Genomic DNA, 70,445 nt, shown 5'->3' on the forward strand with positions numbered 1-70,445 from the left:
GTTTGGTGCATATGCACAAACAACAGTCAGGACCCGTCCCCCCACCCGCAGGCGAAGGGATGCAACCCTCTCGTCCACCGGTGTGAACCCCAATTTACAGGCACTGAGCCGGGGGGCAACGAGCATGCCCACGCCTGCTCTGCGCCTCTCACCGTGAGCAACTCCAGAGTGAAAGAGAGTCCAACCCCTCTCGAGAGAACTGGTACCAGAACCCAGGCTGTGTGTGGAGGCAAGTCCGACTATATCCAGTCGGAAATTCTCTGCCTCACACACCAGTTCGGGCTCCTTCCCTGCCAGAGAGGTGACATTCCATGTCCCAAGAGCTAGCTTCTGCAGCCGAGGATCGGACCGCCAGGGTCCCCGCCTTTGGCTGCCGCCCAGCTCACATTGCACCCGACCCCTTTGGTCCCTCTCATGGGTGGTGAGCCCATGGGAAGGGGGACCCACATTGCCTCTTCGGGCTGTGCCCGGCCGGGCCCCATGGGTGTAGGCCCGGCCACCAGGCGCCTGCCAACGAGCCCCACCTCCAGGCTTGGCTCCAGAGGGGGGCCCCGGTGACCCGCGTCCGGGCAAGGGAAACCTAGATCCATTTATTGTATTCATCATTGGGGTCTTTGAGCCGTGCTTTGTCTGGCCCCTCACCTAGAACCTGTTTGCCATGGGTGACCCTGCCAGGGGCATAAAGCCCCAGACAACTTAGCTTCTAGGATCATTGGGACACACAAACCCCGCCACTACGGTAAGGTGACGACTCACGGAGGGCCCCAGAAAATCCAATTCATTTTATTCTGCTTTGGACATTGAAACTGGAAAATATGACTTGCATTCAATAAGTAAAGAATTCCAATTCCAAGAAACCAAGAAACGATTAAATTCCATATTAGAGTTTGGAATTATGTTGCTTTAAAAACAATTGTAAATTTTTAAGTCAGTTTAAATATACTGTGTGTGCGGTTGTGTTTGTGAACATATATATAATTTTATTTGCTGTAATTATTTTAGGAGTATGTGACATTGGTGATCCTCGTTACTCAAATACTGTATGTAGATGTTGCTCAAAATTTATCATGCTCGCCTTCACAGCAGACCTCAAAGTTCAAAAAGGCTGTGGCAATTTTGATAATTGACTTAGTCATTGGCCATGAAGAGGAGCGGCTGTTACCTGCTCCAAAACGAAGTTTTTGCAGCACCCCTCCCCCCAGACATGAGTTTGTTTACATTTCAATTAGCAGAGCTGCGGAGAAGCCAGCCACAACGCTTTGCAAGAAAAAAAATGAGTTAGGTACTGTATTGCAGAAGTGTCCCCAGCATATCCAATTTATTTCATTCAGCTTTGGACATTGAAACTGGAAAATATGACTTGCATTCAATAAGTAAATAATTGTTTCATCTAAATTCCATATTAGAGTTTGGAATTATGTTGCTTTAAAAACAATTGTAAAATTGTAAGTCAGTTTAAATATACTGTGTGTGCGCGGAGTATGTGACATTGGTGAGCCTAGTTACTCAAATACTGTATGTAGACGTTGCTCAAAATTTATCATGCTCGCCTTCACAGCAGACCTCAAAGTTCAAAAAGGCTGTGGCAATTTTGATAATTGACTTAGTCATTGGCCATGAAGAGGAGCGGCTGTTACCTGCTCCAAAACGAAGTTTTTGCAGCACCCCTCCCCCCAGACATGAGTTTGTTTACATTTCAATTAGCAGAGCTGCGCAGAAGCCAGCCACAACGCTTTGCAAGGAAAAATGAGTTAGGTACTGTATTGCAGAAGTGTTCCCAGCATATCCAATTTGTTTCATTCTGATTTGGACATTTCAACTGGATCATTATGATTTGCATCCAGTAAGTAATAACAGTAAGTATTCTTTAGTAGAAATCATGGTTGCGTTGCTCAATCAGTCTTGATAACAGAATTTCCTTATGTGGGACATGACTATGGTACACGTCCTTTATGAACATGCAAGTATGTTAACAAAATACATGTGTAAGAACACATGCAGTCAAATGCAAAAATATATGCCCCAACAAAACAAATAACACAAAAACGGCAGTATACAGTACAGGTATATGAACAAAATACATTATAACAAGAGTAGTCACAAAATGAGGGCTCTTTGCGACCTTTGAGACCTGTAACAGCTGGTGGCTTTTCTTTCCAATCACTCACTATCTCGAACTTGACCTCCCCTCGATCACCACCCAAGACAGCGTTGCTCAGCTGTCCAGAACCTAGGCTGTGTGTGGAGGCAAGTCCGACTATATCCAGTCGGAAATTCTCTGCCTCACACACCAGTTCGGGCTCCTTCCCTGCCAGAGAGGTGACATTCCATGTCCCAAGAGCTAGCTTCTGCAGCCAAGGATCGGACCGCCAGGGTCCCCGCCTTTGGCTGCCGCCCAGCTCGCATTGCACCCGACCCCTTTCACCCCTCCCACGGGTGGTGAGACCATGAGAAGAGCTTTAAGCTAGCATTTTCAAATTCTGATTAGAGTCGGCATACTTGAAACATGCAATATTCCACAGTATTTAAGTTTGAGTCATTCGTGTGGACATGCAGCAAGGTCATGAGCAATATTTCTTCTAATTTTCCATTTGTAATAGCATTCACACAAACTGCCTGAGTATTACTTGGACCACGGTGAGCAAAATCAAACAAGCGTTACACCTGTCTAAAACCTGAGATCACAAGTTACATGAAGCAGATATGTTACAAAACAAGCAAAAATCAAACCACTGAATAGAGAGTTGTAACATATATACCAGCCCTCATTCGTTACTTTTATTTTAGCATGGGTCTTTTCAAGAATAATCAAGTCTCAATACAACCTGTAGCAATATGGTCCCATACTGCCTACTCATTAATCATGGAAAGCATGTCATTTAGTTAAACACAAACATTTCTAGTCTCCTGTCCACCGAAAAGTGTGAAAGAGGTTTAAACAAAGAGGCTCATTTAAGGGGCTCGTAAACTATGTCCACATATGGTTTTCGTGAATTAAGCGGTCTCAAGGGGTGTTCACACGGCAAAATTTGGTCCGGTGCTACACCGGGGCTGCCCCAGTAGAGCGTTCACGCGTGCAAATTAGCTCCGGCGTAGCCCCGGAAAACAGCTTACACCGGACCAAATTTGATCCACCACAGGGAGGTGGTTTAAAAATTTGCTCCGGAGCAAAAGCTCGTTTGCGCAGCAGCACCGATGTAAATTTGCACGTGTGAACGCAACTGGGTTAAATTTGCTCCAGAGCAAATGCTTGTGAAGAGTTTACGTACGGCGAGAATGCGTTGCTTTCACGCTCTGTCGGACTGCATGTGTTTGTTTAATAACGACACAAGACTTAGCTGGTAACATCTGGACTGTCTCGGAGTTGTTTGTGTAGTTTGTTCCTTTGTTGTGTGCTCACAACCCCCCACCCCCATATAATTTATTTTGTGATTTCCTCTCTGATTTTCTGTTTGGCGCATTACGTGTTTGCTTTTCTGAGTGTCATTGAAGTCATCGTTGATTTGCGTTTTTCGGGGGCGGTCACTCTCGAGCAGAAGGCACGGAGACCGAGAAGGAGAAGGACGTGCCTGTCCAGTAGTCCTTGAGTTGTGTATACGTTTAAAAAAAACAACAACACGACAGCTCATTTGTTTTCTGTCGTTTTGCTCCGCTGCAGAAACTGCCGTGTGAACGCAAGTGGGGCTGCACGACGCTGTGCCGGTGCTGACATGCTCAGCGGCTTTGTTCGTGTGAACGCTCCACACATTTTGCTGCGGTGCAAAATATATCGCAACAAAATACATCGGTGCAGGGCCGGAGCAAATGTGTGCCGTGTGAACACCCCTTCAATGTTGCCTGCAGCTGCGCGTTGTGTGCGCCAGCATCACCGTGTGCGGCTGGGAGCACGAGAGCTACGCAAAATTGCTCACGAGCACAATTTAGAGGGAACATTGGTCATGCGGACATTTGGCGACTGATTCACAGCCTCTTCTAAGGAAAACCATGCCTGCAAGCTGAATTCTCGCAGTATTTGTGAATTCACACCAACTCCAGAATCCATCCAATAAAATAAAAATATGTGCCATCCTATTGTCAATCCCCATGATAAGTTATTTTATGATAAGATATTTGATTAATTCGGCTTGATGCACTCAGCAGGAGTTGGTCACCATGTGCAAACACGATGCCGTCTCTCAACGGCTTTCAATTCTCACACACATTTTATTCGTAAACTCCTGTATGTAAGTGTTCTGCCCACAGTAAAGGTTTCGGGCCATTTCATTAATAGAAATCGTGTTTAGAATATTCATTTAGTTATCGCGGTGCATTGTGGGTAGCAGACGCCGCGTTGGTAGCAGACTAATCGTTCCAGAAAGCCCGATTGTGGTCGTTGCAACTGGTCCTCCTGAGTTATATTCCTTTCGTTTCACCTTCGAAAGCAATGGCTGTAAGTCTGCTTGTGCTTAGAATTATTTAGAAATGTGTTTCGGAGATCGTTTTTCTTCAATTGTTGTCATTGAAACTCGCTAGCTCAGAGTACTGCTAACGACATAGCGATGATGCTAAATGAATGCTAACAACATAGCGACGATGCTAGGTCGGTGCTAGCGAGCTTATTAGCATGCGAAAGAATCGCGAAAACGCCTTGTTTATCGTTGTTTGTCACACTTCGAGCTGCATTTATGTCTTTGTTTAGTACCAGATGATTTGTGTTGTATTTATGTACACGAGGTTAGTGTTTAAATCTGTTCATTTCAGTTTCACTCTACATTTCATTGAGCTGATGTCACAGTTGTTCACTGTATGTGTACACATTGAAGAGATACAAATGTCAGATCGTTTTAAAGTGCTATTTTCTTTGTCCAATTGTAATGGTCAGTCAGTTTAAAATTATGCTAAATGCAACGTTTATTTGTGCCTCAACAAAAACAACTGATGAAAAGTGGCTTTAACGAGCCTCGAACCTCTCTTTTGTAATGTAATACATTTTTCTACTTGTTTAAGTACAGTACTTTTGGATCTAGACAATGTAAAATGTAATGTAGACAAGAAAAAAAATGCTATGTCCCTTCATTGCGCTCTATTGAATACAATTAAAGTTTTGCAAAAATGATGGTGGATTTTGGGTAGGACTGAGGCTTTACTTAATTTGGGTACTGTTATTATTAATTGGATTTCCAATTTTAATCGGATACATTTAACCAAATCACATGGAAATAATAGGAGTCCAACACAAACTCAGAACAAACACATGCAATAAAATACATTCCTCACAAAAAAAAATGAATTCACATAACTTGTAAAGGTCTTTGAAAAACAAACAAAAAAAGCTATGATGGCCAGTCCCTCCCACCCCCTCCAGCCCGCCCTGACAGCACTTGGTAGCTCCTTCAGCCAGAGACTGTTACACCCGCGCTGCAAGAAGGAGAGATACCGACGCTCGTTCCTACCGACTGCTGTCAGGCTGATGAATAAAAAATAACAATCATAATAATAATAATAATTAAATTATGTGAAGGAAAATTGTAAATAGTACTGCGATTTATCCATTTTGTGTTCATATTGCATTTAATTGAAAGATGTTTGTTGTTTTTTTCTCTTTCTTCTTTCTACATACATTCTTGCTGCTGGAGGCTATAAATTTCCCCAGTGTGGGACGAATAAAGGATATCTTATCTTAAATAACTATTTCTCAAGGTGGCTCTTCAAAGAGCAGCAAGGGGATTTGTCATTTATAATTTTGGTCCAGTACCAAATTTCGACACTAGTTGAAGTAGAGAGCAAAAAGTGTGACATTGTTGCAGTACCAAATTTTGACACGAGCTGCAGTAGAGAGCAAAAAGTGTGAAGTTGGTGCAGTACTGAATTTCGACAGAAGCTGCAGTAGAGAGCAAAAAGGGTGTGAATTCCCGGCGAAAAATTCTCAACATGGACCCATTCTGGGGACCTTTGGGGAAAAGCACAGGGTACCCGTTTTGGACACTTTGGAGTTGATTTAGAGGGTGTCAAAGTGAGGACCGGCCAAAATGTCCTCACTTCGTCAAAATGTCCTCACTCCGTTGGTTAAAAACTCACGCCGGTCCTCACAATGTAGTGAGTACAAGAACACACACACACACACACACACACACACACACACACACACTACTAAGTGCTTTACTTTTATACAATACACGCACGCGGCTTAAACAAGATTATAATTTTTTCTTTTTTTTTCTTTGTTGAAAATTTGTTACGGAAGTTGGGTCTGGCCAGTGTAAAAAAAGGAATTACTGGCACACCCGAGTCGTGTTTCGGAGAGATTTTTCATCTGACTGAGGAGTTAATGAAGTCGTCTTCGAAAGCAGTATACAGGTAGAAAACAATGTAGTGGTCTTCCATGATATACGAAAAGTGACAAAAAACTTGTTTATACACCTGTTGCCATTCATAAAACTAATAGCTCCCTGCGAGTATCACCTTTGTGTTGAAGTAAACATGCTCAAATGTAACACCGAGTGAGTCAATCTGTGAGTAGATGGAGACAAAAGCATCAGACCGCTTTCGTGTGTGTGTGTGTTATGTTTTGTGTTACATGAGTGGTTGATTTCATTTGAGACTTTTGCTCTGAGAAAATTGCGCAAAGTAGTTCCATTCATTCCTCACACAATGTTGCTCACCAGCTGCAGACGGTGGCTGTTTAACTCATTTCGTTTAGCATTTTGTTCTCCTACTCTCTACCACTGAAACAAATTCGAAGTTGGGCAAAGTTTGCAGGGAATCCACGAGTTTGTCAAGTGTTCCGCTTTGTGTGGGACTTAATTGAGAACACACCCAGCCATTTTTCTCATACTTTTTTTTTCACGCAAAAGAGAACCATGACGGGGTTTAGAATGGTTCGCAGTTAGCTGCAGGTTAGACAACAATCCATTCAGAGGTTTGACGGGTAACTACGTTGACTTTTAATGACTCTTACCACCACATTGAAAAATTCGAGCCTTTGGATTTACTTAATTCAAACATGTACATAGGTTGAACATGGTTAGAATTTGGAAAGATGATGTAATTTTCTGATGTTTTCTTCAAAATCAACACATGGTATGAGTTAATATGACACATTTAAAACATGTGCAACTGAAAACCAAGTAGGTTGTTTTTCAGTGTACTGAACTTTGCGTTGTCCCTGATTGACTATCTACGGGTTTGACAGACAAGATGCAGAACTTGCCCAATGCTGGAGTCTGATTTACACCATGCCCATCCCCATTTTTCTCACACCTGAACAATCCCCATCGTTGAGCCGTGCCCATCAGCCATCCACCAATCATCCGGCCCCATCCATCCCAAGATTCACCAAACAGCCATTCACCTGCCGACCTTCATCTTTACCCACAAAGGATCTGAAACCTTAAAACTTTGATGCATGACAGACAAATACGTTTCCATGAGTGGGGTCAAAAATGGCCCCAACTAGAATAAATGCATTTCAAGCACTAAACCGAAAGTCATTTCTCTCGTGTTACTGAAAGATGGTGATTTTCATTATATTTGGTCAACCAAAGTATTATCTCATGTTTGGCATGGCATAGCTTTGATTTGGTTTGGTGTTTTGCCCTGGCCAAAGGATTATTCTGTGTCCGACTAATATTGGTGTGTGTTGTTACATCATGTGGACCTGATGTTTTCAGCATTTTTTTTTTTGGCCACGACATTCGTCAAAGGAGAAAAATCTGTGCTTGGTGGTTGCACCTTTTCGGCAGCACACATGTACCAGCACCGATTTTGATTGGGAGGAATTTGGGCACCATTTGACCGCCTGTAATGGCAGCATTTTTCACAGCCTCGTTTTGTTCAGCGGAAATGTCCGTACTGTTGGGCAGTCTGCGGCTGGCTGGCTGGCTGGCTGGCTGGATGGATGGATGGATGGCTTGTTGAGCCGACTGATGAGAAGAAAGGAGCGTCAGCGCAGAGCGCAGATGCGTATGCGGAACTGGTAGTCGCCGCTTGGAATTTTTCGTCAATGGACGCTACATCTTCTTGTTTGCTTTCAAACTTATCTTTTAGCAGCCGTGTGCACATTTTCAGCATGATGTCTTTGATCCACTGGTGAAAGGACACTTCGATTCGCTCTCCTTTCATCTATAACTGCTTCAAACAACAACGCGTATACAGAAAAAGTAGATTGTTCTACTTTGTTCTGTTGATTGTTCTGTTGTATTATTTTGTCATTTTATGTGAACTGTTCTGTTGATGGCAGCGCGGGTACCCGCAGCGGCTCCTCTCTCTCCTGTGGTTGAGAGGAAAGAAATTTCATCTGTGCTGTATGTTGCACATAGAGCATATTTGACGATAAAGTTGACTTGACTTGACTTGACCAGGGCAAGGAGTGGTTGAGGTCGATTTCAATTGTGAGCCTGCATTTTGATGTGGTCTCACAACTCCAGATGGACAAATGTCCTGGTCCTCTTCATCTCAGATGTCAAATCCTTAATCAAAAGCAACGATAGGCTCAAATTCCTCAAGGATCATTTATACAGCAAGTCATCAAGGAATCCATGCGACCATGATACTCTAGAGAAGAACATAAATTACATTTTTGATTGTGCACAACCATACACATGTGTATAATAAAAGTACATTTTTAGAAATCCGTGTCTCAAAATTGTTGGAAGGACACCTCCGATGTGGCACGCTCGTGTTGACGGGACTGCTATTATGAGGTCTAAAAGTGATGATCCTACTCTGACGTACAGTATGTTGGTGAGACTGATGGCATTAAATGTGTGGATCAACAGGAAGTGTATATCCGAGTTTTAAAAAAAAGTGCTAATACAGTAATAAATAATGTTGGCTAGGCCATGGTGAGAATAGAGGAGCTCGAAGACGGTGTGCGGGGTGTTAGGTTTGTGTGGGTTCAGTCAGTTCATGTCAAGGAGCGGATAAGGGGTTTGGGTTAGAAAGAAGGAATCATGGAATGATGATTAAGCGGTTAAGAAAATGGATGGATGGATGAATCATGGAATGATGGAGCTGAGGAGGAGCAAAATACACACCTGTTCTTCAGAACAAACAACATAATTAGATAAAAGCATTCACATCCAGTGCCTCACTGTCATAAAAAAACTAACCTCTAAAAAAGACAACAGAGCATTGTTGGTTGCATTATTAATTGTTACATTGTTTGTGAGTTTGGCAAGAACTGATTGAGCGCAACTAATGATGTCATGTGACATGGGATGTAACTTTCTCCCATGATCAACAAATTATATAAAACGGCTGCTCTTCATCATCCCCAGTCACGCGTCGAGACAGCAAAGGTAAGATTTCTCAGTTTTACATTCGGATTTTTATTTCTATTTTTATTGATTGTTCTTTTTTCACGTCGTCACATGGAAACCACACAAATACAAATGTGTGTATTTGTATTTGGGGTCAGTAACGCATACTTGAATTAAAGAAACATCAGTTTACCTTATTGCAATATGAAACATTACTTAGAAAACATTACTTGAGTTATTCTATCATTGCACAGATGGCTCGTCTTCACCTGTTGGCCGTCCTTTGTGGGATCATTGCACTGAGCCAAGCTGTAAGCCAAAATATGATCACACGCCCCTCCTTGATGTTTTGCTCCCCGAACTGAACATTGCGCTATTTTTCGTTGTCGTCTTCACAGGAGCGTGGCGCCAAAGACAAAAACAGTAGGTAGCTGTGATGAAAATCTTTCACACCGCGACAGAATCATCTGATGCCCAACATTTATCTTGCAGAAAATCATTGCCCGAAAGGCTGGACTCAGCTGGACAACAAGTGTTACATCTTTATAAACGATCCCAGGTCCTTTCTAGATGCAGAGGTGCAAAAGGCTTTCACAGAGTTTACTGCTATTAGAATGGCAATCAACATCTATATTTATTTGTTAATAAACCTAGCGCAACTATTTTTTTTTCTGATTATCATCTCTCTTTCTTTTTCTCCCCATCAGAGGGTCTGCAACATTCTTGACGGGAATCTGGTCTCAATCAACAATCTCTTAGACAATGCATTCGTTGTTGAGCTGATTCGGGAGGGGGCTGGTTCTGTCGTAAACACCTGGATTGGACTGTATGATTCACTTATGGTGAGAACCCGACCGGTACAACAGTTCTGATCGAGTCAAGTCACCGTGTTTACCAGAGGAGTTTTTGCCACATCGAAATAGAATGCGTGTTTCCGGCCAAGTCTTGTCGGCAACTTCAAGGAAGCGAGTGTCTAGTTTTGTTTTCATAATCGCTGTTTTAGGATTTCAAGGGAGGAGATTCTGGTGCCCTGGAACTTGTCCTGTAGCTTCACCTAGAGGTTGACATGTGTTAAACATCTCCGACCAAGACTGTGTGTGTGTCCTGCGCCCCATGCTGCTGGCTCAGTCTTCAGCTGAGATTCGTGTCTAAAATGTGACTTTATCTTACAGGAAGACGATTTCATATGGACCGATGGCGAAACCTTTAAGTTCTCAAACTTCGGTGCTGGCCAGCCTGACAACACTGGTCAAAATGAAGACTGTGTAGAGATTCAAGCGGGTTTGTGTACTTAAGAATATTTTGCAAGGAGAACGTCGTGTATCCTGATGTGTCATAAAATGTCTTTTCATATTGCAATACGGTAAACTGATGTTTCTTGAATTCAAGTATGCGTTACTGACCCCATGTTTGTGTTTTCTCTTGCAGGCTCAACATGGAATGATAATGTTTGCACCGTGTTAAACCCATATGTTTGCTGCAGACCTGCGGAGAAAAAAGATTGCCATTGATCAGCCCTCTTTGCTTCCATCTTTCATCGAAAATAATCTTTCCTTCATCACACAACCTTTGAGACAACATCTGCGGTGTCGTTCAAAGTCGCTTAGCCGGGTAATTCACTGGTTAATGATTGATTCAGTGGGATCTTTTCAATAAATTATGACTCCTTTTTTCTAAGCAAACCATTATGTTGGAGTGGTATTCCTTCCCTTTGCACCCATTGCAGCGTTTCTTGCTTACTCACTTAATGGTGGTTGAACAAGAAAGAGCCAATCGCCTTATTTTGTTGTATGATATCATTGGTCCCGCTCGGTTGCCTCGGTTCCTCATTCACACCATGAACCGTGTAATCGTTTTTCGCAATCGCAACACACACTTTCTTCTATCTGGTGGGACGGGCACCAGGGGTGGGCAATTCGTTTTGCAAAGAGGTCCCACGAGAAACACAAAACGCTCGCCGAGGGCCGAGCCATCCTGCTTAAGTCCCCCTCGTTTGATATTATTTTCAATGAAGAGCTATGTGTACAGACGTGGTATACATTGTTAGAATTAGGAAATACACATTTCAAACAAAATTTGAGGCGGTCATTCAGATTACAGCTTTACACATTGAAAATGCTCATGTTAATTGCGTGCATCAACCGTCAGCTCATATTCGTTGTTCCGAGACAAGACGCCCAAATGTATTGTGGGGAGTGTAATATTATTGACGATGACGTATAAAACCGCAGCGATGACTGATAAAACACCCAAAGCATACGGTTGATGGTTTTTGCCGACCGTTTTGTCAGGCCATATTCTTGTGGCCCACGATGCACGAAATAAGTTAGACAACGTTAGAAAATCTGGTGTTATTTTTGCTAGTCTCTTTTCGGAGAGGGGCGGGTTTAATGATAGATCCGAGAGGGGCATGGTATTTTACATCTAATTTTGTCCTGGTGGTCTAGGACAGGGTCGGTCACAAACTGTGGGTTGGCCTGATCTGGCCCCCAGACCATACTTTACCCAAATCTTGTCACTAGCGGATCTTGTCTGTTCAAGTGACAGGAGACTCGTCTTTTCAGACTTCCAACGTATTGGCATTGTGCTCCCTTATAGTTAACATGACAAATCGATAATTTGGGATACATGATGAAATGCTCCGATACACAAAACTATTTATTTTTTTGTTGTTGATCAAAGCGTGTGAGATACTCTTCTAAATGTGACTGAAATACTCTTATACACACTACAGTACTGCTTATCCTACCTATTCTGCGAGGGAGCAAGAAAGCGCTAGGACTTGCACCTGCAATATTTCCAACACAGCAAGGTTTTCGTTACATCAATCGATTTTCCGACCCCTCCAGCAACTATTTCTCTCAATATATTTCATTTTTTATCATAAATTTCTCAATGCATGTATAAAAGATCGATCAGGCAAACCCAATAACAACATTTTGAAGCAAATAACAAAATAAACACGTACTGGTTTTTTTTTAGGGTGGGGGTGGGGGGGGGGATCCACTGCAAAGGGCACTCTTGCTTAAAAATGACAATTTCAGGACAGCACAAAACTCCTAAACAGCAACATCTTCTGCATTGTCACAAAGATCAACTCACTGGAAATGTTTGTACTTTTGAGTCAAGTTTTCAATCACCCCTCTTCAGAACTCGGCTCTCCGTCTCAATAGGCCAAACAACACATTCAAGTCTGACAGAATTATCGGATCTGCCAAATCAACTGGACCGTAACATTTTGCTGGGTGATTGGCGCTGCAGATAATTAACGACAGTTACATCATCTATAACTAGGGTTGATCAGAGTGGAATATTTTAAACAATGTTTGTGTTATCTTTCCATGTGCCATGTTGTCACAGACCGGAGTCGAGACTTATTTATGAATGTGGGATGTTTCATGCGTTCCCTGAATGTGAGGCGCCACTTCAACGGCACGTGGAAGTAGACTGTCAAACGATTGTGATATCGGCATTACAGTCGGTACAAAATTGCGCATTTGGACCAATATAAATCCAACTTTCAAAAGCAAAGAGCACACAAACACATTTTTTATGCAGAAGCAGATTCCTTCATTTATTAGTCATAAGCCTGAAGGTTTTTTTCTCGACTGGCCACAACCAATGACAACTAAATGGTGCAGAAGAAGCAATAGAAAAAGAAGAATGGATAGATGATTAGACGGAGAAATCAGACTGTTATCCCTGAAGTATTTTTATTCTCATCCAGAAGGTTGTAAAGATGATGTGACGGTCGGTTTAGTGTTTCTTGACATGCACATATTTGGCACAAACATATGGACTCAACTCTGCACAGTTGTCATCATGCCACTGTTCAGCTGTAAGAAAAACAAAACAAACATGACATGAAATCCTCAGAAGACTGCGTTTTGATTCCATTTCTACAACGCAAAGGAATGAATTCATTTTTACTTGACGCCTCGATGTCCACGCAGTCCTCAGGTGGGGCAAATTCGTCTGGCTGCCCAGTCTCAAAGTCAGTGAAAGTTCCAGAGCTGCCATCAGTCCAAATGAAGTCATTCTCCTGGAAAATAAAAAGCCCCATTTGAACGAGACACGAGAAAGCCCGCTGCTTGGATTTTCATCTGATTTCAGGTTGTTTTGGCGTGATACTGGGAACAGGAACGTGGAGAATGCAGTCAGGGGATTGGAGTGTGATTATCAAAAGTATTGTTTATCCTGAAAGCTAACTGCACTCATAACATGTCGTCCCGCAGCCAGCGCGGATCTGACCAGTGTCCACCTGTCGGTGAAGCTCCATGATTTATTCAAGGGCACTGAGCTTTACCTTTCTCATCAAGACCAACACTCAACTGTACGTGCTTCGGTTAAGCCAGTGACAAGGTTGAATCGGGAGAACACATTCATATTCTAAGAAACGTCTCGTGATCAGCAACCGACATGAATGAATCAGGACTTGAGTACTGAGCAAGGTTTTACCAAGATGGAGTCGTGGTATCCAATCCAGGTGTCTTCGAAAACACCAGCACCTGCCCGAATTATTTCAATCACCACTTGGTTCTCCAGGGCACTGTTGATTGACACCAGATTCCCACCAAGAATGTTGCAGACACTCTGATGTGACAAAACCAAACCAGCAAAAGAAAAAAATGACGAAAATAATCAGTGTGTATCATGACAGTAAACTGTTATGAACGATGCCGCAACTACTGGCTGAAAGTCTTCCAAACCTCTGCATCGGCAAAGCTTCTCGGATCATGTTGGAAGATGAAACAGCGATTGTTCAACCGAGTCCAGCCTTTAGGGCAGTACCCTGCAACACAATGTTAAAACAACACAACCCTTTTAGGCAACAACTCAATCTGGGGAAGGAAGGTGAGGAAGTGCGATGCGAAGACTAACCTTTCAATGTTTGACATGACTGTGAGAAGAAAAGCAAGATGGCAAATCATGACTGATGATCAAACGCAATCGCACATATACATCCGTTGAAGTCACCGGCAGAAATTTTAACTTACGACTCCGGCCAAGAGTCCACAGATCCCGCAAAGGAGGAGCAAGGAGCGAAGAGCAGATGCCATCTGTGCGGTGACAGAAGAAGACAGTTTTTCATTTGAGCGTTTGACCACGAGGGGTACGAGCTGATCATATTAGTCATCTATCTCAGGTAATGATTTTTGAAATGTTCCTTTTAGTGATAAATTTTGTTGCGCGAGGTTACCTTTGCAGTGGTGATGCTTGATGCTGAGAATGACGCCGAGCAGTCCTTTTTATACGTAGGCTTGACGCAGTCCTGGAATGATAAATATGGCAATCATCGTCTTGTCACGTGACACATCAGACGGGTTCTGCAACAACCTTTGCAAACCCGTTCAGGTGAGTTACCTGTCTAGCTTTGAGGGGGTTTTAACAAACAAGGGTAACGTCTTTTTTTCATATGATGTGCATCTGGGCACTCTTGCCGAAATGAAGACAAAATTAGAGGTGACAGGTCAAGTTCATTTGTGTAGCCCTGAACAACAAAAGAGGCTTCACAAGCCCGCAATTGAATCATATTTGCGACATCCCCTGATCTAAACACTCCAAGGAGAAATTGTTGGATTTGATAAGATTTTTTTTTTTTTTACATGAACTACACACACGCACACACGCACGCACGCACATACACACACACACACACACAATGAAATGTTGACCATTTTTGGGAAACGAGATTCGTGAAATAAAAGGCGCAAGATGAGAAGCAGGGCGGTGCACCTGGACAACATTGTCTTGACTTAATTGATAGAGCAGCCTAACTGAGTAACGTCAGCATTATTCATCAAGCACTAAATACACCTCGCACACCACGGCACTTGCATTTGGATGGACCTTTACTTCCTTAATTAAAAACACACCCATTCACACGGTTGCTTGGTATGCCGCTGTCCCAGTCCAATGAAGTCACGATCATTTTCAAAGTATGCGCTTGTTCAGTCACACATTGGTAAACCACAGAAGGAAGGCTTGGGAGTCTAAAAACACCTGAGCAGGAGGTGACGTAAGACCCTCTTGGAATCTTTGTCTTCTTAATGACTCTTCATGGCAGAAACCGCAACGTTCATCGAATATGCATGAATGTGTTTCGACGTCTTGTCACACGCTCTGGCGAACTGTCCTGTTTCCTCTCAGCATTGCTTTCACGACTTTCCGAGCTGGCAACGACATCCCAGCAACACTGTCAGTGAACGGTGACTCGAAGAAGACACTTTTCTGCTTGGATGCTCAATTTTCAGTCACAAACATGTTTTGTCATTTGATTTTAAAAAATGCGATTGAAAGTTTTGGCACATCAAATCAAGATTCAGTGAAAACAATCATTTCGGGGTCTCAACGGGATCCCCCTCACACAGTGCACCTTGGAAAGTTAGATTTCTTTTTTTTTACCCTGAGACATGGTTTAATGTACCCACATACAATTGGTGCGCTTCTACCATATTATGATGTCAGAGAATTTGATTGAACAGAGGGTCAGCCATTCATTGACAGTTTCCTACAAGGTAATTCAGTCAAAAGCAGGTCCACTTTATTTCGCCAAGCACCTAGTCTGACTTTGTGAAAATACATTCCTCCTGTCATAATAGACAGCCGCCCAATTTCACTTTACTTTCCCTCATTGTCCATCAGGGCGCGAATGAGTGAGTTTTGGTGACTATCATAAATTGATGAATTTTCTGGAATGCTGAGGCCACCAAATGGCAAACTATTCATGTGCGGGATGAATCGTAGTAAACGCAACATCTCCAACAGTGTCTCTGAGATGTAGTACATAGTACATGTACCGGTAATCTTTACTTGATTTTAACCTTGTAAAACGATTGTGGTGGAAATGAAGCACTGTCATCAAAGTATCTTCTTGTAGTGCTTGTTTGCGAGAATGCCTTTAAACCTGAAAGAGGTCAGAGAGAAATGCCCAAAAACAATCAAATTGGAGTAAAGCGGCTTGGACATGCCTGACCAAGAGTTTCAAGAGGCAAGGTGGCACTCCCGCGTTAGTGAAAATTTCCTCTTTACTTCTCTGTTAATTACCAGAACGTCACAAGACAAAACACACCCTAGATAATGCATTAGGGTTGGGACTGATAATTATGACACACCCAGCGAAGCAGCGTGCTTCGGCTGATGGCTTGGTATGCCGCATATTCAGTTTCTTGAAGCCGTCAACAGTGGCAACCGCCTCCACTCCTGAGTCCTTAGAGGAAAAAAGATATCTATCAATATTAACAGCGAAACTGGGTTGTTGTTTGCAGGAGCATGGTGAATGTTGTTTCTGTTCACAATGTTGTCGTGTGGAATTGCCGGTCTAGGCTAGAAAAGCGAAGCACCAAGTCTTGCTCTGTCGACTTTTTGTGAATTTATTGTTCTGCCTTGATGCGAATGACCTGATGTGCTTCCTGTCTTGTTTGCAGATCAAACCTACTGTCACGGACGGTGGTAGTGAAGGACCCTAAACAGCAGGCAAAAGGGAGCCTCCGAGCAGGGTGAATTTGACAAAATGTATTCACAAAATTCAGAGAAAACTAAATCCAGAACAAAACGTCCTGGAAACAACAAGAATCCAAAGTAACAAACGAAAAGCGATGGCAGCAGCAAAATACTCACAGGAACAGAGTCAGCAACAGAAACAATTACCCGACGCTGAGTGGTCGGGCCGGGAGTCCTTTTAACAGAGAACCTTCTCATGACATGATGACCAACAGGTGTGCCGCTGTAGGAGGAGCCCTACAGCGCCACCTGTTGGTCCCAAACAGACCAACCATAACACCTACCCTCCTGGTGTGACTGTATTCAGTCAATTATTTCGAGTGAAACCACTGATTAGTGGTTCCGTTGCAAGTAAATGTTTCTATTTTTTTAAACCTACAAAAACATTATAATGCTCTGTAGCACCAAAATCAATCTATGTTTGGTTTTGTTGATATAGCATTTTGGAAGTGACTGCACCTCACATGGACCTCCATCACTTTCATTAAGTAATGCAGAGGGTGCGGGTTTGTGTCCCAATGCAGACATCCATCCATCTTTTTCTAGTTGGCTTATCCTCACAATCACAGGGCACAGATAGACGACACAGTCACACCTAAGTACAATTTAGAGCATTCCATTGACCTGCCACACATGTTTTTGGAATGTGGGTGGAAACCAGATTACCCGCAGAAAACCCACGCAGGCACAAGGACAACATGCAAACTCCCCACAGGAACGCCAGAGCCGGATTCGAACCCTGTACCTCTGCACTGTGAGGCCGATGGGTTAAGCAGTCAAACAACATTTGTGTTGCCTTTTGGCAAACTCTAACTGACCCGCAAGGGATCTGTATTAGCTGGGCAGAGGGCAGGGGTGTTGCTAGGTATAAAAGTGTACTGGGGCAAGGGTCACTGTGGTCCGCAATCACATGTCCACGGACCACTTGGTATCAAACTATAGAGATATGTTTAAAAAATAATCTTTACAAGATAGGGGCATCTGGCCGTGATGCTCTCGACCGTTTCCGGAAAATTCCCAATGGCCACCCTGTCCCCACTACTACTGTACGTGAGATATTAATGAATTTACAAATTTAGATTTATTATAATTTATTTCAACAACTATGAACACTTTGTACGCGACAACATTGACACTCCTGAGCTAGAACAGGGGTGTCAAACTCATTTTTGTCGCCGGCCTGATTTTAGTTCCAGTTTCCCTTAGGGGGCCATTATGACTGAAACCATATAAATTAGTCAGGAATAACAGTTTATTCGCCTGTTGTTTAAGTTACTGAAATGATGGGTTTGGTCACAAGAAAATGCTTACGGTATCACTCTTCTTTATTATAAATGAGAATTTGACATTATGGTACAGATTTTAGCAAGCATCATGAAGGTTGACATCTTTGATTTGCTTTGGCCCGCCACATAAAATGATGTGGCGGGCCTGATCTGGCCTCCGGGCCTTGAGTTTAACACCTGTGGGCTAGAATAAAAAAAATGTTATGGCGCGAGCGAAACTAAATTCTCTCAAGGGATGAAGTCTCTCTCTCTTTCTCTCTCTCTCTCTTTCTCTCTCCATATATGTATATATACACGCCCACCCTTCACTGATTGGCCGACTTCTTTGCCACATGCCTGTCCACAAGTGACTAGCATGTCTGTCTCACAGAACGTTTTAACATACAGTATTTGGTCTTGCAGTAATCCAAAAGTAAGTGAAAGTATTCAAGTTAAATTACTTTAGTATGATGGTACAGTACTCGCCTTATGTTACGCACCACTTTTTTTTAAAGAGTAAATGTATCAGAATTAATTTATAAAGTAACCCTTTGAGTCCAAACACTGGGAATAATGAACAGCCCTTTGATTGATGTTAATATTTTATTTAATGTAACATTTAGCTCAAGTGTAGGCACACTTGCGACGGTCATGAGGATAAAGCGGTTTAGATAATAGAAGGATGAATGGTTTTACGAATATCAATCAAAATGCTAGAGGTGCTTAAGTGAGAGTGCACAGATTTCTGACGGAACTAAAGCACCCCGTAGCTCCAATAGAGTGCCGTCCCTATTTTGATAGTTGGTGATACGGGGATAAACTTGTAGCACCACTTTTCTTCTGGAAAATAAACTTAACACCACCTTCATTATTTAGTTCACCTTAGCTCCCCAACCCCGCCCTGGCCCCCTTTCTTTTTGCATCCCTTGGTTGATAAGTGTACTTCATACCCCTGAAAGCTCTCTCGTTTCAATGTCGCTGAACTTGTGGCTCAATCAAAAAAGTCCCAGTGGCAGAGCAATTAATACTTCCTGCCTGCAAAGCAATTGTAAATGAGATGTTCGCACAAAGCGGCTAAAACAATAGCCGCACTGCTGTGAAAACTAAAAACAGAGAAAGACTGAGAGCTGTGGAGGAAGAGCGCCGTGTGTCTTTCATCGATTACTGCCAGGATATCAGTGTTCATCCAAACCATTTATCACACTGAGTGAGAATAAATATGAAAGATTATACAATATTTGATTGATGTTCATTTGATTCCTATTCAAGGTTTTATAATATAGTGTTATTTTTCAATGTTAAAATCGCTTAAAATAACAATATAACACTTTGAATGTTAAAATAAGCTTTTTTTCACATTTTCAGCTAGAGGTGTGCCGCAGGATTTTTTTTCAGTGAAAGAAATGTGCCTTGGCTCGAAAAAGATTGAAAGAGACTTACACAATGTTAATTTTTGTTGGGGTTTTTTTGGGGGGGGGGATCAGTGAGAATTAGTGTGCCCCCCCCCCCCCCTCCACACACACACAACCTCAAGCATGCTTGACTGTACACAGTGCTATCCTCTATGCTGCAACAAAACATACAATATTGTATTTGGAGCCATAAGGAGACACCAAGGATATCGATCTACACTTTTTTTTAATGTATTGCCAAGGCATCTGATCAGGCTTGAGTAGCAAAAAAATTTAACCAGGACATCCCTATAAAAAATCTGATTCAACAAAACAAAACAAAACAAAAAAACTCCACATTCTTTTAATACATTTGTTAATTAAATAGTCCAATGACATTGCGTGAACATATAATTTCATTTGAAACATTGGCAAAACCAGTCAATTCAAAAGCTATAATGTAAGAAAAAGAAAACACATTTACAATAAATGGGCAAGATTTCTTCTTCAAGCTGTTGTCTGAACTTTTTACTAGCAGAGGATGCTAACAGACACCGCCAGTGCTGCAAGGCAGGCATTGCACAGGTGATGTGACATGTCAATTATCTGGAGTGGCGTCTGAAGGGTCCAATTAGATTTCAGGTGATTCCACTGCTATCATGGCCCGCCTTCTGCTTCATTTCACTTTAATTGTTTTTTTAAATAATAATCATCCGGCTCCCCCTTAAATAAGAATAAATAAATGTTTTTTTTAATCATATTTTATTATACACCTCCCCAAGTCTGCCCTTTAGTGATGAATGGTGATAGGATAGAACAACTTCAAACTACAGTTGATGCATTTTTGCAGTTAGGCACTCCACTCACGAATCCGCATATTCACTTTTTTTTGTTTTGTTTTTCATAGATGTTTTATTTTTTGCTCGTTCTGCCGTTTTTCATGTAAACCGAATATTGAAATTGTCTCACCGTTATATGAAGAATTTGGAGGACTGTAATCGCATACACGCACATACACGAATTTACATACACGGGCACGCGCGTACACACGCGCGCCTCCTACTGGTGGCCAGCCAATCACAGGGTACACAAAGACAAACAGCCACTCGCACTCATAATCACACTACGGGACAATTTAGAGCAGGGTGGTACAAACTTTTTGCCAAGGAGGCCAGATTTTATGTGGTAAAATTTGTGTGTGAGTGTGTGTGTGTGGGTGGGGGGCGGGGGCTTTGAACAATATATTTAAACAAATTTAAGTAAGCCAATCTGTGTTTCACATTTGCCTTTTTATTTTAATTGCAACAATCTTAAGCATGTCTTTTGGTTAATTTGAAACATGCATATTACATGCAACTGAATATTCCTGTTCCTCTCCTTTGAGTTTTCAGGCTCTGGAGGTCAAGTAGTTCTAACGTTCATTTCATTGTCCACTCCCCTAAAAAAAAATAAGTGACTGAGCAGCGTTTGGGCTCTCGTCGCAAGTCAGCAAAAAAAAAAAAAAAATTTTAAGCGTCAAACTCCTTTCCTTTGTCTCTCAGTTGTCTTTTGATGTTCGATGACACTTCTTCAATCCCGCGTGCCACAGTCTTACATGCCAGCCAGACTTTGGCAAACTCATGCTGCATCTCAGGACAGATTTTCTTCTACCTCGTCAACACACAGTCTTTGATAAATTCGCCTTTGTTGAAAGGTTTGGAATGCTTTCTGATCATCGCTGCCTACGCATAACTCGCCACTGTGGCGTTCTCATTTGACCCTCAGGCTCTTGCAAAAGACTGCTGCTGTGAGAGTAAACTGCTTCTAGTGACGTGTTCTTGACGTACATCTCAGCGTGTCTCGTTTGATAACGTTGCTTGACATTATACTCCTTAAAAACAGCCACTCTCTCTTTGCAAATAATAATAGTAGTAATAATAATAATAGTTGTTGTTGTTGGTTTATTGAACATAAAACATACTGTAATAATTTGACAGAAAATAAGGTAGATAAAAAAGAAAATGATAAAAAAGAAAAAGAAAGAAATCCGTCTTCATTCAACAGTTATTATGTTCAAGGGAGTAGGAGGAAGTAAAAAAAACTTATGTAGTCCTACCCCGTTATGTGTTTATATCTAATAAATCATTTTATATCAATCAGAAAAGAAAAAAGTAAGAAGAAATAAGTCTCCATTAAGGCTCATGGTTTACCCTTAACCGTGATATTTTTACAACTTTTGGTTTGTATCGGGATTATATACATCCACACCCTGGCACTCTTGTGTCAATACATTTCATTTATAAGTGCCTTTCAAAATGAGGCAGTCACAGTTGTTGCGTATTTCAGTGAATAAATAGTCAAATTTCTATCCATCCGTGAAGCGTCGTCGTCAACTTTCCTCTTTTTGTTGATTGTTGCAATTTCAGAAAATTAGGGGATAAAGTGTCACACGGGGTGATGTCGCGTAGACTGCTGCTGCTATCTAGTGGCTAAATGAGTCATACCATTTAGTGTGTTCCTCCTCTGACGCGCGTGCGCATTGTGCACAACTTGCGCGAGCCAGACGTCACTGATTTTAGGACAGAGGCCGAGGGCCGGATGAAATTCGACAACAGGCTGCAATTCAGTGGCGGCTCTGGGGGGTGCAACGGTGGCCAGTGCCCTTGTAGCACTGACTCTGGCCCCTCTTGTGGCCCCCCCTCCGAACATAGATAACGCAGTCGCGCCAAGTCGCCGACGCGAAAGGTGGAACCAAAGTGCGTGGCTTAACATTCTCGTCGGACACTTTAGTGCGCTGCGCCCTTAAAAATGAGCGGGAAAATGAGAAGCAGTCTGTAGAGATTAGCAAATTACCACGACACGAGTGCCGTTTTCGACACACCATTTATATTTTCGACATAAAATCTCAAAACGAAAGCCCCCCAACAGTAGCATTAGTTATTCTAATTCCTCTTCATTTAAACATTTAACGTTAAAAAATGAAAAGAAAAACGGACATTACATCATATTTCTATATGAAAAAGAAACAAATTGATCCGGACACAGAGAGAGAGAGAGAGTCAGATGATGATGGAGGTAAAAGGTCTGAAGAGGAGCAAGTTGAAAGCACCTGAAAGGGAGAGTCAGAGGACACTTGATTCATTTATTTTCAGAGTGAGGACACAGAGCAGGAAAGATATCCAAATGAAGATCCTGAGAATAAGGAAGACGACACGACAATAGAAGTGGAGTGTGAGACACAGACAGAAGATATTTGCGCTTCAACAAGCACTGGACCATCAGGTATGTGATGCTAAAAAGAACACGATCCTGTTCTATGTGTGTGTGTAACTTTTTTAGTCTCCGTTTTTATTTAACAGGAACAACATATAAGACATTGCCATTTAAAATGTGGATAATTATATGCATGTAAAACATCTAGCTTCAGTGTATTTGCAATTTTTCTCCCCGGTCTGTCACGTTTCGGGCAAGCCGAATAAAGTTGTGATCCCAGAAGTGTAGACACCAAACAAGGTCTCCGTAGCAAAAAGGGTTTAATATACAAAAATCGCACTGCCAAAGAAGTAACATAAAGTGCTGTTCAAATCAAGAAGCGGAGGGCACAAAAACGAATAACAAAAAGCGCTTGCACAAAAGGCAAGGGAGGAAAATAAGAACTGCCAAGGCAAATCATAGATTGGCAGCAGGTGTGCACCGAAGTCCGCTCATGCCACCCGCTGGCTAGACCGAAAATAGAACCGTGACACGGTCAGGCTTGAGAATGTATTAATTTATATTTATTGAATACATTCATCATTCATCGTCCGGTGCTGGAGCCTATCCCAGCTGTCTTCGGGCAGAAGGCGGGGGACACCCTGAATCAGTTGCCAGCCAATCACAGGGCACACAGAGACGAACAGCCATACACGCTCACACTCACACCTAGGGACAATTAGAGTGTTCAATCAGCCTGCCACGCATGTTTTTGGAACGTGGGAGGAAACCGGAGCACCCGGAGAAAACCCACGCAGGCCCAGGGAGAACATGCAAACTCCACACAGGGAGGCCGGAGCTGGAATTAAAACCAATACCTCTGCACTGTGAAGCCGACGTGCTAACCACCGGACTACCGGGACGCGCTTTATTGAATTAAAAAAAAAATAATAATAAATTAATTAATTCATTCATTCATTCATTCATTCATTCATCATCCGAGCCGCTTGATCCTCACTAGGGTCGCGGGGGTGCTGGAGCCTATCCCAGCTGTCTTCGGGCAGAAGGCGGGGGACACCCTGAATCGGTTGCCAGCCAATCGCAGGGCACACAGAAACGAACAACCATCCACGCTCACACTCACACCTAGGGACAATTTAGAGTGTTCAATCAGCCTTCTACGCCTGTTTTTGGAATGTGGGAGGAAACGGGAGCACCCGGAGAAAACCCACGCAGGCCCGGGGAGAACATGCAAACTCCACACAGGGAGGCCGGAGCTGGAATCGAACCCGGTACCTCTGCACTGTGAAGCAGACGTGCTAACCACTGGACTGCCGGGCTGCCCTAATTAATAAATTGCACCATTCAATTCATTTTAGACAATTGTGTATGTCTGAGTGCCTCAGCAATGTAAGTGTACCGGTTAGTGTATATGTTGTGTCCATGCAGAATTTGTGTTTACATCTATTTGGTTTGTCTTTGTCCACAGACATCAGTAGATGTAAAGAGGACCCGCCAAAGCAGCCAGACTGAAAACTGTTTCCCAGGACCCTGATGGGGGACAGGAGAAGGAGCTTCAAGGCAGGCTGGTACCATATCCACCCTTGGCTTGAATATTCTCAAACGATGGACTCTGCGTATTGTTACGCTTGCAGACATTTTATCCCTCCTAATAGCCAAGACACAGTCTTTGACTCACCAGTTGGTTTCAAAAACTGGAAGAAAGCATCTTACAAAACAGGAGGGGTTGCATTGCATGCAAGATCTGAGCGCCACAAGCAAGCTATGGTTGCATGGAGGGACTATCAGAGAGCTGTAGCAGCTGATGCAACACTAGCCGTTGCCTTAAATAAGGAGCACAACAGACACATCAAAGAAAATCGAGAATACATAAAAACAATGGGGGAAGTGCTATTACTGACTGCCACTCAAAACATAGCTCAAAGAGGTCATGATGAGTCTGCAGACTCGGACAACAAAGGGAATTTTAAAGCAATTCTTGACATAATTGCAAACCATGACAAAGCTATTAAGAAAAGGTTGACATCCATTCATAATGCAAAATACACAAGCAAAATGATTCAGAATGAGGTTCTGGATTGTTTAGCAGACGTGGTTTGAGCTGAAATTGCAGAAGAAGTGAAAACAGTGAAGTTTTTAGCATCATAGCAGACGAAACAAAAGATGTAAAGAAAAAAGAACAGATCTCAATTGTACTAAGGCACTACTATAATGGAGCTATCCAGGAAAGTTCTCTCCATTTTGAATCCACAGAGAAGCTCGATGCAGCAGGCCTTAGTGAGCAAATAATCCACATATTGGAAAGTTATGGTCTAGATTACAAAAAGAACCTTGTAGGCCAAGCTTATGATGGGGCTTTGTCATGAGTGGGAAGCATTCCGGGGTACAGGCGAGAATCCGAGAGAGAGCAAAATATGCCTTCTACATCCATTGCAGCAGGCACTGTCTAAATTTGGTTCTTGTAGATACAGTTAAAGCTATCCCAGAGGTAGAGCAGTTCTTCTATTTCCTAGAAAAACTGTATGTGTTCACATCTGGATCAACTGTCCATCCTAAATGGCTTGCCATACAAAGAGATATGTATGAAGGTGCACCAAGAGAGCTCCAGCGTTTAAGTGACACTCGTTGGGCATGTCGATTTATAGCTATACGTAACATCATGGATCGACTGCCTGCCCTGAAGCGACTCCTGCAAGAGATTGCCGCAGACGTCATGGTGAAAGATCTGTTGAGGCTTGAGGTCTGCTAGCACAGATAAATTTTGAATTCACAGTGCATCTTGTTGTGCTTCGTATAGTGTTTGGAGAAACAAAACTTCTCTCTGATATGCTGCAGTCTTCAACGCTTGACATTTCAAAAGCTGTAGATTTAGTTGAATCATTAGTTAAGACATTGAGTGATTTCGGGCAAAAGTCGTTTTTTGATGATGTGTGGGATGAAGTGTTGAATGTTTTTGGGCAGTGTGATCCAACACCACCAGCTGAAAAACGACCAAAAACACTCAGCTCAAAACTCAGCCAGCACTGTTTACTTACCACTCTTGGGCAGAGAGAGTCAGAAAGTAGTGATGTGTCATTCGCGAACGAGCCGGCTCCGAGAGCCGGCTCTTTGAAGTGAACGATGGGAGCCGGCTCCCAACTCATTGGGAGCCGGAGGAAACCGGAGCACCCGGAGAAAACCCACCCGGAGAAAACCCACACAGGCCCAGGGAGAACATGCAAACTCCACACAGGAAGGCCAGAGCTGGAATCGAACCCGATACCTCTGCACTGTGAAGCCGACGTGTTAACCACTGGGCTACTGGGCCGCCTAAATTTATAATTTGTTGTGTGTTATTCAAAGCTAACTTATGCTGTTTTACTGTAAATAGTTAAAAGCTTATAAATCTACACATTCATAGATTGGAACTTTTTGACGACCTTGTTTTGAGATGGGTCTTTGTACTTTGTTTTTATTTTTGTAGCACTCCATGTTGAGTATGTTCAGAAGAATATAAATAAAGCCATATAAATAATAAATATTTGATATAATGTCTATTTTTTTGCATTAGTACTTCATTTTACACATAATATTACGTTATTTTTGGTATTAAATTAATTTAAGCAACAAAAAAACTGAGGAGCCATTTGGGAGCTGAAAGAGCCGGCTATTTTTAGGGAGCCGATCCAAAAGCTGCCGGCTCTCTAAAAGGAGCCGGAATTCCCATCACTACCAGAAAGAGATAAGGACTGGTTTCGTACAAACCCTTTCCACCCAGTCATTGATCTTATGCTCAGTGAGCTTGAAAGACAATTTTCAAGTAAAAACTGTGAAATCATGAACAGCATTCCAGCTCTAAATACCCAAAAAGATACATTCCTCAAAGAGAAGGATCTGTTTTCATTTGCAGAACTGTATGATTCAAATATTGATGACCTGGGGCATGAACTACATCAGTTCAAAAGAATCTTGGAAAGAAAAATCCAGGCTGGGATGCAGAGACCCTCGAGTACAGTGCAGCTCGTACAGTTCATTGAACCATACAAAGACGTTTTGTTTGAGCTCTACAGACTCTGTAAAATCGCTGTTGCAATCCCACTGAGCACTGCTGCCTGCGAACTGAGTTTTTCAACATTAAAGCTGGTGAAAACATACCTCAGGTCTACCATGAATGAGGATGGACTAACTAATCTTGGGGTACTGAGCATTGAGTCTAGGAGGGCAAAAGCACAAAATCTTGACTCATTTGTTGATCGTTTTGCCAAAATCATAAAAATCGCAGAATACGGTTACTGTAAGAGTAGGGCAGCGATTATTATACTGTTTTTCCCCTTTTTGTCACTGTAATGTTATGACTGTAATGTTTTCAAAGTTTGATTGAATAAAAAGTCAAATAAGTATTTTTTTCCCTGGGTTGAATGTGCCCCCCTATCAAAACCCCTGGCCCCCTCAGTGAAACTGATCTAAAACCGCCCATGCTGCAATTGCCCCCCGGGCCGGACTTTGGAAATGTCTGATTTAGAGCGTTCCATTAATCTGCCAAGCATGTTTTTGAAATGTGGTAGGAAACCGCAGTACCCAGAGGACTCCAGAGGTCTTTCACTTCATGTTTTGGCAACTGGTAAATGACAGGAAAGTCATTGATGTACAGTACTGTATATTGATCGGGAAAGGCAGTTGGTAAGGGAGGCTTGATGCTGACTGCAGCGCCCTCAGGATGCGACATTAATGACGACACGAACTCAAAATGAAAAACAGGTTTTAATTGCTGGCAACCCGTGAGAACTGGTCCCACGAACATGAAACATACAAAAAAAGTGGAATTACAAAACAAATAAAAGACAAAACCATTCTGATAATTGATTGAACAGACGATGCACACAAATCTCGTGGGCTCACACCCATAAGGGGCTAAACACTCGCCGAAACCCTGCCTGTCTTCTTCTTGGCTCGTACAGAAAGTTCTCGGCCCTCTCGTCGTCTTACAAAAATGGCTGCGCAGAGCTCACAAAGTGTGTCTCTAAGTGTACGACAGTGAATGCGCATGGCAACTCGTGTCGGGTGGCCCCTTTCTATGCGATAAATGGTTATGTCCCACAATCGCCACTAGATGGAATTAGAACACCAAGGGTGAAACAGCTTTATGGGAAATACAGACAGTAACACTGACAGTGATTTGAGTTGTCGTGATGAAGGGTGCAGCAGAGCAGGAGCAGCAGTACACTTGAACCCACTCCTGTGCTGTCAAACCACATTGACAGGGCGGGTAACATTCTTATGTTAATGACTCGTTCATATTGGTCCAAGACATTTTTCTCAAAGGCGATTGCATTTTTTTGTGTGTTTGGTAAATTGTTGAGGTGTGAAATTGGAAACGAGCCAAATACACTTTCTTTCCACTCAAAGAAAATACTTAACTCACCAGCTCAAATAAGCTCTTGAGTGCAAGGACATTTTTTTGTCATTAGTCTTCAATAGCATCAGTCAATATGTTCTGCATTTTCATCATTTGTGTAGTGATAGCATAGTACAATTCATCTGACAGGTACCGGGTTCGATTCCAGCTCCGGCCTCCCTGTGTGGAGTTTGCATGTTCTCCCCGGGCCTGCGTGGGTTTTCTCCGGGTGCATAATTTGTCACATATATATTTTTTAAATTCTTGTATACGGTCAAATGTCAACCTGATTTTTAACCACACAAATACAAATCAGTAGAAAGCAATAATAAAGTCATTCTATCATCGCTCAGATGGTTCGTCTTCACCTGTTGGTCGTCCTTTGTGTGATCGTTGCACTGAGCCAAGCTGTAAGTCAAAATATGACACAATAGATATAATAAAATAATAATAATATTTTATTATACAAATAAAATATAATAATAATAAAATATGACTTCTTCTTTGTCGTCTTCACAGAGGTTCAGCAATAAAATAGAAGGTAGGGTAGCTTGATGATATCATGCTCACATTTAACATTGCGACGGAATCATTTGATGCCCAACAATGGCGTCGGTGGTGGCCTTGGCCATCCATTATGGCATTGTCTGCTAGTCAGGCAGCATCTCAGCCCGGGACAGAAAGAGACTGGAGTGACTGGTCAGGAAGGCCAGTTCTGTCCTGGGTTGCTCCCTTGACACTCTGGAGGAGGTGGGCAACAGAAGGATGCTAACTAAGCTAAAAGCTATGATGGCCAGTCCCTCCCACCCCCTCCAGCCCGCCCTGACAGCACTTGGTAGCTCCTTCAGCCAGAGACTGTTACACCCGCGCTGCAAGAAGGAGAGATACCGACGCTCGTTCCTACCGACTGCTGTCAGGCTGATGAATACAAAATAACAATCATAATAATAATAATAATTAAATGATGTGAAGGAAAATTGTAAATAGTACTGCGATTTATCCATTTTGTGTTCATATTGCATTTAATTGAAAGATGTGTGTTGTTTTTTTTCTCTTTCTTCTTTCTTCTGTCTACATACATTCTTGCTGCTGGAGGCTGTAAATTTCCCCAGTGTGGGACGAATAAAGGATATCTTATTTTATCTTAATTGTGTTGTAGACCATAACTGTCCTCAAGGCTGGACTCAGTTAGATAAGTACTGTTACATCTTCGAACACGAACCCAGGACCTTTTCAGATGCAGAGGTACGGAAGACTTTTACAGAGGAGTTATGCATACAGTCTACTGACAGTAGAATGTCTGATACTGTCAACTTTCATGATATAATAAACCAACGTGCAACCGTTGAAAATGCTGTGCTTTTCTTTTTCTCCCCCACCAGAGGGTCTGCACCATTCTCGGCGGGAATCTGGCCTCGATCAACAGTCGCTTAGAAAACGCAGTGGTTGTTGAGCTGATTCGGGAGGGGTGTGATTCTGTCGTAGACACCTGGATTGGACTCCATGATGCAATTCTGGTGAGAAACCGACCAGTACAACAGTTCTGATTGAATCAAGTCACCGTGTTTACCGGAAATGTTTTGCCACATCGAAAATGAATGCGTGTTTCAGGCTAAGTCTTGTCATCAACTTCAAGGAAGCAAGTGTCAAGTTTTGTTTTCATCATCGCTGTTTTAGGATTTCAAGGGAGGAGATTCTGGTGCCCTGGAATTTGTCTTGTAGCGCCTCCTAGAGGTTGACATGTGTCAAATATCTCCAGCCAAGACTAAAACTGATGTCATCATAACATCCTCAATAATGACCCAACATTTGTCTCCCATTCCCCATGCTGCTGGCTCAGTCTTAAGCTGAGATTTGTGTCCAAAATGTGACTTTATCTTACAGGAAGACGATTTCATATGGACCGATGGCGAAACCTTTAAGTTCTCAAACTTCGGTGCTGGCCAGCCTGACAACACTTGTGGAAATGAAGACTGTGTAGAGATTCGAGGGGGTTTGTATATGTCTCTGATGTATCATAAACCGCCTTTTCATATTGCAATAAGGTAAGCTGATGTTTATTTAATACAAGTATGTGTTACCTTTTCTGTGAAAGTGGCGAACTGACCCCTAGTATGTGTATTTTTTTTCTTGCAGACTCACTGTGGGATGACGATGAGTGCACTGACTTAAACCCATTTGTTTGCATCAGACCCGTGGAGGAAAAAGATCTCTAATCAGCCATTTTACCATGAGATCTTCTAGAGTAATATACTTGCGAACTTTGAGATCACAGCTATGCTGGCATTCAATGTTCATTAGAGGTTCATAATAATAATAATAATACATTTTATTTGTGGGCGCCTTTCTAGAAACTCAAGGACACCTTACAACAAGCAGTTAAAATCACGAGTACAATGTTAAAAACAACATCAAATAAGATAAGAAAAAATACAACAAAAATAAATAAATAAATAGAACAATGGATTTATGGTCTGAGTGAATAGGCTTGTCTAAACAGATGTGTTTTGAGGCTGGATTTGAAATGTGTTAATGAGTCTGAATTACGAAGGTCAGCTGGGAGTGAGTTCCAAAGCTGGGGAGCAGAGCGACTGAAGGTTCTATTTCCCATGGTGACGAGGCGAGCAGGGGGGACAGAGAGGAGGACAAAGGAGGAGGAACGAAGAGAGCGGACAGGCGTAGGAATATGGTTGAGGTCAGATAGGTATGGGGGGGCTAGGTTATGAATGGATTTGAATGTGAGGAGCAGGATTTTATATTGAATGCGGTTTAAAATGGGGAGCCAGTGGAGATGTTGGAGGACAGGTGTAATATGGTTTATGTATGGTGTGAGTGTGATAATGCGGGCGGCTGAATTTTGGACCAGCTGAAGTTTATGGAGGGTTTTGAGGGGTTTTGAGGGAGACCAAAACAGAAGGGAATTACAGTAAACGAGTCGCGAGGTGACGAGGGTGTGTACAAGTATAGCAGTGGACTGAGGAGTGAGAGAAGAGCGGAGCCGGTGGATGTTTCGAAGATGATAATATGCAGAACGAGTGATGTGGTTGATATGTGAGGTGAAGGAGAAGGTGCTATCAAGGATGACACCCAGACTCTTGACCTGAGGGGAGGGGGAGATGGAAGAGCTTTCGAAGGGAATGGAGACATTGTTTATTTTGTTTAGAGTGGATTTAGTGCCAATGAGGAGGAATTCAGTTTTATTGTTATTCAGTTTGAGGAAATTTGAGGTGAACCAAGATTTTAATTCCCGCAGGCAGTTGGTTAGGGAGGATGGTGGAAGTATGGTATTAGGTTTGGTAGAGATGTAGAGCTGGGTGTTATCCGCATAGCAATGAAAGTGAATGTGATGTTTCCTGAAGATATTACCAAGGAGAAGAAGATAGATTAGAAACAGCAATGGGCCAAGGACAGAACCCTGAGGAACACCTGAAGTGAGGGGAAAGGGGTGAGATCTAAAACGTTTGAGCTGGAAAAACTGGGTGCGGTCAGAAAGATAGGAGCGGAACCAGGAGTGGGGAATGATGGTAATGCCAATGGAGGAGAGTCTGTCGAGGAGAATGGAGTGAGAGATGGTGTCAAAGGCTGCACTGAGGTCAAGCAGGAGGAGGATGGCGAGTGAACCGGAGTCAGCAGAGAGAAGAAGGTCATTGCATATTTTGAGGAGGGCAGTTTCGGTACTATGGAGGGGACGGAAGCCAGATTGAAATTGTTCGTAGAGGTTATTGGAGGAAAGATGGGTGTGAAGTTGAGCAGCTACTGTTTTTTCTAGAAGTTTGGAGATGAACGAAAGGTTTGATATGGGACGAAAGTTGTTCAAGTCGGAGGGATCAGAGCCAGGTTTCTTCAGTATGGGAGTGACAGCATCAGTTTTGAGATGGGATGGTACAATGCCAGTAGAGAGGGAAGTTTGAATAATGTTAGTGATGAGAGTGGAGAGGGTCGGGATAGAAGCTTTGACTAAAACAGTAGGGAGAGAGTCAAGTTGACAAGTAGAGGATTTGGACTTCTGGATTAAGATGGAGATTTGGTGGACAGATGGGGATGTGAATGCAGAGAATAGGTGGGTAGGAACCGGGGAGAATGGAGAAGGAGGGTTAGGAGCAGCTGTAGGGGTGAGTTGCTGGTGGATAAGTTGGATTTTCGATGAAAAAAATGAGGCCAGAGTATTACAAAAATCAGTAGAATAGAGATGTGAGGGAAGAGTGTCAGCAGGTTTAGTGAGTTTAGAAATGAGTGAAAAGAGTGATCTGGGGTTGCCTTCATTGGAACTGATTAATCCAGAGTAGAAGATTGATTTGGCGTTGGATATTGAGTCCTTGTAATGGAGAAAGTGGGTAGTGTACATTTCTTTATGAATGGCGAGTCCAGTTTTTCTATATAATCTTTCAAATTGACGGCCTTTTGATTTAAGTTGTCTGAGGGTAGGGGTAAACCAGGGTGCTGTTTGGTTGAAGGGACAGTTCGGGTTTTGAGTGGGGCCAGGATATTGAGAATGTTATGGAGATTTGTATTGTAGTGTGTCAAAAAACTCATCTGTTGTAGAAAGACAATCAGTACTGGGGAGGTTGTTGATAAGTGATTCTAAATTGTCCGGGTTAATGTCCTTGATTTTACGGAAATGTATAATGCGTTGTGGGTTGGATTGGAAAAATGACAGGTTAACATTGAATGAAAGCAATAGATGATCTGTGTATGGGAGGAGATCGGTTTTACAGTTTGTTGGTGATAATCCAATACAGCAGATCAAGTCCAGAATATGTCCTTTACTGCGTGTGGGAAAGTTGACATACTGTTGAAAACCAAAACTGTCCAGACAGGAGGTAAAGTCTTTGGTGAGTGAATTATTGATATTGTCCATGTGTATATTAAAATCTCCTAAGAGAATCACATTTGGTGATAGTGTATACAGATGAGTGAGGAGTGTAGTAATGTCAGTGATAAAATTCTTGTTTGGTTTTGGTGGACGGTAAATAGCGGCAATCGGTGTGGGAGTTGATCCAGAGAGCTGTATAACTGTAGCTTCAAAAGATAAAAAAGCAGGCACATTTACAGGTGCAAATTTCCAATCCTCGCGCAGAATCATCGCGAGGCCGCCTCCCCTCCCAGTCGTGCGCGGCACAGCTGATAAACAAAGCCCGGTGGAGTAGCTTCATTAAGAGTACCATAATCATTTGGCTGCTGCCAGGTCTCAGTCAGACACAGAATGTCAAACTCACGGTCTGTCAGGAGGTCGTGGACGAACTGGCCCTTGCTCGTAAGGGAGCGGATGTTCAGTAGGCCAACGTTGACAGCAGTGCAGCTGCGAGCGACCGCGATGCTATCCGACCTCGGGACGCGTGTCAACACAGAGGCATCCGCACGGCGTCCGGTGTTCTTCCGTGGGCGGCGAGCGGTGGACCAGAACGACCTGATGGAGCTGGAGTTGTCGTATTGATAGTTTCGGCCTGAGCCCCGGTGAGTGCACCTTCGCCGGGGCACGTAAGGGATGTCCGGGTGTTGGAGCAGAGCAGGCGGTGGTGGACCGTGTGGATTAAAATTGAGTTTGAGCTCAGTGGCTGCACATTGGCGAAGCGCTTCCAATGGGTGGTGGAAAACACACAGAGCGAACCAGCAGAAAGCAAGCCACACACAGCTGATCGACATAGCCGGACCGGAGTAATGTAGTCGGGAAGCAGCAACAGGTAGCAGGTAAGCTAGCCGCTAGCCGCAACTCAACGACAACTCAATACTCGATGACAGGTAATGACAGTTCGGCCGATCGAGTGTGGATTGATCATTGTTCACTCGGTGACCATAAAAGCAGGTCGACATAAAATATGTCGGCTATAAAAGATAAAAAAATTGACTTAAAAATCACGGGGAGTAGCGGCGTCCAAAATTCGCCAGCGTTCACTCCGGACGTTCAGTCACCTGTTTGCCATCAGTTCAGCTTATTTTCATGGGTAGCCTATCTTTTCAATCAATTAAAATTTTCTGAGCATGACAATATGTTTGAATGTTATCCCCCTCAACCACCACCAACACCCTCTGACCAATTTTAACATGCTTCATCATGGAATGGTAGTCAAACAACAAAAAGCCAATTTAACCTTTTACTGCTTTATTTCCCAATGGATGTGGACAATAAAGGGTTTCTCTTCTGTTTATTTTAAATGTTAACACGGTTCTTCAATATGGGTTAGCTGAAACCCTTTTTATTACATTTAGTTTTATATCATTTTATCTTTATTTCCAATTGATCATCATCATCAAGTAATTCAGTTCATCTTTAACAATCAGTAAAATGTAGAATGTTTTTATTTTGATCATATTTTTGTGATAAACTCAAAATACGTTAATGTGTGTGTTTAAAGGGGAAGTCACACTCTTTTTTTTTAAATAATAAGACAATGCATGCTTGGCAGCCATACTAGTCTAAACACGATATTCACATTGATTTCGTATTTGGGGAATATGGGTTAAGCAGTAAAATCCACCCGTTTTTGTCGATTTCAGTGGGTGGCCATTTTGCCAGTTGCTCTCCAATGAAAATTATATCACAGTTTCTCAGGGCTCATGTAACAACCAATCATCGCTTAGCTTCAAAAAACAGGTGGGGCGTGATTGGCTTTGAGAAGCATCCATCCATCCATCCATTATCTACCGCTTATCCGGGGCCGGGTCGCGGGGGCAACAGCTTTAGCAGGGAAGCCCAGACTTCCCTCTCCCTAGCTACTTCTTCCAGCTCTCCCCGGGGGATCCCGAGTCGTTCCCAGGCAAGCTGGATGACATAGTCTCTCCAGCGTGTCCTGGGTCTTCCTCGGGGTCTCCTCCCGGTGGGATATGACCGGAACACCTCACCGGGGAGGCGCTCAGGAGGCATCCGAATCAGATGCCCAAGCCACCTCATCTGGCTCCTCTCGATGTGGAGGAGAAGCGGCTCGACTCTGAGCCCCTCCCGGATGACTGAGCTTCTCACCTTATCTCTAAGGAAGAGCCTGGACACCCTGCGGAGAAAACTCATTTCAGCCGCTTGTATCCGGGATCTCGTTCTTTCAGTCACGACCCATAGCTCGTGACCATAGGTGAGGGTTGGGACGTAGATCGACCGGTAAATTGAGAGCTTCGCCCTTTGGCTCAGCTCCTTCTTCACCACGACAGACCGATACAACGTCCGCATCACAGCAGACGCTGCACCGATCCGTCCGTCGATCTCTCGCTCCCTCCTGCCTTCACTCGTGAACAAGACCCCAAGATACTTAAACTCCTCCACTTGGGGCAAGATCTCCCCCCCGACCCGGAGGGGGCACTCCACCCTTTTCCGACTGAGGACCATGGTTTCAGATTTGGAGGTGCTGATTTTCATCCCAACCGCTTCACACTCGGCTGCGAAACGCTCCAGTGAGAGTTGGAGAGCCCCGTTTGAAGGAGCCAACAGCACCACATCATCTGCAAAAAGCAGGGATGTAATACTGAGGCCCCCAAAACGGACCCCCTCAACGCTTCGACTGCGCCTAGAAATTCTGTCCATAAAGGTTATGAACAGAATCGGCGACAAAGGGCAGCCTTGGCGGAGTCCTACCCCCACTGGAAACGATTCCGACTTACTGCCGGCAATGCGAACCAAGCTCTGACATCGGTGGTATAGTGACCGAACAGCCCGTATCAGGGGGTTCAGTACCCTATACCCACGAAGCACCCCCCTAAGAACTACCCGAGGGACACGGTCAAACGCCTTCTCAAAGTCCACAAAACACATGTAGACTGGTTGGGCGAATTCCCACATATCCTCAAGGACCCTGCTAAGGGTGTAGAGCTGGTCCACTGTTCCACGGCCGGGACGAAAACCACACTGCTCCTCCTCAATCTGAGGCTCGACTTCCTGACGGACCCTCCTCTCCAGCACCCCTGAATAGACCTTACCAGGGAGGCTGAGGAGTGTGATCCCTCTGTAGTTGGAACACACCCTCCGGTCCCCCTTTTTAAAAAGAGGGACTACCACCCCGGTCTGCCAATCCAGAGGCACTCTCCCTGTTGACCACGCGATGTTGCAGAGGCGTGTCAACCAGGACAGCCCCACAACATCCAGAGCCTTGAGGAACTCCGGGCGGATCTCATCCACCCCTGGGGCCTTGCCACCGAGGAGCTTTTTAACCACATCGGTGACTTCAACCACAGAGATAGGAGAGCCCACCTCAGAGTCCCCAGGCTCTGCTTCCTCCAAGGAAGGCGTGTTGGTGGAGTTGAGGAGGTCTTCGAAGTACTCTGCCCACCGGTTCACAATGTCCCGAGTCGAAGTCAGCAGCGCCCCATCCCCACTGTACATAGTGTTAGTGGTGCACTGCTTCCCCCTCCTGAGACGTCGGATGGTGGACCAGAATTTCCTCGAAGCCGTCCTGAAGTCGGCTTCCATGGCCCCACCGAACTCTTCCCACGCTCGGGTTTTTGCCTCGGCGACCACCGAAGCCGCGGTCCGCTTGGCCAGTCGAACCCCGTCAGCTGCCTCTGGGGTCCCACAGGCCATAAAGGCTCGATAGGACTCCTTCTTCAGCTTGACGGCATCCCTTACTGCTGGTGTCCACCAGCGAGTACGGGGATTGCCGCCACGACAGGCACCAACCACCTTACGGCCACAACTCAGATTGGCCGCCTCAACAATAGAGGCACGGAACATGGCCCACTCGGGCTCAATGTCCCCCGCCTCCCCCCGAAACATGGGAAAAGCTCTGTCGGAGGTGGGAGTTGAAACTCCTTCTGACAGGGGATTCCGCCAGACGCTCCCAACAAACCCTCACTATACGTTTGGGTCTGCCAGGACGGACCGGCATCTTCCCCCACCATCGGAGCCTACTCACCACCAGGTGGTGATCAGTTGACAGCTCCGCCCCTCTCTTCACCCGAGTGTCCAGAACATGCGGCCGCAAATCCGATGATACAACTACAAAGTCGATCATCGAACTGCGGCCGAGGGTGTCCTGGTGCCAAGTGCACATATGGACACCCTTATGTTTGAACAAGGTGTTCGTTATGGACAATCCGTGACGAGCACAGAAGTCCAATAACAAAACACCACTCGGGTTCTGATCGGGGGGGCCGTTCCTCCCAATCACGCCCCTCCAGGTCTCACTGTCATTGCCCACGTGAGCATTGAAGTCCCCCAGCAGAACAAGGGAGTCCCCAGCAGGAGTACTCTCCAGCACACCCTCCAAGGACTCCAAAAAGGGTGGGTATGCTGAGCTGCTGTTTGGTGCATATGCACAAACAACAGTCAGGACCATCCGAAGGCGGAGGGAGGCAACCCTCTCGTCTACCGGTGTGAGCCCCAATGTACAGGCACTGAGCCGGGGGGCAATGAGTATCCCCACACCTGCTCTGCGCCTCTCACCGTGAGCAACTCCAGAGTGGAAGAGAGTCCAACCCCTCTCAAGAGAACTGGTACCAGAACCCAGGCTGTGTGTGGAGGCAATTCCGACTATATCCAGTCAGAAATTCTCTGCCTCACACACCAGCTCGGGCTCCTTCCCTGCCAGAGAGGTGACATTCCATGTCCCAAGAGCTAGCTTCTGTAGCCGAGGATCGGACCGCCAGGGTCCCCGCCTTTGGCTGCCGCCCAGCTCACATTGCACCCGACCCCTTTGGCCCCTCTCATGGGTGGTGAGCCCATGGGAAGGGGGACCCACGTTGCCTCTTCGGGCTGTGCCCGGCCGGGCCCCATGGGTGTAGGCCCGGCCACCAGGCGCCTGCCAACAAGCCCCACCTCCAGGCCTGGCTCCAGAGGGGGGCCCCGGTGACCCGCGTCCGGGCAAGGGAAACCTAGATCCATTTATTTCGATCATCATTGGGGTCTTTGAGCCGTGTTTTGTCTGGCCCCTCACCTAGAACCTGTTTGCCATGGGTGACCCTGCCAGGGGCATAAAGCCCCAGACAACTTAGCTTCTAGGATCATTGGGACACACAAACCCCTCCACCACGGTAAGGTGACGACTCACGGAGGGGCCTTTGAGAAGCATCCATTGATTTTTTTGAACCAGTCACTCTCAGTGGAAATTTAATGTAGCCACAAGGAGGTACATGCCACTGTCTTATTGTGACGTGGCATCTGATATAAAATTTTGGCCACAACAAACATGTGAATCAAATCTTCGAATTTCACACCGGATCGGTCGAGGCCCGGGTTAACAATGATGGCCATCGATGCGGTTGACCTATACCAAGGGTGCCCATTACGTCGATCCTGATCTACCAGTAGATCTAAAACAGGTCCCAAGTAGATCCGAAGAGTGTCGAGGAGAAAAAACACAAACAACCATTTGTGTGTCTTTGTACATGTTAGTAATATATATTTTTGTGTTAATGTACGCTGCACCATAATCATCTTATTACGGAAGAGGATTAGGACCAATGAAGAAAGAAAAAATAAGGTTGGCAAGATTCTGACTTTAAAGTCAGAATTCTGACTTTATTCTCAGAATTCTGACTTTAAAGTCAGAATTCTGACTTTAATCTCAGAATTCTGACTTTAAAGTGAGAATTCTGACTTTGTGACGTTCGTGGAGCTATGAATTGTGGGGGGACCGTCAGCGTGTGGCGTGACTTGAAAGAAAGGGCATCATGTCGTCACCCAGCGACTTTTTGCGTGGCCGAGGAGTGTCGGAGGACATCCTTTCACTTTTGGAGGAGCAGAGGGTGAGTAAACAGTGCGTCATGTTTGTTTCATTTGGAGTTAATGTGCTCCATGAAGCTTGTAGCTCCGTTGCTAGTCCGAATGTCATGAATGGATGCACCCAGTTTACATTCGCGAATAAGTAGAACGTAACCAATTTAAATGGGTACGTTCCTGTGACGCCACACAACGTTGTTAAAAACAACACCACTCTCGACATTGAACCCCTTTGTGTGGATGACAGTGGCCGTCTGGAGCATCGTTGCAGCCTAATTGCCGTGAACTGAACACACTGATCAAGCGGTCGTGTCGTAGGAAGTATGTGCACACCCACCTCTATTTACTTTTAGACTATTTACTGAATACGAGTATACTTGAGTTTGAACTAACGCAGTACCATGAGCGAGAACATTATTAAAAACTTTAACAAGCATACGGTCATGCAGTCATGTTTTCAAAATGTCCACCGTTGTTTTTTGTCAGATTGTAATTGTTGTCTCTTTTCTTGTGCAGATAAAGTGACTGATGGAGGGGGCAACTCAAACAGTGGCTGGAAATCCAGATTTGGATGACTTGATCAAGCTATGTTTTAGACTTGGATTCAGTAATAAGGAAATACTTGCAATTTTAGCACATAATGCTGAAACTATTTTAAGTATTCGGACTCTGAAAAGGACATGCAAAAGACTTGGTCTTTTTCGAAGAAAGAACCAGTCAGACCTGGGAGACGTGTTGGCTTTTGTCCAGCACGAGATCATGACTAGTGGACAGATGCAAGGTTATCGGTGGCTTCATCTGCGTGCCATTCAAAAAGGATTTGTTGTGTCACAAGATACAATAAGACAAATTATACAATTTGTTGACCCTGTAGGTGTGGGAATAAGAAGAGCACGACGCCTTCGAAGGCGCCAATACAACTGTCGGGGGCCAAATGCTCTTTGGCACCTGGATGGCTATGACAAATTAAAGCCCTACGGGATTGGCATCAATGGCTGTATTGATGGCTTTAGCCGGTATGTGTTATGGGCGGAAGCCTATACCACAAACAGTGACCCTAAGGTGGTTGCAAGTTATTTTATAAAAACTGTTTCACGCATTGGTGGGTGTCCAGAGAGGATCCGTGCAGACAGGGGCACAGAAAATGTTTGTGTCGAACAGATGCAGATGTTTTTGCGTAGAAACCACTCAGACAATTTTGCTGCGGAGAAAAGTTTCCTTTACGGAAGAAGTACAGCCAATCAGCGTATTGAAGGGTGGTGGTCCACCCTTCGCAAACAGAGTGCACAGTTTTGGATTAATTTATTTCAAACACTTCAAGATGATGGCCACTTTTCAGGAGATTTTCTGGATAAAAGTCTTATCCGGTTCTGCTTTCTCAACCTTGTGCAGGTAGAATAATTTTTCTGGACAAATTGTTCTTGGACGAATGAAAATATAAGACTTAACTATGCTGCTTTGTGTTCAGGATGAGCTGGATGAAGTTGTGAACACGTGGAACGCACACAAAATAAGACCAAGATTGCACCATGATACAGCTTCAGGTCGACCAGTCGTCATGTATTCATTCCCTGCGATGCACAGTGCCGAGGATCAATTAAAACCTGTTGGAACGGAAGAGGTCACTGCATGTATGGAAGAGTGCACTACAAAAGGCAATTTTCCTTGTGATGAAACTGTATTTGAACCGTGTTGTTTGCTTATGGAGGAAAATGAATGGCACGCTCCATCAGATCCATTGGATGCAAGTGACTTGTATGTTAAGTTGAGAGAGGAATTACTGAAGTCTATTTGACATACAGTATGTACTGATGCAATTTTGGGAAAATTGAAGCTTCAAATTTGCTCCATAAACCAGTTGTTGTTTTTTGACTTCTCTAAATTGCACTCTTTTCAGCAGTGGGCTGGAGGTACACGGACTTGCCCTTTCTGAAACCTTTATTTTAAACAACAGTGCCATGGCTCCAGCATGTCCCGTGACCCTGGAGGATATGTGGGTCAAAAGTGGATGGATGTCTTGTTAATATTGATAGAAAACATTTCCACACTTTTTCTGATCCGCTTTATCCTCACAAGGGTCACGAGATATGCTGTGCAGCCTGTCTCAGCAGTTGTTGGGCAGTGGGGGGGGGGGGGGCACCCTGAACCGGTTGCCAGCAAATCGCAGTGCACACAGACGAACAACCATCTGCCCTCACAATCACGGAGAATTATTTGGAGTGTTCCATTAACCTGCCCCGCATGTTTTTGGAATGTGGGAGGATGCGGAGAAGCCGGAGACTCCACACTGGAAGGCCGGAACCAGATTCGAATCCTGCACCTCTGCACTGTGAGGCCGGCGTGCCTCACAGCCATTAGGAAATATATGTAAAATGTTATTAAACCATTCACCGTTGCACACAAGTATATTAACCGTCAATATTCATGTGTAGACAGAAAAACATAGTGAATGAAGAATAAGTTTATTGAACACAATAAATTCTTACTTTTAATGATAGAAGCATGGACCTAAATAATACAGTACAGCTGTTGAAACAACCATCCAATGGTTATGCATAACTTCTTTGCCTTTTTGTATACAAAACCCCAGAACTGTATATTACTGTAATATAACACCAAATGCAAGTTATTTCTATATACAGTAACTATAAAAACGGCAAACAATGCAACATTTGTTTCTACAAACTTATTGTAAACAGTGAACACAATAATGTACCCAAGCCATGTAGTGCTGATGCAACCTACGATGGCTTATTAACATAGTTACGGGTAAGAAAAAGCTAAACAATGTCCATCGCCCAGACATTACTTTCAAGAACAGCATTGAATTCCGATCGGAAATCTGGAAAATTTTCATAGCTGTCAGCAATATGCAGAACCTTTCCACATGTGTGACCCACCGGCCTTCTACTAAACTCAGTCATTTCCTGGAACTCCACAAGAATGGCGTTGGTTACAACAAGATCAGATCCAGTGCAAAACCGGAGAAACTTCTGAAGCTTGAATTCATCCAACTCTCTGATGAACCTTTTCAGATGGTTTATCACTTCCTTCTGCTTTGGGGTTAAATCAGTTGCAAATTTCAGCAGTTGGCAGACTTTTTTTGAGGTAGGTTGCAAGTCCGAGCACAACTTGTTCAGTGCTTCAAGACCGATGGAAACACGGTGAAGAGTAACCTCCCTCCAGCAGTCAATCACAAACATGGGCTTTTGGATAAGCTCTTTGTGTGCTATTTCCTGCAGTATTGTGGGAAAGGTTTCAGCAGAGATTCTTTTTCTACACCCGTAGCTGTCAAGAACTTCCACAAGATCATCTAGGTCCACTTCTGAAAAGTCCTCCATTGCTTCCATCAAAACTTCACGTTCTTGGCTGTTCACAAACTGCAGAAAATGGGTTTTTAGATCACTATAGACACAGTTGAAAAGCACCTGCTCGAGGAAAGGAAATGCAAGTTTGTTTGGGAAGTAGCAACAATCTTGGTATCCCTTTAAAAGAATTCTCCCAACTGCTTTCCACTTTTCTGCAGGAAAATCATGGCGAATGAATGGTACTTTAATTGATGTACCAAGGGTGCATCGGTCATAGAATTCCTGCCAGAAGTAGCTGAGAACATCCCGCAGTACTCCAGATCCAACACCTGCTTCTTCTGTATTATCTGGGAGTATGCGTTTCACATTGAGTGATTGGATTTTCAGAGAATGCTATGATCATATCATTCAATGTGTCAGTGTAGTGGACAGTTATTGTCATCACATCTTGTGGATCTGGTGGACCATCATAGATAAGCGTGATGTCTGCATCTCCCTCCGTGTTGTATGTGGGGCCAAAAGTAATTTCTGAATCAACAGAAACGTCGAATGCCGTGTAGATTTCATTTGAATCGACAGAGACCTCTTCAATTTCAGAGTTGTAGTCACTGGCAGCGTGTGACACAACCAATACTTCTTTGGACGCTGTGCTGCCATCATGGTGGTCGTCCTTTGTAAAAGCGCAACAACGTGAGCTTTGCAGCCTCATACATATTGCTGATGGATTGGCAGGTTTCATCAGTTAGGAGGTTTTGTTTGAAATCCCACACATCAAACTGAAAGTCCAATTCAGATCCTTTAGGAGAAATTCCATCGGGGAAAAAGTTTCTTTCCTTCCTTGAGAATTTCTTTCAACCCAGCTTCTGTGGACATTTGAAATTTCCTGGTACCCCCTCCCTGCTTCTCCCTCACCTGTTGGGTTATTTTTCCATCATTGTGTATCCATCCAATTGCAACATTTCTCGTTGTTTTCTGCCTCTTCGTCTGTCTTGCTTGTTGTGTCTTTGAGGAAGTGTCTTCTTTCCCGCTTTCTTTCCTGATTTTCATTTTTTCACGTAATTTTTTCTTTTGGATGGGAGCTGTTGAGTCTTGCAAAAATTGAAGAGTGCTATACGGTCCCCATAGCACGGGACATAATTGGCAAGGGTGGAATTGTCCATCAGTGCTATGACATCACTGTCAATCTGCACAACAAGACAAATAGAAAAAATATACACTCAATCACCGTAACACATAATCACTTAATTTTAAAGTATGAACTAATCTCTACAATTGTAAACCAAATACACAGGCAAACATGTTGCAACTCTTCAATGTTGAAAACCGTTAAGAATGTACAAAGATACATTTATGCTTGAAAATTACTCTATAACCTATTTGTATTAGAATATGCAACTATGATAATAAAGTCCCTATTCAGACAGCAATTCATCAACTGTTGACTTCATTTATGCGTGCGTGTGCACATACTTCAAATGATGTAGCCTTGAATTGCGGCACGTCACTACAGTACTTGCTACGACACGACCACAGGTGTGTTCGGTTCACGGCAATTAGGCTGCAACGATGCTCCAGACGGCCACTGCCATCCAAACAAAGGGGTTCGATGTCGAGAGTGGTGTTGTTTTTAACAAAGTTGTGTGGCGTCACAGGAACGTACCCATTTAAATTGGTTACGTTCTACTTATTCGCGAATGTAAACTGGGTGCATCCATTCATGACATTCGGACTAGCAACGGAGCGACAAGCTTCATGGAGCACGTTAACTCCAAATGAAACAAACACGACGCACTGTTTACTCACCCTCTGCTCCTCCAAAAGTGTAAGGATGTCCTCCGACACTCCTCGGCCACACAAAAAGTCGCTGGGTGACGACATGATGTCCGTTCTTTCTAGTCACGCCACACGCTGACGTAACGCCCACAATTCATAGCTCCACGAACGTCACAAAGTCAGAATTCTGAGATTAAAGTCAGAATTCTGAGATTAAAGTCAGAATTCTCACTTTAAAGTCAGAATTCTGAGAATAAAGTCAGAATCTTGCCAACCTTATTTTTTCTTTCTTCATTAGCCCTAATCCTCTTCCGTATTTTATCAATCTCATTTTCATCAAAAAAAAAATATTTAAAAAAATAAAATGAAGCAGGTAAATCTTGAATTTACGGTGGCGCGTGAATACGATATAACATACACCGGTTGTGTATGTTATATACACCGGTTGTGTATGTTATATCGCTCCAGTAACAGTACTTTGTATGCAGCGATGGCTGTGTGAAAGTGCTCTATAAATACTGTTGACTTGATGTGCGATAGAAAAGTTTCAGCTAAGATGAAAGGAAGGGTGTATAAAACTGTGGTGAGACCAGCCATGCTGTTTGGACTAGAGACAGTGCCACTGAAGAAAAGACGGGAGGCAGAGCTGGAGGTAGCAGAGATGAAGATATTGAGGTTCTCTTTGGGAGTGACCAGGTTGGATAGGATCAGGAATGAGTACATCAAAGGGACGATTCATGTTAGAAGTTTTGGAGAGAAAGTCAGAGAGGCCTGACTGAGATGGTTTGGACATGTTCGGAGGAGAGAGAGTGAATATCTTGGGAGAAGGATGCTGAGTCTTGAAGTGCCAGGCAGGAGGCCGAGAGGAAGACCAAAGAGGGAGTTTATCGATATAGTGAAAGAGGACATGAAGATAGTGAAGAGGATGCACAAAACAGGGTTAGATGGAGGTAACTGTAGCGACCCCTGAAGGGAAAAGCCGAAAGGAAAAGAATAAGACTCTCAGTGGAAATTTAAGGTATTTCCATTGCACTAGTCTTTATCTTTAAACAAAGAGCACCATCTACAGGAGTAAAAATGAGTGCAAGTGCTTCATGAAGCTGTATTTGTTGACTGATGCTGAGCCATTGAAAGATGTCATACCGGTGTTAACCATTGGATGACAGAGGTAGTTAATTAATTAGACAAATGACCGTTGTGATGGAAGATTGAAGTTGGGCAGCTGATCTTTTCTACATGCATTTGAAACCTTAAGTGAGTATGAAGATATGAAGATTAAAAAAAAAAACAGGCATATGAACAAAGAGTATTTTACATCTCGTTCGGAACTGCGCGGCCCTATGCTGCTCCCCAGTAGCACTGATGGAAAAATTGTGCCCCCCCTCCATCCTTTAAATTGCTCATCCCTGGTCTTATGTTGGATTTTCACCTATCGCAGCAGGGTCCCAACGACTGCGCATCACATGATCAAGGGTGGTTCACTGAAACTCAAACGCATAATATCAGTCATCCAAATCTGTTTTGGACCTAATTAAGATTAAGATATCCTTTATTTGTCCCGCAATGGGGAAATTTACAGTCAGAGTTCAGAAAGGAAACCACAAGGTAGGGAGAGGGGAAAAAAACCCACGCTCGAACTATCCTCTTCTAAGGATAATTTAATTCCAGGATAAAAAAAAAAGACCCTAGCACATAAATAAGCATATGACAGTTACAACAAGTCACAAGACATAACATGTAATGAGGGGGAGGATGAATGAGAAGGGGGCAGGGGGAGGGGCGACGCGGCCCGTCCGCCCAGCTGCACAGTCCTCCGGGGGAAAAGAAGAGGAACGGTGAAGGCGGTGATGATAAGATAAGATAAGAAAAACCTTTATTAGTCTCACAATGGAGAAATTCCCAATTCACAGCAGCAAAGTTATGAAAGTAAGAAGTAGAACAACAAAATATAGGAGCTGCTGGAAAGGCAGCCACTCTCGCGGCGCCATTTTGAAGTCAAAATAACAAAAATAAAACAAGACAACACATAGGACACAGACAGTCGTTCAATCTTCACCAATTTTCTGCATACACTTTGTTGTCTGAAGCAGTTCTAGATGAAAGAGGAGAGGATCAAAGTGTCCTTTCTCCAGTGGATCAGAGACGTCATGCTGAAAATGTGCACACGTCTGCTACAAGCTAAGTTTTGAAAGCAAACACAAAGCTGTAGCATCCATTGACGAAAAGAGATTAGTTCACTTCTCCTGTCCCACGTAATCCGCTTCAAACTCCAAGCCGCGACTCCCAGCTCCAAATCCGCATCGGCACTCCACGCCAACGCTCCTTTCTTCTCATCGTCGGCTCCCCAAGACCTCCATCCATCCAGCCGCAGACCGTTCAACAGCACCGATCTCTCCGCTGAACAAAGCGGGGCTGTGAAAAATGCTGCCCATTACAGGCGCAAGACACAAGCGCCCCGGGACTGTCCAGCAACGACAGTCAAATGGCGCCGACATTCCTCCAGTCAAAAACAGTGCTGGTATACCCATGCTGCCGAGAAGGCGCAACCACCAAGCACAGAGTCTCCTCCTTGATGAATGTCGTGGCCAAAAAATGCTGAAAAAGGTCCACATCAAGTCCACACGACGTAACAACAAACACAAAGTGACAAAAGAAACACAAGAACAACAAAAAAAAGCAAGGCTCATGAGAGCACTTGCTGACGGCTGCCTACTCGGGCGCCATCTTGACATGATAAGGATGTGTATGCGCGTGTGATTGTCTCGTTGTGTATGTGTATGCGTGTACGGGCCACAGCAAAAGTTGTTTGTTTTGGAGGCATAGCTGCCAACAATTTCAGACAGCCTTGAGTCCGTGGTCTGTATCTCTTCACTGGATTCCAACTTTTCCATGTTGTTGTCGATCGTACGGAGACGCTCCAGAACCGCAATTGCGGTTGAGCTCAGTCACCGCTTGAGTCTGAGTGTTGAACATTCGCACTAGACCATCGAGAATGACCGGCAGCATCTTCACTTACAATAAAGCCGCTCCCGTCGGTTGGATTTTTGTGATAGAACAGGAAACTGCTAACACCAAACTGCAGCATACCTGCTAGCAGAAGGCCGATAATGTAGATGTCTTCCTCCTCCTTAACGGGCAGTATCGACAGGCACACCATTCTCCGCTTCCTCCATGGATCTCGGGTGTGCCCAGCAGCAAATGTCCCGAGGGGCAAGCAGGCTCCCCACTGCCTGCTCTTCTCGTCGAGAAAATCTTATCGATTGCATCAAGAGACCAGCCAACCAATTCCATGTTTTGTTTTTTTCGGATGAAAAAATACGGCGGAGGCTAGGAAAAGACAGCACAAGGACAGCACATAGACTGATTGGCGAGCAAGGGGGGTGGGGGTGGGGGGCAGGAGCAGAGCAAAAAAGCGTCCGCCTTCGTCGAGAGCCAAGTAGAAAACATTGGGTGAAATATGTCTAAACACGGCATTGATAAATCTGGAGTGCACTGTGTGTCCATGTACATCCATAGATCCATCCATCCATCCATTATCCGAGCTGCTTATTCTCACAAGTGTTGCAGGTGTGCGGTAGCCAATCCCAGCTGTCGTCAGACAGTAGGCGGCATACCCCCCGAGCTGGTTCACAGCAAATCTCAGGGGATACATAGACGAACAACCATTCATACTCACAGTCACACCGAGGGACAATAGAGAGTGCTCAATTAACCAACCATGGATGTTTTGGAATGTGGAAAGAAACCAGAGTATGTCTGGTCTAGAAAACCCTTGCAGGCACGGGCAGAACATGCAAACTCCACACAGGAAGGCCGGAGTCCAGAATATAACGCCAGACCTCCGTGTTGTGAGGGGTGCGAATCATTCTTCCACCGGGCCACCATGTCCAATCCTCCGTATGCAAATAAGACATGCAGGGACAGCAACACACTCATAGCCATAGAAGCATTCACACCCAGTGGTTTGCACCAAAACAAGTTTGTCAAAGACGATTGAACGTATTCTTTTAAATGGTTCATGTTTGTATGTAAAATTGGACAAAAGCCCAATATTTGAAACCAGGCATAGCAATCCCTTGAATACGATGATCATTGTCGTATAATTTCATTTGTCATTATGTGTCTATTTTTTTAACAGCCACTGATGGTGGAGTGCAAGGATTGGCAATTTAAAAGATGTTTTTGATACCGGTGCGAATGAAGGACCACATAGGACCCTGATCTTCCTCACCAGATGTGTGACAAAAAGCCATTTTAAATATGTACCGAATGTCGTGGTCCTGTCTTGTTTGCTGTTTGTTTCAGTCTCCAGCTGGCGAGGGGATATTACCTCATGAGTCACACCTCTCAAATCCGGCCTCATTACCTGCCTGCTTGACAAACCAGGCCACACCATCAACTCATTGTGAGATTATTCACACCTTTGTCTCCAAGTGCTTAATTCTCTAGATGTTCTTGACATTGTGCATCGTAGCCTCTTGCCATGTTTTTTTTTTCTTGGTATCATTTCGTGTAAGTAGTTCTTGGCATAATTTGGTTGACATTCTCGCGTCTTGGAAACCTTGTCCTTTGAGTTTGACAAGCCATTTACGTGTTTCTCGTTCCTTGCCTTTTGCAACCATTTTTCTTTTGTTTTCGCTTTTTAATGCTTCTTTGTTACCAGCGTCCTTTCGTTGTACTTTTGTCGGTCTAGCGTTCTTTTGGAAAGAAATATTTCTTTATTTTTGTCAAGTCTCTTGTCTGTGCCTACGTTTGTGGGGACTCCAATTCTGTCGGGAGCATTCCGGAAACCCAACACTGAATAAGTCCCAGACCGTGAATGAATGAATAGTGGAAATCTGTGTATAATTGATCGCCATTGCAATGCATTGTGGAAAATTGGGCAGTTTGTCAGTGTGTCATCCTCGTCGTTGGGGGCCTACCTTGGATACATGTATTTCTCTGCAGCATTATTTTCTTTATCGACAGCAAAAATAACACGGTATGTATGTAGCCACGCATATACATTTGTTTAATACCCTATGTTTGGCAGACAACTTGCCGGAAATACATAAGCAGAGGTAAAGGACCTCAGAGACGCAGTACACAAACACATTTATGAGCAAGGAGGAAAGCGTCTGCTTCATTCCTGTGGTGTGTGACATGAACGCGTGTTTTATTGAATCGGCCTACTCACATGCGGGAGCCAGTTAGTCCACACACAAATGTGAACATGTTATTGAGCGTTCTGAATTTTGACCTTCACCCAAATATTAACTACACGTATACATAAGCAATTAAAAAGGAAAGAAGGGTAATTCCTGATCCTGTTCAATGCAATACAAATTTCTTGGCTCTCCAAACACATTAAATTTCGACCACCATTGAAAAAAAATGCACAAATGGTCCATCCTAATTCAACCAACAAACACAACTACACTAACTATAAGATACCTCATGAGAAAAATTAAAACTTTGGAACTATTCATATCTCAGCATATGTCGAAGGAAGACTTTACCAAAGTGGGATCAAAACTCTGTTGTGCTCCCTGAAATTGAAAGGAAAGACATGCTCCCTCCCTCACAACACACAACCAATTGAAGACATCCCCACTTTCTTCCTGAGAGCAATCATGAAGAAACGATTATGTGCGCGACTTCCTGTACTACATTTTCGGTAAAAAAACAAGAAAAAAGGTTTGCATTTGTTATAGCACGTTTCACTTCACGGAGTGTTTTATGTGAAAGTTATTTTACACAATTTTCTAAAATACGCCACCTCTGCATTGAAAAATGTCTTGCTTGGCTTGGGAACTTGTTGCCCCATTGGCGGTTGTAGTAACAAGCAGAAGAAGTTGAATCTGTGACTACAAGAACCTTATGAACTGGCTAACAGGATGAGGAGGAGAGAATGTTGCGTGTTGCTCTTCCAGTCGCCTCTTGCGGCTGAAAATAGAGGGCAGCCATCTTGCATTGCCTGTGAAACTGACAACTTCTGTTTTGTGTTTTTCACTGAAAACCTTTTTTCAGTGCATGTTTAATGCTAAGATCCCGTATGACGTCAAGAGAACCTCGCAAAAACGAGCTTCACTGTTTGCATTGACAATTCAGAGCATATTATCTCCGTGCTATGACTCATGACTTACAGGGGTTCACATTTCCCAGCATTTAGAGCGTCTCTCAGGCTTTTGGGTACAACCGTACACCAGACGGTGTGGAATTTTTAATGTCGGGACAGAAAATAACGTCACTACGCCATGAAGAAATCACTGTATTCAAGTTATTTTCGCTTAGCAGGGCCAACACAAGATGACCACCGGTGGTTGGCCTTGCTTGTCATTATGGCGAGTAGGCATAACCTGGGAAAGCTCAGTATGTCATGGAATCATGTAACTAAACGGGCCAATCACGAGAGCGGGTATGCGCTACAGTGTGAACTGTACGTTGAACTGTCTACGTGCAGCAACAGTTTCGTTTGGTTTTGGTTTGGTTTGGTTTGGTTTGTTTATTGAACATAAAACATATACAGTAATAATTTGACAGAAAATAAGGTAGATAAAAAAGTAAAAGAAAGAAATCAGTCTTCATTCAACACAGTTATTATGTTCAAGGGAGTAGGATGAAGTAAAAAAACTTATCTAGTCCTACCCCGTTATGTGTTTATATCTACTAAATCATTTTGATATCAATCAGAAAAGAAAAAGTAATAAGAAGTCTCCAATAAGGCTCATACTTTACCCTTAACCGTGATATTTTCACAACTTTTGGTTTGTATCGGGATTATAAACATCCTCACCCTGGCACTCTTGTGTCAATTTTCTCTTGTATTCATAATGGATATTGCAATACCTTTCTCTATTTATCAACTTAGTTCTGATTTATCATTATATTTAATGTTTAGAATTTATCATTTTAACTCTGATTGGTGTAGGTTGTTTGTACTATTTTTTTGAATTTGTTTTTGAACTCAGCAAGCGATTTACTCATTTTTAGGTCCGTTTCGAGATTATTCCACAGATTAACACCTTTGCTAGATACACTTCTTTGCTTGATGTTTGTTCTTGTTTTGAGTTTTTTGAATAAATTGGTACCTCTTAATTCATAGTTGCTTTCTCGAATTTCAAAAAACTTCTGAATGTTTTGGCAGAGCAGGTTATTGTGTGCTTTGTACATTAATTGGGCGATTTTAAAGTCAACCAGGTCAGAAAGTTTCTGTCGTGTGCGTGCATTGTGTCTCAGACATGTGGCAGATGTGCTACGCAGCATAACGCGTCAGTCACGTGATGCAATGCGGCCATTGTCGCCCATGTGAATGAATAACAATCAAGACATTTTAAGCTCATAAAATTCTAATTATCGGGGCACATCGTTCTATTTGCGGCTGCTGACGTTGACATTTAAGTGGAGATGTTTACACAAACTGATGATTAATTGTGTTTTTGTGACATTAAGCGTCCTGGTCATCCGGTTAATGTGTAGTGGGTAGTAATAGGTTAGGCTGGCTCCTACGTTTGTTTTAAGCTACTGGAAATAAGACTGTGTCCAACCACTTTTAACAAAACGCAACCAACTTCTTACTGTGTAGGTAGTGATACACCTCAGATTTTTCGAGATTGTTCATTGCCTCGCATGTGAAGAGACGGCGTTCAGAATGTAGTTAAGCATGTGACTGTACCTTATGGCTGGCCTTTTTAAAAAAATACATCATCCTCCTGCCCCGCTAGGTTAGCAGGAAGCAGAATTGAAATATTTTCTCTTCTATGCCGCAACAAATGGCGTTCCCACGTTCTCTTAAACTGAGTGCAGTATATATCGGTGTATCTACATCATACAGTGCCTGCCCGAACACAAACATACTAATCACATAAATGTCATAATTCACATACACTTATTTGTCAATCTACGATGTGTCGCGAGAGCATGTTGCTGTTTGCCCGCAACTGTTTTAATTCCTGAAAGGCCCAAAAGCTATGAAGTTTCACATGGCTTGCCTTTGCTTGTAGCAGACGTGTGCACATTTTCAGCATGATGTCTCTGATCCACTGGTGAAAGGACACTTTGATCCTCTCCTCTTTCATCTATAACTGCTTCAGACAACAAAGTGTATGCAGAAAAGTGGTGAAGATTGCACGACTGTCTCTGTCCTATGTGTTGTGTTGTTATTTTTGTTATTTTGACTTCAAAATGGCGCCGCGAGAGTGGCTGCCTTTCCAGCAGCTCCTATTTTTTTGTTGTTCTACTTCCTTTCATAACTTTGCTGCTGTGAATCTGGAATTTCTCCATTGCGAGACTAATAAAGGTTTTCTTAACCAGAAGTCATTTGGAGCCCTACTCCTGTCTATAAATGTGAGTTATCTTTTTTTTTTTTGGGGGGGGGGGGGTTAATTCTTACTGTACAGGAAGCACAAAGCATTTCCATATACTGTATAGTGAATAGAAGCAACCCTGCTTTTATTCAGCCCCGCGAACAAACACAAGACGAGCAGGGCATGTTTCTGTCAATCGCCAAGCGAAATGAGAGGTCCATCAGTACTTTATTAATTGCTTAATACCGTATATATTAACGTAAGAGTCCAACAAATCAAAATATTAGCTTTAACCTTGACTCACAAATAAAATTAAGAAAATAGTTTAATCAATTCACACACACACACACACACACACACACACACACACACACAAAAGATGTCTACTTTTGTATTTGAGTGTTTAAATACGTTGACTTGTTATGAACTTTCCACACACCCAGAAATACAGATCCCTGAGAGGAGGTTCCTATCTTTGTGTTACATTAGATGACCACATTTTTGCAGATTTGCACCTAACGCTGCTCGGTCTGGAAACGTCAGGATTGACTTGAACTCAAATGCACAGTACTACTAGTTGTCAAAGTTCTTTGGTTCTCACCGGTCAAAAGTTCTCAATACATGATTGATAGACTCAGGGAGCGGATGACTGTATTATGCAAATGCAGTGACGACCCTACGCACAAATTATCACCTGTGCTGTCAAACCATACCTCACACTAAATTGCATACTTATGTTAAAGAAACATTTACTGCCAGTGGCTCACTTTGTTCCAAGACCAGTTTGTCAAAGATGTTCGAATATTTCTGTTTAATTGGTTCGTGTTTGGGTGTGAAATTGTAAGCGAGCCAAATATTTTTGTGTGCACATATTGAACTCACCAGCTCAAACAAGCCCACAATTCCTATATTATATTTCATGAACCATTATGTTTGATATATTGAACTGAAGAAGACCAAAGTGGAGGTTTATGGATGTAGTGAAAGAGGACATGAAGGTAGTTAGTGTGAGAGAACAAGACAGGCTTAGAGAGAGGCAACTGATTCGCTGAAGGCAAAAGTCGAAAGGAAAAGAAGATATTTCGCATTGATTATATTGCTTTTAGAGCAACTGATGCTGTCTTGGTTCAGTTACCTGACGTCTGTGCAAGAAGTGCGGGTTGAGTTCCCCCTCATTGAGGAAATATATTTTCTTGTCTGACATATGACTTCATTCAACTGAACTTGTCTGACATGTCTTTTGACGCGGGGACAACATTCCAACTTAATGTATAAAAGGTTTACTGGTATGCCAATTTTGGGATTCAAGCATCCACACTGCAAAGGTAAGCTTACTCAATTGCACATCCTACTTTTCCCCCCACCACTCATGCATTTTTTAAAAATTCTTACACATGGTCAATTGTAAATCTGATTTTCAACCACCCATTCTATCATCGCTCAGATGGCTGGTCTTCACCTGTTGGTTGTCCTTTGTGTGATCGTTGCACTGAGCCAAGCTGTAAGTTGAAATATGACACGGCGACTCTTCTTGATAGTTTTGTGTTTTGCTCTCTGAACTCAACATTGTGCTTTTCTTCTTCATCATCTTCACAGAGACAGACCCCCCCAGACAGTAGGTGGCTATATTTACTGTAACTCCTGCTTCTGCTTTTAACCTTGCTACAGAGCCATTTAATGCCCAACAAATACATTGCAGAAAATAATTGCCCGAAAGGCTGGACTCAGCTGGACAAGTACTGCTACAGCTTCAAAAATGATCCTAGGAGCTTTTCAGATGCAGAGGTATGGAACACTTCCAAACATTACTTTCGTACACAGGGTACTGCAATTAAAATGCCATTGATGCTACGTGCGAGTCTTGAATTCTGGTCATTTCTGGTCTCATTTTATTTTCCCTTCAGAGTGTCTGCAACATTCTCGGCGGAAACCTGGTCTCGATCAACAGCGCCAAAGAACACGCACTGGTTGTTGAACTGATTCGGGCGGGGGCTGGTTCTGTCGTAGACACCTGGATTGGACTCCATGATGCAATTCTGGTGAGAAACCGACCAGTACAACAGTTCTGATCGGATCAAGTCACCGTTTTAACCAGAGGAATTTTTGCCACGTAGAAAATTAACACGTGTTTCAGACTAAGTCTTGTCAGCAAGTTCAAGGAAGATGGTTGTCGTCATGGTCGTTTTAGGACCTCAAGGGAGGAGAACCTGGTGCCCTGGAACTTGTCCTGTAGCTTCACCTAGAGGTTGACATGTGTTAAATGGTTACAGTGAACACATGACGAACATGTATAGCAAAAAGTGAAAATGAACCAAATGTTTGTCTCACGTGCTCCATACTGCAAGCACAGTCTTTAGGTGTCTAAAATGCACCTTTTTCTTACACAGGAAGGGGATTTCGTATGGACCGATGGCGAAGTTGTTAATTTCAGGAACTTTGGCGCTAACCAGCCTGACAACAACGGTGGAAATGAAGACTGTGTAGAGATTGAAGCAGATGGTTTGTATGCTGAAGTACATTTTGGAAGGAGAATAGAGTATATCTGGATGTGTCATAAAGTGTCTTTTCATATTGCAATAGGGTATCCTGACGTATATTTCATACAAGTACGTGTTACGTTGTCCGTGAAAGTGGCGCACTTAACATTTGTGTTTTTTCTTGCAGACTCACTGTGGGATGATGATGAGTGCGCCGACTTAAATCCATTTGTCTGCATCAGACCTGTGGATGAAAAAGATTGCCATTAATCAGCCATCTTTCCCTTCTTCTCTTCAAAAAGAAGACATTTTCTCAATCATGCTAACTTTTGAGATGATTTCTGTGGGATTCTTCGGTGTTCAAGACAGGTTCATTCGCTTGTTAATGTTTGTCGCCATTGGCTAGCCTTTCTTTTCAATAAATTTATTTTTTCTGAGCATTTAAATATGTTTGAGTGTTAATCCCCCGCCCCCCTCCCACACACTCCCTTCACTTTTAACATTATTGTTTGATTATAGAATGATAGTTCAACAATAAGCATTTTTTTTACCTCTTGTCTTTTTTTTTATTTCACAATGTAAGTGCACTGCAATATGTTGCACAGTCCTTATTGTAAACGTCTTTTTCTTTAAAATAACATCGTTGAAACCCTTGTATATATTTTTATCATTAGATCACGATATCTTCACTGGTAATTGACGGCAACATATGAACACGCTTGAACCTTCAACTGTGCTATCAAACCATACTTCAGAAATGAAGACAAAATTAGAGGTGACAGGTCAAGTTCATTTGTGTAGCCCTGAACAACAAAAGAGGCTTCACAAGCCCGCAGTTTACTTATATTTGTGACATCCTCTCATCTAAACACTCCAAGGAGAAATTGTTGGATTTGATAAGAATTTTTTTTTTTACATGAACTACACTCACACACACGCGCAGATTTACATACACGCACGCACACACACACACACACACACACACACACACACACACACACACACACACACACAATGAAATGTGTGAAATTCGTGAAATAAAAGGCGCAAGATGAGAAGCAGGGCGGTGCACCTGGACACACGGGAACGTTGTCTTGACTTAATTGATAGCGCAGCCTAACCGAGTAACGTCAGCATTATTCTTTAATGCTGCATTAAGCACAAAATACACTTCGCACACCACAGCACTTGCATTTGGATGGACCTTTACTTCCTTAATTAAAAACACACCCATTCACACGGTTGCTTGGTATGCCGCTGTCCCAGTCCAATGAAGTCACGATCATTTTCAAAGTATGCGCTTGTTCAGTCACACATTGGTAAACCACAGAAGGAAGGCTTGGGAGTCTAAAAACACCTGAGCAGGAGGTGACGTAAGACCCTCTTGGAATCTTTGTCTTCTTAATGACTCTTCATGGCAGAAACCGCAACGTTCATCGAATATGCATGAATGTGTTTCGACGTCTTGTCACACGCTCTGGCGAACTGTCCTGTTTCCTCTCAGCATTGCTTTCACGACTTTCCGAGCTGGCAACGACATCCCAGCAACACTGTCAGTGAACGGTGACTCGAAGAAGACACTTTTCTGCTTGGATGCTCAATTTTCAGTCACAAACATGTTTTGTCATTTGATTTTAAAAAATGCGATTGAAAGTTTTGGCACATCAAATCAAGATTCAGTGAAAACAATCATTTCGGGGTCTCAACGGGATCCCCCTCACACAGTGCACCTTGGAAAGTTAGATTTCTTTTTTTTTACCCTGAGACATGGTTTAATGTACCCACATACAATTGGTGCGCTTCTACCATATTATGATGTCAGAGAATTTGATTGAACAGAGGGTCAGCCATTCATTGACAGTTTCCTACAAGGTAATTCAGTCAAAAGCAGGTCCACTTTATTTCGCCAAGCACCTAGTCTGACTTTGTGAAAATACATTCCTCCTGTCATAATAGACAGCCGCCCAATTTCACTTTACTTTCCCTCATTGTCCATCAGGGCGCGAATGAGTGAGTTTTGGTGACTATCATAAATTGATGAATTTTCTGGAATGCTGAGGCCACCAAATGGCAAACTATTCATGTGCGGGATGAATCGTAGTAAACGCAACATCTCCAACAGTGTCTCTGAGATGTAGTACATAGTACATGTACCGGTAATCTTTACTTGATTTTAACCTTGTAAAACGATTGTGGTGGAAATGAAGCACTGTCATCAAAGTATCTTCTTGTAGTGCTTGTTTGCGAGAATGCCTTTAAACCTGAAAGAGGTCAGAGAGAAATGCCCAAAAACAATCAAATTGGAGTAAAGCGGCTTGGACATGCCTGATCAAGAGTTTCAAGAGGCAAGGTGGCACTCCCGCGTTAGTGAAAATATCCTCTTTACTTCTCTGTTAATTACCAGAATGTCACAAGACAAAACACACCCTAGATAATGCATTAGGGTTGGAACTGATAATTATGACACACCCAGCGAAGCAGCGTGCTTCGGCTGATGGCTTGGTATGCCGCATATTCAGTTTCTTGAAGCCGTCAACAGTGGCAACCGCCTCCACTCCTGAGTCCTTAGAGGAAAAAAGATATCTATCAATATTAACAGCGAAACTGGGTTGTTGTTTGCAGGAGCATGGTGAATGTTGTTTCTGTTCACAATGTTGTCGTGTGGAATTGCCGGTCTGGGCTAGAAAAGCGAAGCACCAAGTCTTGCTCTGTCGACTTTTTGTGAATTTATTGTTCTGCCTTGATGCGAATGACCTGATGTGCTTCCTGTCTTGTTTGCAGATCAAACCTACTGTCACGGACGGTGGTAGTGAAGGACCCTAAACAGCAGCCAAAAGGGAGCCTCCGAGCAGGGTGAATTTGACAAAATGTATTCACAAAATTCAGAGAAAACTAAATCCAGAACAAAACGTCCTGGAAACAACAAGAATCCAAAGTAACAAACGAAAAGCGATGGCAGCAGCAAAATACTCATAGGAACAGAGTCAGCAACAGAAACAATGACCCGACGCTGAGTGGTCGGACCGGGAGTCCTTTTAACAGAGAACCTTCTCATGACATGATGACCAACAGGTGTGCCGCTGTAGGAGGAGCCCTACAGCGCCACCTGTTGGTCCCAAACAGACCAACCATAACACCTACCCTCCTGGTGTGACAGTATTCAGTCAATTATTTCGAGTGAAACCACTCATTAGTGGTTCCGTTGCAAGTAAATGTTTCTATTTTTTTAAACCTACAAAAACATTATAATGCTCTGTAGCACCAAAATCAATCTATGTTTGGTTTTGTTAATATAGCATTTTGGAAGTGACTGCACCTCACATGGACCTCCATCACTTGCATTAAGTACAGTATTTTCACGACTATAAGGCGCCATTCCATCCAACCATCCATCCATCATCTACAGCTTATCCGGGGCCGGGTCGCAGGGGCAACAGCTTTAGCAGGGAAGCCCAGACTTCCCTCTCCCTAGCTACTTCTTCCAGCTCTCCCCGGGGGATCCCGAGCCGTTCCCAGGCAAGCTGGGTGACATAGTCTCTCCAGCGTGTCCTGGGTCTTCCTTGGGGTCTCCTCCCGGTGGGACATGACCGGAACACCTCACTGGGGAGGCGCTCAGGAGGCATCCGAATCAGATGCCCAAGCCACCTCATCTGGCTCCTCTCGATGTGGAGGAGAAGCAGCTCGACTCGGAGCCCCTCCCGGATGACCGAGCTTCTCACCCTAACTCTAAGGGAGAGCCCGGACACCCTGCGGAGAAAACTAATTTCGGCCGCTTGTATCCGGGATCTCGTTCTTTCGGTCACGACCCATAGCTCGTGACCATAGATGAGGGTTGGAACGTAGATCGACCGGTAAATTGAGAGCTTCGCCCTTTGGCTCGGCTCCTTCTTCACCACGACAGACTGATACAACGTCCGCATCACAGCAGACGCTGCACCGATCCGCCTGTCGATCTCTCGCTCCCTCCTACCCCCACTCGTGAACAAGACCCCAAGACACTTGAAGTCCTCCACTTGGGGCAAGATCTCCTCCCCGACCCGGAGGGGGCACTCCACCCTTTTCCGACTGAGGACCATGGTTTCAGATTTGGAGGTGCTGATCTTCATCCCAACCGCTTCACACTCGGCTGCGAAACGCTCCAGTGAGACTTGGAGAGCCCTGTTTGAAGGAGCCAACAGCACCACGTCATCTGCAAAAAGCAGGGATGTAATACTGAGGCCCCCAAAACGGACCCCCTCAACGCAGAATAAAAAAACAGAATCGGCGACAAAGGGCAGCCTTGCCGGGGTCCTACCCCCACTGGAAACGATTCCGACTTACTGCCGGCAATGCGAACCAAACTCTGACATTGGTGGTATAGTGACCGAACAGCCCATATCAGGGGGTTCGGTACCCCATACCCTCGAAGCACCCCCCACAGAACTCCCCGAGGGACACGGTCAAACGCCTTCTCCCAGTCCACAAAACACATGTAGACTGTTTGGGCGAATTCCCACATACCCTCGAGGACCCTGCTTAGGGTGTAGAGCTGGTCCACTGTTCCACGGCCGGGACGAAAACCACACTGCTCCTCCTCAATCTGAGGCTCAACTTCCTGACGGACCCTCCTCTCCAGCACCCCTGAATAGACCTTACCAGGGAGGCTGAGGAGTGTGATCCTTCTGTAGTTGGAACACACCCCCCTTTTCAAAAAGAGGGACTACCACCCCGGTCTTCCAATCCAGAGGCACTCTCCCTGTTAACCACGCAATGTTGCAGAGGCGTGTCAACCAGGACAGCCCCACAACATCCACTTGAGGAACTCCGGGCAGATCTCATCCACCCCTGGGGCCTTGCCACCGAGCAGCTTTTTAACCACATCGGTGACTTCAGCCACAGAGATAGGAGAGCCCACCTCAGAGTCCCCAGGCTCTGCTTCCTCCAAGGAAGACGTGTTGGTGGAGTTGAGGAGGTCTTCGAAGTACTCTGCCCACCGGTTCACAACGTCCCGAGTCAAAGTCAGCAGCGCCCCATCCCCACTGTACACAGTGTTAATGGTGCACTGCTTCCCCCTCCTGAGACGTCGGATGGTGGACCAGAATTTCCTCGAAGCCGTCCGGAAGTCGGCTTCCATGTCCTCACCAAACTCTTCCCACGCTCGGGTTTTTGCATCGGCGACCACCGAAGCCGCGTTCCGCTTGGCCAATCGATACCCGTCAGCTGCCTCTGGGGTCCCACAGGCCATAAAGGCTCGATAGGACTCCTTCTTCAGCTTGACGGCATTCTTACTGCTGGTGTCCACCAGCGAGAACGGGGGTTGCCGCCACGACAGGCACCAACCACCTTACGGCCACAATTCAGATTGGCCGCTTCAACAATAGAGGCACGGAACATGGTCCACTCGGGCTCAATGTCCCCCGCCTCCCCCGGAACATGAGAAAAGCTCTGTCGGAGGTGGGAGTTGAAACTTCTTCTGACAGGGGATTCCGCCAGACGCTCCCAACAAACCCTCACGATACGTTTGGGTCTGCCAGGACGGACTGGCATCTTCCCCCACCATCGGAGGCGCCATTAAAAGTCTTAAATTTTCTCCAAAATGGACAGGACGCCTTATGATGCAGAGAGTCTTGTGTATGCGCTGAGTTCCAAAACCTGACTGACAGCCGACACGCTGTTTATATAGAGAAAAGGCGGAAGTGACTGTGGACAGGCATGCGGCAAAGAAGTCGGCCAATCAGTGAAGGGTGGGCGTGTATATATACATATATGTAGAGAGAGAGAGAGAGAGAGAGAGAGAGAAAGAAGGCAGACGTGAGAGAGGACAGGCATGCAGGGGAGAAGTCCGCCAATGAGTGAAGGGTGGGCGTGTAAGTGGACGCTAAAGGGACGCCCCAAGCAGGTACCAACACCTGTATAGAGTGTGGCTATGTGCATTGTTGTAAAACAACTTCGGTTTTTGTTTCTAAGAAAACCCGAATATAAATTCTACAAAGAGACACGCTTACGAAGCTCAGTTCAAACTTCAAGCCATCGGTTATGCTTTTGGCATGCGTGCCCATCTCACAGCAGCGGTGAAAAACCAAGTCAAGCAAATGAACTCTGAGCTTGCCGTTATTCCCGGAGGCTTGACTAAAGAACTACAACCGCTGGACATCGGCATCAACCGGGCGTTCAAAGTAAAGTTGCGACCGGGTGTTCAAAGTAAAGTTGCGAACGGCATGGGAACAATGGATGATCGATGGCAAACACAACTTTACAAAGAGTGAGAGGCAGCGCTAGGCGAGTTACGCCACAATTTGCGAATGGATTGTGGCTTGCTTGGACGAACGTGTCTGTTTGCACTGTTGTTCGAGTTTTTGGCAAAGCCAGCACATTTCTGTGGAGCCACATGGCAATGAGAGTGACTCTGACAACGAGAGGGAACACAGCGTTTTTGATGGATTACCGGTACTTGCACAATTGTTCTATTCTGATAAAGAGGATGAGGACTTAGATGGATTTCTGGGTGATGATTGATCGAAAAACGTGAGTACATTGTACGATAGCTAAATAAAATACAACGGAACTCAGTTTTGCTTCTGTTGCCTTTTTAAAAACGTTTTTTTTAGCTTGTATCTGTATGTCTTGACATGCTACCCCATGCTTCAAGCTAACGTGTTTTTAGCGTGCGCCCATGCATGCCGTATGTTTAAGCTGTCGTATGTTTTACCACTATAAAACTGTGCCCAATAATACAGTGCGTTTTGTCTATGTGTAAAATACAGAAATAGCACCCATTAATGAGACTGCACCCAACCATACGGTGCGCCGAATGGTCGTGAAAGTACGGTAATGCAGAGGGTGCGGGTTTGCGTCCCAATGCAGACATCCATCCATCTTTTTCTAGTTGGCTTATCCTCACAAGGGTTGCGGGGCAGGCTGGCGCCTATCCCAGCTGCCATCGGCCAGTAGGCGGGGTACACCCTCAACTGGTTGCCAGCCAATCACAGGGCACAGATAGACAACCAACCATTTATGCTCACAGTCACACCTAAGTACAATTTAGAGCGTTCCATTAACCTGCCACTCATGTTTTTGGAATGTGGGCGGAAACCAGATTACCCGCAGAAAACCCACAACATGCTCAACTGGTTGCCAGCCAATCACACGGCACAGATAGACAACCAACCATTTATGCTCACAGTCACACCTAAGTACAATTTAGAGCGTTCCATTAACCTGCCACTCATGTTTTTGGAATGTGGGCGGAAACCAGATTACCCGCAGAAAACCCACAACATGCAAACTCCCCGCAGGAATGCCAGAGCCGGATTTGAACCCTGTACCTCTGCACTGTGAGGCCGACGGGTTAACCAGTCAAACACCGAGACACCCCCGGTGTACACAGGAAAACTACAATATTTCTCTGCTTATCCATCTTCCTACTTTTGTTTTTTGGGGGCCTGCATGGTCCTTCATCCAGGGCTCTATAAAACGTCCTTGCTTGCATTTGTGTTGCCTTTTGGCAAACTTGAACTGACCCGTAAGGGATCTGTATTAGCTGGGCAGAGGGCAGGGGTGTTGCTAGGTATAAAAGTGTACTGGGACAAGGGTCACTGTGATCCGCAATCACATGTCCACGGACCACTTGGTATCAAACTATAGAGATATGTTTAAAAAATCATCTTTAGCAGATAGGGGCATCTGGCCGTGATGCTCTCGACCGTTTCCGGAAAATTCCCAATGGCCACCCTTAACTCACTACTACTGTACGTGAGATATGAATGAATTTACAAATTTAGATGTATTATATTTCAACAACTATGAACACTTTGTAGACGACAACAAAAGCAGAGCGAAGTATGGTTGAAATTACACATACTTTTTATTAGTTCTTAGGTTGTCCATTATGTATTCAGTAAATGAAAAGTCATTTCTTGTAAATATTTTCAAAATTGATTATCATTATCTTTGCACTCAATCAATACAAAGGAAAAAGTGGACTTATTGTTAGTTCTATGCAATTTTTCAATGGGATCAGATTAAGCTGTATTCTACCCCCAGACCAAAATGAGATTGACACCCCTGGGCTAGAACAGGGGTGTCAAACTCATTTTTGTCGCCGGCCTGATTTTAGCCATTATGACTGAAACCATATAAATTAGTCAGGAATAACAGTTTATTCGATTGTTGTTTAAGTTCCTGAAATAATGGGTTTGGTCACAAGAAAATGGTTACGGTATCACTCTTCTTTATTATCCATCCATCCATCCATCCATCCATCCATTTTCCGATCCGCTTGATCCTCACTAGGGTCGCGGGGGGTTCTGGAGCCTATCCCAGCCATCTTCGGGCAGTAGGCTAGGGACACCTTGAATCAGTTGCCAGCCAATCGCAGGGCACACAGAGACGAACAACCATCCACACCCACACTCACACTTAGGGACAATTTTAGAGCGTCCAATCAGCCTGCCATGCATGTTTTTTTTGGAATGTGGGAGGAAACCGGAGCACCCGGAGAAAACCCACGCAGGAGAACATGCAAACTCCACACAGGGAGGAGGCCGGAGCTGGAATCGAACCCGGTACCTCTGCACTGTGAAGCCGACGTGCTAACCACTGGCCTACCGGGCCGCCCTCTTCTTTATTATAAATGAGAATTTGACATTTTGGTACAGATTTTAGAAAGCATCATGAATGTTGACAACTTTGATTTGCTTTGGCCCGCCACATAAAATGATGTGGCGGGCCTAATCTGGCCCACGGGCCTTGAGTTTAACACCTGGGCTAGAATTAAAAAAAACTTTATGGAGCCAGCAAAACTAAATTCCCTCAAGGGATGAAGTCTCTCTCTCTCTCTCTCTCTCTCTCTCTCTCTCTCTCTCTCTCTCTCTCCACAAGTGTAACTAGCATGTCTGTCTCACAGAACTTTTTAACATACAGTATTTGGTCTTGCAGTAATCCAAAAGTAAATGAAAGTATTCAAGTTTAATTACTTTAGTATGATGGTACAGTACTCACCTTATGTTATGCACCACTTTTTTTTAAAAGAGTAAATGTATCAGAATTCATTTATAAAGTAACCCTTTGTGTCCAAACACTGGGAATAATGAATAGCCCTTTGATTGATGTTAATATTTTATTTAATGTAACATTTAGCTCAAGTGTAGGCACACTTGCGACGGTCATAAGGATAAAGCGGTCTAGATAATAGAAGGATGAATGGTTTTACGAATATCAAGCAAAATGCTGGAGGTGCTTAAGTGAGACTGCACAGATTTCTGACGGGACTAAAGCACCCCGTAGCTCCAATAGAGTGCCATCCCTATTTTGATAGTTGGTGATACTGGGATAAACTTGTAGCACCACTTTTCTTCTGGAAAATAAACTTAACCCCACCTTCATTATTTTGTTCACCTTGGCTCCCCACCGCCCTCCCGCCTACCCGCCCTGGCCCCCTTTCTTTTTGCATGCCTTGGTTGATAAGTGTGCTTCATACATTCATGGCTCTTTACTCTATGAAGTTTGTTTTTCTTAATTTCCAGAATTTTCAAAGGTTGCAAAGTGACAAAATTGTCATGATCCTGTTTTGGTCTGGCCAGCAGGTGGCATTAGCGGACTTTGGCACGCACCTGCTGCCAATCTATAATTTGTGAACGCTGTATTTAAGGTCTCTTCTGCATTGCACCTGTGTCTGAGAATTGTTTTTGGTATTGCTATTCCCGCTGCTCATGGACTATTGTGCTATTGACCTCGTCGTGTTTCGCGTTTTGCAATTTCGGTACACCTGCTTTTTGTAAGTACGCTTTTGGTTTTGTGATTTGGCTCTAAGCCCGCGTGATACATTTTGATACATTGTTTTAGTTTGTATTGGCGGTCTTTAATTTTTTCCCTTGCCTTTGTGCAAGCGCCTTTTGTTATTCGTAGTGATGGGTCCATGAGGCCTCATGAGGCGTGTCGACACAATGACACACTGTGTTGATACTGTACTGATACTGTGTCGCTGACCACTGCCACCTGCTGGACCTTCAAAATCCCTCCAGCCAACCCACTTGACAGACTGAACAAACTGATTTGATGATGACATGTATACAATGCACTACCTCACTCTACCCAATGACTGGTACTGAATGAGTTAAAAGCTCTGTGTAGCTACAAGTGCCATTGTTTATGTTGTTGTTTATGCTGTTTATACGGTTTATATTGTCTATACTGTTCAGATTGCATGTCTTTTTTTATGCAGTGTAACTGTTATGCTTTCTTAGCTGTGTGTGTTTAATGCACAGCATGTTTACATGCATGTATGTATTGAGGATTGAGAGGAAGAAATTTCATCTATGCTGCATGTCATACATAAAGCATATTTGACAATAAAGATGACATTAACCCTTGACAATGTCATTCACATCCATGCATTCATATTGTATCATTCAATGTGTTTCAATAATGTGAAATTCATGTGAATGAGGATGCTTGTGGGCTTTGTCTTCACAAATTTTGATTTAGAAAAATAAGATGCTCCAGTGTTTTAAATTTCAGTCTGTTGCATTTAATGCATGCTATTTCCCCTGTTGTGGAGAAGACACATATACAATGGAATAAGACATGTCAAAAATCCGAAAGGCACTTGGTGAGACAAGGAGATTTTAATGAATACCTTATTCTCCAAAAGGAGATCAAAATGGCTCTACGCGGCGGACAATTTGTATTTGTCCGGAAGCTGCTCCATAATATGCACGTACTGTAGCAACGTCACTCGAGTGAAGCGCGTCTCAGCAGTCGCTAGTCTGCTGCTCTCAGCTGTGCGCGCGAGCACGTACTTGGGGCGCCGACCCAACCCACGCCACATATTAAGCTTTGAACTACAACAGCAGCTAAACTAGCCTAGCCGATGTAATGATGGTCAGCAGACAAGGTTTACGTTTTATGTGACTTTTAATAGCAACGTGGCAGAGTCATCAAACATGCGGTGTGCTCACTCGCAGTCACTTTCTGGAACTCCCCCTTATAGGCGGGATCGCTCAATCAACTGGAGTATGACGTACAGTACAAACGTTCATAAACCACTTCTCATATAATAATAGCCTATTATATGACAGCCGACATGATGCTAGAAGTCAGACGGACACATTTTTTCTGATAAACAGTGTGTTTTCCGTATTGCCCAAACATATATTTTTATTCGAGCGAGGGTGAGGTCTAGCTTGTTTCGGTAATCGACATCGTGTCGCCAGACGCACTTCCTTAGGATACACTGTGCGGGCTTTTGCTGCGCCAACGCCCCCTGCACTGAGTCGACGCCCCCTGGACTAAGTGCCGCAGCTTGGACTGTGCCAAGCAGCCGATGCAGTCTAGACTGCACCGGTGCAGTTCGCGTGTCAATTCGCAGCCTGGACTGTGTCAACGCAGCCGATGTGTCAATTAGCAGCCTGGTCTGTGTCAATGCAGCCGATGCAGTCTAAACTGCGCCGGTGCAGTTCATGTGTCAATCACGTGACGTAATGAAGCGGCACATGCACCGACACGTGGTTTGCTCTGTGAGCCCGGCGCATGCATCAACGCATCGGTGTCGCTGGACCCATCACTAGTATTCGTTTATGTTCTCTCTGGTCCTTGTTTTGACCAGCGCTTTATGTTACCTCTTTGTCGGTGCGATTATAAGCATTAAACCTACTTTTGTTACGGAGACCTTGTTTACATCTACGTTTTTGGGATCCAGAATTAACTCGGCTTGTCCGAGACGTGACAAAAATAATGCAAAGCTATAACGAGCTTGTTAAGTGGAATAGTAATAGCTTAACTATATACTTCCAATAGCTTAACTATACACTTCCCAGTGTTTGAAAACACTGTGCCGTGGGAAGTGATCCAATTTGTATGCCTGTGCGGTCTATTGCCTGGCACAGTAATCGTACAGTACTCTTCCATGCCGGTAGGTAGCAGCAGCAGCAGCTAGTTTATTGCCTTGTGCTTCGAGACAAGCGAAGTTTCTGGCGTGAGGCAATACAACGAATGCTATCTTTCATTTGGATTGACTGTACTTTTCCGGAGATGCAACGGCACTGACTCCGTTGTGCTTGGAATGTGATGAAAAACTCTCCAACAGCGCTATGTTCCCAAGTAAGCTTAAACTCCATCTCCAAACAAAACACCCTTAACTTCGAAACAAAAATGTGGAGTATTTTGTTCAATACATGGAGAAACAAGCAAGGTGCAACTAGGTAAACGAGAGAGCCCTGAAAGCTCTCTCCTTTCAATGTCGCTGAACTTGTGGCTCAATCAAAAAAGTCCCAGTGGCAGAGCAATTAATACTTCCCGCCTGCAAAGCAATTGTAATTGAGATGTTCGCACAAAGCGGCTAAAACAATAGCCGGACTGCTGTGAAAACTAAAAACAGAGAAAGACTGAGAGCTGTGGAGGAAGAGCGCCGTGTGTCTTTCATGGATTGCTGCCAGGATATCACATCTGTGTTTGTCACGTTGCGCCCGAGGCGATGAGAAATCGCCTCGTGCACAACAGAAAAAAACGAGGTGGATCCCCGGAGAAAGCAGACAACGAAAAAATCTTGTAAGAAATAAAGGTTTTTAATAACGAACAAAAGGAGCCCGAACAGGGAAAACGGTAACAGAAAGCGCTGGTCAAATAAGGACCAGGAAAATAAGGAAGACAACCGAAAACGCTCGCGAAACGAATAAAGGGCGAGGAACTATCGGAAAAGGAGAACCGTAACAATGACAATTTGGTCATAACACGAAATACACGAAAGTAGTGGCCGTAAGGCAATAGGGCAGCGAGAAAATAGTTTAAGCGACAAGATTAGCGATCGAGAGCAATGGCACGGTAAGGAATTCTCCGGCAGTGGAAGGACTGCCGGAGTCTCATTCATATAGGGGGGCAATCAGTCCGAGATTGAGAGCAGGTGCACCGAACAGGCGGAGGGAAAAATCCGCCACCTGTCGGCGAGTACGCGACGTGACAGTACCCCCCCCTCAATGGACGCCTCCCGGCGGACTACCCGGTTTGGATGGATGAGCAGTGTGGAAGTCGCGCAGAAGGGACGGGTCAAGGATCCAGGAGCGAGGCACCCATTGCCGCTCCTCCGGCCCGTAGCCCTCCCAATCGACCAGGTACTGGAAGCCCTTGCCCCTGCGCCGAGAGTCCAGGATGGCACGAACCGTGTACACAGGGTCCCCGTCGACCACCCGCGGGGGCGGCGGCGGAGCGGGAGGGGGCGCCAAGGCGCTGGCAGACACAGGCTTGAGCAGGGAGACGTGGAACACGGGGTGGACCTTCATGGAGGCCGGCAGCCGGAGCCTGACCGCGACGGGGCTGATGACGGCCTCGACCTCGAACGGGCCAGTGAATCGGGGCCCCAGTTTGGCAGACGAGCCGGCCAGGCGAAGATCCCTCGTTGCCAGCCACACCTTCTCTCCCACCACATATGAGGGCGCCGGGCGCCGACGACGATCAGCGATCTGCCGGTTCCGGGACGCAGTGCGGGACAACGCAGCCCGGGCCTCCCTCCACACGTGATGGGCCCGCTTAAGGTGGTGCTGCACGGAAGGGACCTCCACCTGCCCCTCCTGGGACGGGAACAGCGGTGGCTGGTATCCGTAGGCCGTCATGAACGGCGATCTGCCTGTAGCGGAGGAGACGAGAGTGTTGTGGGCATATTCCACCCAGGGCAAGTGGTCGGCCCAGGATGCCGGACGGTGGAGACAAACACAGCGGAGGGCCGCCCCCAGATCCTGGTTGGCGCGCTCAGCCTGTCCATTGGACTGGGGGTGGTATCCCGAGGTCAGGCTGGCCGTAGCTCCGAGGGACCGGCAGAACCGCTTCCAGACGCGGGACACAAACTGGGGCCCCCGATCCGACACGATGTCCGCCGGAATGCCGTGGAGACGGAAGACGTGCCTGATGAGGAGGTTGGCGGTCTCCAGCGCCGACGGCAACCTGGACAAGGGCACAAAGTGAGCGGCCTTGGAGAAGCGGTCCACGATCGTGAGCACGACCGTCCGGCCCCGGGAAGGCGGTAGGCCCGTGACGAAGTCCACAGCGATGTGAGACCACGGGCGAGGAGGAATGGGCAGCGGCTGGAGCAGTCCCGCCGGAGGTTGATGTGACGACTTGCCGCAGGCGCAGGAGGTGCAGGCCTTGACGAACTCCGTCGCGTCGCGGCGGAGCTCCGGCCACCAGAAACGCTGGGCGACGAGCTGCACAGTCCGGTTCACCCCGGGATGACACGCCACCTTGGATCCGTGTCCCCACTGCAGGACCTCCGAACGAAGGGCAGGAGGCACGAACAGCCTCCCCGCTGGGCACCCTGCCGGCACCTGCACCCCCACCAGGGCGGACTGGATCCGCTGCTCAACCTCCCACTGGACGGCCCCCACTATGCACTGGGTCGGGAGGAGGGTCTCCGGGGAACGGTCCCTCCCCGCAGGTTCGTGGAGCCGGGAAAGGGCGTCAGGCTTAGTGTTCTTAGACCCGGTGAGGAAGAGGGCCCACCGGGCCTGACGGGCGTTAAGTCTCTTTGCGGAGCGGAGATATGTGAGGTTCTTATGATCTGTGTACACAGTAAAGGGTTCCTTAGCCCCCTCGAGCCAGTGCCGCCACTCCTGTAAGGTGGTCACCACAGCCAACAGTTCCCGGTTGCCCACGTCGTAGTTGGACTCGGCGGCACTGAGTCTACGGGAGAAGAAGGCGCAGGGGTGCAGCTTCTGGTCGACTGGGGAGCGTTGGGACAGCACCGCACCCACCCCTGAATCCAAGGCGTCCACCTCTACGACGAAAGGGTGGTCAGGGTCAGGATGTTGCAGTACCGGGGGACTAGTAAACGCCGCCTTAAGATGAGCGAACGCCGCATCCGCGGCAGGGTCCCACTTAAAAGGGATCTTGACCGAGGTAAGGCGGGTTAGGGGAAGCGCCATCTGGCTGTAGCCCCGGATAAAACGTCTATAGAAGTTGGCGAACCCCAAGAAGCGCTGCAGTTCCTTGCGGTTGGACGGGACCGGCCAGTTAGTGACCGCATGCGTCTTAATGGGGTCCGCCCGTAGCTAGCCCTGTTCTATAATGAACCCCAGGAAGGAGATGACGGGAACATGGAACTCACACTTTTCTGCCTTGACGAAGAGCCGGTTCTCGAGCAAACGTTGTAGCACCAGCCGAACATGTTGCCGGTGCTCATGCAGTGAACGAGAAAAAATTAAAATGTCGTCAAGATAAACGAAACAGAAGATGTTAATCATGTCCCGGAGCACGTCATTGATGAGGTTCTGGAAGACGGCAGGTGCGTTAGTGAGACCAAAAGGCATTACTAGATATTCGAAATGGCCCAGGGGGGTCTTAAATGCTGTTTTCCACTCGTCCCCCTCACGAATACGGACCAGATGGTAAGCGCTACGTAAATCGAGTTTGGAGAATACCGTGGCAGATTGCAGTGGGGCGAAGGCGGAGTCTATCAAGGGCAAGGGGTATTTGTTTTTTATTGTGATCTCGTTCAACCCCCGATAGTCCACGCAGGGTCGTAGGGACTTATCCTTCTTCCCCACGAAGAAAAAACCCGCCCCTAACGGTGAGCGCGATGGTCTGATGAGACCTGCAGCGAGCGAGCTGTTTATATATTCCGTTAACGCCTCACGCTCGGGACGGGATACCTGATACAGCCGCGAGGTCGGCAACGGGGCGCCCGCCTGCAGGTCTATCGCGCAGTCGTAGGGGCGGTGTGGGGGCAAGGAGCGCGCGCGATCCTCGCTAAAGACCTCCCTAAGATCCCGATAGCACAATGACAATTTGGTCATAACACGAAATACACGAAAGTAGTGGCCGTAAGGCAATAGGGCAGCGAGAAAATAGTTTAAGCGACGAGATTAGCGATCGAGAGCAATGGCACGGTAAGGAATTCTCCGGCAGTGGAAGGACTGCCGGAGTCTCATTCATATAGGGGGGCAATCAGTCCGAGATTGAGAGCAGGTGCACCGAACAGGCGGAGGGAAAAATCCGCCACCTGTCGGCGAGTATGCGACGTGACAGTGTTCATCC

The 70,445-nt window shown here is 44.7% G+C and overlaps 5 protein-coding genes and 1 long non-coding RNA gene across 8 annotated transcripts; 5 read left to right on the forward strand and 1 right to left on the reverse strand.

Moving 5' to 3' along the window:
- The first annotated feature begins 9,197 nt into the window (after positions 1-9,197).
- LOC127595473 (low affinity immunoglobulin epsilon Fc receptor-like) lies at positions 9,198-10,924 on the forward strand. The gene is made up of 7 exons (XM_052057001.1): positions 9,198-9,278; positions 9,494-9,550; positions 9,638-9,662; positions 9,732-9,817; positions 9,947-10,081; positions 10,412-10,520; positions 10,668-10,924. Exons 1-7 carry the CDS (start codon positions 9,213-9,215, stop codon positions 10,748-10,750), a joined length of 561 nt encoding a protein of 186 aa, XP_051912961.1. The 5' UTR covers positions 9,198-9,212; the 3' UTR covers positions 10,751-10,924.
- A 1,861-nt stretch (positions 10,925-12,785) lies between these two features.
- On the reverse strand, positions 12,786-15,134 carry LOC127595468 (galactose-specific lectin nattectin-like). Its single transcript, XM_052056996.1, has 8 exons — positions 15,057-15,134; positions 14,440-14,511; positions 14,237-14,299; positions 14,121-14,139; positions 13,949-14,031; positions 13,698-13,832; positions 13,170-13,281; positions 12,786-13,075 (listed from the first exon to the last, which is right to left on the reverse strand). Exons 1-8 carry the CDS (start codon positions 15,117-15,119, stop codon positions 12,996-12,998), a joined length of 627 nt encoding a protein of 208 aa, XP_051912956.1. The 5' UTR covers positions 15,120-15,134; the 3' UTR covers positions 12,786-12,995.
- A 7,102-nt stretch (positions 15,135-22,236) lies between these two features.
- On the forward strand, positions 22,237-24,439 carry LOC127595485 (uncharacterized). Its single transcript, XR_007961273.1, has 2 exons — positions 22,237-22,659; positions 24,059-24,439. It is a non-coding gene; the product is annotated as an uncharacterized LOC127595485 (long non-coding RNA).
- Positions 24,440-28,287: 3,848 nt separating this feature from the next.
- On the forward strand, positions 28,288-30,116 carry LOC127596278 (ladderlectin-like). The gene is made up of 6 exons (XM_052058564.1): positions 28,288-28,374; positions 28,484-28,505; positions 29,124-29,209; positions 29,347-29,481; positions 29,849-30,009; positions 30,101-30,116. The coding sequence occupies exons 1-6, from the start codon at positions 28,318-28,320 to the stop codon at positions 30,114-30,116; spliced, it is 477 nt and encodes a 158-aa protein (XP_051914524.1). The 5' UTR covers positions 28,288-28,317.
- A 7,913-nt stretch (positions 30,117-38,029) lies between these two features.
- On the forward strand, positions 38,030-40,426 carry LOC127595447 (uncharacterized). 3 transcript variants are annotated; one of them, XM_052056962.1, is made up of 3 exons: positions 38,154-38,629; positions 39,120-39,995; positions 40,072-40,426. In XM_052056962.1, the coding sequence occupies exons 2-3, from the start codon at positions 39,132-39,134 to the stop codon at positions 40,396-40,398; spliced, it is 1,191 nt and encodes a 396-aa protein (XP_051912922.1). In that variant the 5' UTR covers positions 38,154-38,629; positions 39,120-39,131; the 3' UTR covers positions 40,399-40,426. The 3 variants fall into 3 exon arrangements, 2 of the variants coding, with proteins under 2 accessions (XP_051912922.1, XP_051912923.1); XR_007961269.1 differs by lacking the exon at positions 39,120-39,995 and having other exon boundaries at positions 38,030-38,629; positions 40,072-40,356; XM_052056963.1 differs by lacking the exon at positions 38,154-38,629 and having other exon boundaries at positions 39,004-39,995.
- Positions 40,427-44,591: 4,165 nt separating this feature from the next.
- LOC127596279 (galactose-specific lectin nattectin-like) lies at positions 44,592-54,892 on the forward strand. The gene is made up of 8 exons (XM_052058565.1): positions 44,592-44,634; positions 53,248-53,294; positions 53,414-53,470; positions 53,566-53,584; positions 53,669-53,754; positions 53,874-54,008; positions 54,357-54,468; positions 54,634-54,892. Exons 1-8 carry the CDS (start codon positions 44,592-44,594, stop codon positions 54,714-54,716), a joined length of 582 nt encoding a protein of 193 aa, XP_051914525.1. The 3' UTR covers positions 54,717-54,892.
- The last annotated feature ends 15,553 nt before the right edge of the window (positions 54,893-70,445 follow it).

The sequence above is a fragment of the Hippocampus zosterae genome, chromosome 2, assembly GCF_025434085.1.
Source record: "Hippocampus zosterae strain Florida chromosome 2, ASM2543408v3, whole genome shotgun sequence".
NCBI lineage: Eukaryota > Metazoa > Chordata > Actinopteri > Syngnathiformes > Syngnathidae > Hippocampus > Hippocampus zosterae.

Bases quoted from the DNA above. Each gene is read 5' to 3' on its own strand.
- LOC127596279 (XM_052058565.1), top strand. From the start codon at position 44,592: ATGAAGATAGTGAAGAGGATGCACAAAACAGGGTTAGATGGAG. The intron at 44,635-53,247 runs GTAACTGTAGCG...AATGTATAAAAG, and splicing joins CAAAACAGGGTTAGATGGAG to GTTTACTGGTATGCCAATTT. The intron at 54,009-54,356 runs GTGAGAAACCGA...TTTCTTACACAG, and splicing joins GACTCCATGATGCAATTCTG to GAAGGGGATTTCGTATGGAC.
- LOC127595473 (XM_052057001.1), top strand. From the start codon at position 9,213: ATGATCAACAAATTATATAAAACGGCTGCTCTTCATCATCCCCAGTCA. The intron at 9,663-9,731 runs GTAGGTAGCTGT...TTTATCTTGCAG, and splicing joins TGGCGCCAAAGACAAAAACA to AAAATCATTGCCCGAAAGGC. The intron at 10,521-10,667 runs GTTTGTGTACTT...TTTCTCTTGCAG, and splicing joins CTGTGTAGAGATTCAAGCGG to GCTCAACATGGAATGATAAT.
- LOC127595447 (XM_052056962.1), top strand. From the start codon at position 39,132: ATGGAGGGGGCAACTCAAACAGTGGCTGGAAATCCAGATTTGGATGAC. The intron at 39,996-40,071 runs GTAGAATAATTT...CTTTGTGTTCAG, and splicing joins GCTTTCTCAACCTTGTGCAG to GATGAGCTGGATGAAGTTGT.
- LOC127596278 (XM_052058564.1), top strand. From the start codon at position 28,318: ATGGTTCGTCTTCACCTGTTGGTCGTCCTTTGTGTGATCGTTGCACTG. The intron at 28,375-28,483 runs GTAAGTCAAAAT...TCGTCTTCACAG, and splicing joins TCGTTGCACTGAGCCAAGCT to AGGTTCAGCAATAAAATAGA. The intron at 29,482-29,848 runs GTGAGAAACCGA...TTTATCTTACAG, and splicing joins GACTCCATGATGCAATTCTG to GAAGACGATTTCATATGGAC.
- LOC127595468 (XM_052056996.1), bottom strand. From the start codon at position 15,119: ATGGGTGTGTTTTTAATTAAGGAAGTAAAGGTCCATCCAAATGCAAGT. The intron at 14,300-14,439 runs GTAACCTCGCGC...GTCACCGCACAG, and splicing joins CAAGCATCACCACTGCAAAG to ATGGCATCTGCTCTTCGCTC. The intron at 13,076-13,169 runs GTAAAAATGAAT...TTTTTCTTACAG, and splicing joins CGTGGACATCGAGGCGTCAA to CTGAACAGTGGCATGATGAC.